General features: G+C 47.4%; 10 protein-coding genes across 14 annotated transcripts; 3 read left to right on the top strand and 7 right to left on the bottom strand.

Moving 5' to 3' along the window:
* The first annotated feature begins 1,239 nt into the window (after positions 1–1,239).
* On the top strand, positions 1,240–2,058 carry LOC101784727. The gene has a single exon (XM_004986244.1). It carries the CDS (start codon positions 1,240–1,242, stop codon positions 2,056–2,058), a length of 819 nt encoding a protein of 272 aa, XP_004986301.1.
* Positions 2,059–2,799: 741 nt separating this feature from the next.
* On the bottom strand, positions 2,800–7,598 carry LOC101770406 (protein UPSTREAM OF FLC). 3 transcript variants are annotated; one of them, XM_004982060.3, is made up of 7 exons: positions 6,622–7,596; positions 6,175–6,403; positions 6,019–6,088; positions 5,795–5,910; positions 4,738–5,677; positions 3,267–3,551; positions 2,800–3,112 (listed from the first exon to the last, which is right to left on the bottom strand). In XM_004982060.3, exons 2-7 carry the CDS (start codon positions 6,329–6,331, stop codon positions 3,037–3,039), a joined length of 1,644 nt encoding a protein of 547 aa, XP_004982117.1. In that variant the 5' UTR covers positions 6,332–6,403; positions 6,622–7,596; the 3' UTR covers positions 2,800–3,036. The 3 variants fall into 3 exon arrangements, 2 of the variants coding, with proteins under 2 accessions (XP_004982117.1, XP_004982118.1); XM_004982061.3 differs by having other exon boundaries at positions 6,175–6,394; XR_001163113.3 differs by having other exon boundaries at positions 2,971–3,112; positions 3,207–3,551; positions 6,622–7,598.
* Positions 7,599–10,513: 2,915 nt separating this feature from the next.
* Positions 10,514–16,458, bottom strand: LOC101784330 (hydroxyproline O-galactosyltransferase GALT5). The gene is made up of 7 exons (XM_004986243.3): positions 15,744–16,458; positions 12,915–13,147; positions 12,330–12,614; positions 12,115–12,243; positions 11,824–11,997; positions 11,297–11,404; positions 10,514–10,990 (listed from the first exon to the last, which is right to left on the bottom strand). Exons 1-7 carry the CDS (start codon positions 16,420–16,422, stop codon positions 10,781–10,783), a joined length of 1,818 nt encoding a protein of 605 aa, XP_004986300.1. The 5' UTR covers positions 16,423–16,458; the 3' UTR covers positions 10,514–10,780.
* Positions 16,459–18,915: 2,457 nt separating this feature from the next.
* On the bottom strand, positions 18,916–23,390 carry LOC101769998. The gene is made up of 2 exons (XM_004982059.4): positions 22,815–23,390; positions 18,916–19,256 (listed from the first exon to the last, which is right to left on the bottom strand). The coding sequence occupies exons 1-2, from the start codon at positions 23,316–23,318 to the stop codon at positions 19,251–19,253; spliced, it is 510 nt and encodes a 169-aa protein (XP_004982116.1). The 5' UTR covers positions 23,319–23,390; the 3' UTR covers positions 18,916–19,250.
* A 1,892-nt stretch (positions 23,391–25,282) lies between these two features.
* Positions 25,283–27,284, bottom strand: LOC101769595 (40S ribosomal protein S21). Its single transcript, XM_004982058.4, has 4 exons — positions 27,138–27,284; positions 26,557–26,638; positions 26,323–26,455; positions 25,283–25,598 (listed from the first exon to the last, which is right to left on the bottom strand). The coding sequence occupies exons 2-4, from the start codon at positions 26,604–26,606 to the stop codon at positions 25,536–25,538; spliced, it is 246 nt and encodes an 81-aa protein (XP_004982115.1). The 5' UTR covers positions 26,607–26,638; positions 27,138–27,284; the 3' UTR covers positions 25,283–25,535.
* Positions 27,285–30,202: 2,918 nt separating this feature from the next.
* Positions 30,203–37,071, bottom strand: LOC101768910. Of its 2 annotated transcripts, none has more exons than XM_004982057.3 (9): positions 36,467–37,071; positions 36,012–36,101; positions 35,453–35,854; positions 34,623–34,758; positions 34,355–34,517; positions 32,059–32,187; positions 31,215–31,409; positions 30,901–31,023; positions 30,203–30,795 (listed from the first exon to the last, which is right to left on the bottom strand). In XM_004982057.3, the coding sequence occupies exons 1-9, from the start codon at positions 36,714–36,716 to the stop codon at positions 30,694–30,696; spliced, it is 1,590 nt and encodes a 529-aa protein (XP_004982114.2). In that variant the 5' UTR covers positions 36,717–37,071; the 3' UTR covers positions 30,203–30,693. The 2 variants fall into 2 exon arrangements, with proteins under 2 accessions (XP_004982114.2, XP_004982113.1); XM_004982056.2 differs by having other exon boundaries at positions 36,012–36,098.
* An 8,972-nt stretch (positions 37,072–46,043) lies between these two features.
* Positions 46,044–50,380, top strand: LOC101768512. Its single transcript, XM_004982055.4, has 4 exons — positions 46,044–46,673; positions 48,038–48,139; positions 48,922–49,188; positions 49,878–50,380. Exons 1-4 carry the CDS (start codon positions 46,146–46,148, stop codon positions 50,076–50,078), a joined length of 1,098 nt encoding a protein of 365 aa, XP_004982112.1. The 5' UTR covers positions 46,044–46,145; the 3' UTR covers positions 50,079–50,380.
* A 73-nt stretch (positions 50,381–50,453) lies between these two features.
* Positions 50,454–53,886, bottom strand: LOC101768111. Of its 2 annotated transcripts, none has more exons than XM_004982054.4 (3): positions 53,231–53,883; positions 51,577–51,626; positions 50,454–50,737 (listed from the first exon to the last, which is right to left on the bottom strand). In XM_004982054.4, exons 1-2 carry the CDS (start codon positions 53,756–53,758, stop codon positions 51,606–51,608), a joined length of 549 nt encoding a protein of 182 aa, XP_004982111.1. In that variant the 5' UTR covers positions 53,759–53,883; the 3' UTR covers positions 50,454–50,737; positions 51,577–51,605. The 2 variants fall into 2 exon arrangements, with proteins under 2 accessions (XP_004982111.1, XP_022678967.1); XM_022823232.1 differs by lacking the exon at positions 50,454–50,737 and adding an exon at positions 50,744–51,387 and having other exon boundaries at positions 53,231–53,886.
* Positions 53,887–55,777: 1,891 nt separating this feature from the next.
* Positions 55,778–58,147, top strand: LOC101783925 (indole-3-acetate beta-glucosyltransferase). Its single transcript, XM_004986242.3, has 2 exons — positions 55,778–56,509; positions 57,104–58,147. The coding sequence occupies exons 1-2, from the start codon at positions 55,832–55,834 to the stop codon at positions 57,896–57,898; spliced, it is 1,473 nt and encodes a 490-aa protein (XP_004986299.1). The 5' UTR covers positions 55,778–55,831; the 3' UTR covers positions 57,899–58,147.
* Positions 58,148–65,280: 7,133 nt separating this feature from the next.
* Positions 65,281–66,386, bottom strand: LOC101767703 (germin-like protein 3-5). The gene has a single exon (XM_004982053.3). It carries the CDS (start codon positions 66,287–66,289, stop codon positions 65,603–65,605), a length of 687 nt encoding a protein of 228 aa, XP_004982110.1. The 5' UTR covers positions 66,290–66,386; the 3' UTR covers positions 65,281–65,602.
* Between the last annotated feature and the right edge of the window lie 944 nt (positions 66,387–67,330).

Below are 67,330 nucleotides of genomic sequence, written 5' to 3'. Positions count from 1 at the left end.
TGCAGGTCCGATGCCCTCCCATTGCTTGTCTCCGCGCATGCGCGGGCCGCCCGTGCCATTCCTCTCTAGGGCTTAGAGCTCCGTACATGTCACCTCCCTCTGTCGTCTTCCCTTGCCCTCTCCATCGTGTACTCATCACCAATCTCTACCGGTGCCACTACTCTCTCTAGCTGTGCTCGCCCCGTCGCGCCTCACCTCCCTCACTGGAGCTCGATTCGCCGACGTCGTGCTCGATTAATGGAAGAAGAGCTCGATTTGTCAGCGGTCGGGCTTGATTTGCCGGTGGGCGAGCTGAAATGGCCTGCTGCCATCGCTGACTGGAGCTAGAGCCTCCATGGAGCTCCACCAAACAGGTTTTTGGGGAGCAGAAGTGGTTAGGAGTGGAAGCAAGCCAATCGAGGAGCAGAGCGGAGCTAGTTTGGAGTGCTGCCAAACATGTTCTAAATTATCCTCTTATACCATTATAAAAAAATAATACAAATTAACCTTCTAAATTTGCATCTACACTATAATATTACATACATTTGCTATTATTAAAAAGAACCTAATTTAGTTCTCTAAATCTGCACCTAAAATACTTACTTATATCATTATAAAAAATTCAAATGTACTCCAATATATAATTATATTTTAAATTAGGCTATTTCTGCCAACGTTAACATAAAAAATACTAATTTAATCACTCAATGGTGGATTATATGTATGTATGTATGTATGTATGTATGTATGTATGTATGTATGTATGTATGTATGTATGTATGTATGTATGTATGTATGTATGTATGTATGTATGTATCTCGTTGTATTTGCATGATATCTCGCATGTGCGCGAGCTCCTCGTCGCGCATGATATTGATATATGTTACAGACTGTGCTATGAGCCCATGATCACTCAATGATGGGCCAGCTAGGCCGATAGTGGGATGTCTGGTGAGGCGATACTAGCACGGCCCATGGACTATTATGCAAATACGGTCCCCCCAACTGCGTGGGCTGGTTAGCGTGGCGCCGTCCGCAAGCGCGGTTCACGACGCGATATACTCCACCGCCCTACTCGACTTCAAACTCCTCGTCGGACTCGACTTGACCATGCTTGGTCGTCATCCATACAAGTTTGTGCCCGCCACAGCTTTGCTCCCTCCCAAACCAATCGTACCCGCCTCCCCCCCTCCGATCCCCACACGCTACTCCATCCGACTCGATCGATCCATCACTGATTCATTGTATCCACCCGCCCTCATGGCGGCGGCAGAAACGTCCCGCCGAGCCGCCGGCGACGGCCGCTCGCACATGAAGCTGCTGTGCAGCCACGGCGGGCGCCTCATACCTCGCGGCCCCGACGGCGCGATCCGGTACGTCGGCGGCGAGACGCGCGTCCTCGCCGTGCCGCGCGACGCGTCCTTCCGCGACCTGACCAGGAGGTTGGAGGAGATGGCCGGCGGCGCGGAGGTCCGCGCCGTCAGGCACCGCCTCGCGGACGAGGGCCTCGAGGACGTGACCGTGTCGGTCACCTGCGACGAGGAGCTCGCGCACATGCGCGACGAGTACGACCGCCTGCGTGCCACCCGGCCGGCGGCGAGGTTCCGGGTTTTCGTCACCACCGCGGCAGCGGCTTCCGGCGGCGGAGGCGTCGTCCAGCGCGGAAGATCGGCGGCGGCGGGGCTCCCACCCCTGGCCCCGAAGATGCGGCGCGTACAGAGCGAGCAGGCGCAGCTGCACCGGCGGCCCGCCTACCCTACTGCACCGGTGCGGCGCGTCCAGAGCTTGCCGGAGTTCGCGGGGCGCCTCCACGCGCAGCCTTCCCTTCACCACCACCACCAGCAGCAGCAGTGCTGCTGCTGCTCCTGCCGGCGCCCCACCTACCCGGCGCCGGTGCCGGCGCGTCCGATGCACGCGGCGCCCTACATGTCCAAGAAAGCATCTGCTGCTCCGTCGATGCCCGCCGCGAAGGCAACAGGGCGAGTGGTCTTCCTCACCGATGCCGGTAGCGAGAAGGCGAGGAGCAGAGACTCCCAGGCGGCCATGGAGAGGAGAAGAGCGATCTGGGAGTTCGAGTGAAGAAGCGCGGCACGAGTTGCCATCAAGCCTAGGTGTAGAATCTGTAAAGTTCTGTAAATTTTGCGGCATGATGTAACACCCTCTGTCTCTTCGTCCAAGATTTTGTTCGGGCGATTTCTGTTGTTTAATTTGGCAGCGACAGCAAAATTCGTTGGTTGTTTTCTCTCTTGATTTTCCCAGCAACAGATGTAAATAGCAAGCGATCCGAATAGTAAATTAAGATTGATTTTCCTGTGCCTGTTCTTGTGTTACAAATCGCATCAATTTCTTTCAAGAAATGGAGTAGCGTTATTTCTCGTTGATTAGTTTTAGTTTCAACTAGATTGAACTAATAGTTCGGTTTCGTCGCGCTTAATCAAACTGATGAGTGAATATTACAAGTGGAATACGACGATCAGCATGCAGAGTTTCAGGCATGTTTACTGCATACACAAGTTCTAAGCAATGCTATAAGCCTATAAACTGGAGAAGCTATCGTTAGCAATAGGAATTAGCTTGGCCGGTGTTGCTGACTTGTGGAGTAGATCAGGCAATTTTCAGACACTTGATCCAGTCGCTCTATAAGTTCATCTGCCTGAGCCAACAGCCAACCAGCGCATCCCAGCCGAAAACAAGCCATGGGCTCCCGCTTCTACGGCGAAGCTATGGCCCATGGACCTATGGGTTGCATACACGGCCCAGCATAAAACAGAGAGCCACTTTTGGGGAGCAAACGCTGGTCAGCCAGACTCATCGATATTCACCAGCAGAAATTATTTTGAAACCACAGGGGAGGAAAACATAACAGATAAATTTTAATAGGCACTTACAAAATGACAATGAGACATGATAAACCTCTAAGGAAGAAGGTAAAAAAAACAACCACAAAAAAAGGATCCCCTAGCTAAATGCATGTTTCAACTTTCAAGAAATGTAATCCCTTGATTGCTAATCTTCCAAGGATAAACTCTCTACAGCAGCAGCAGGATCCCTGCATTGTCAGCGTTCAGAGCCTTCGTCGCTCTCGTTGCAAGGGACGGTGTACTGGATCACAACGCGAGCTCCGGACGACAGCCTGCACAAATGGTTCAAAACACAACCCTCAATACCAACATCGTATCATTGCTTGAGTTTCATTGTTTCTTGGGAGGGAAGCATCGAGTGCATACCCAGCACTGACAAAGAGTTCACAGTAGTTTCAGGTAAGAGAGGCCACGAGCGACACTTAACTTTCCTCGATCTTGACAAGCTTCTCCTCCTTCCTGAACGAGTCTGCCTTCGCCGCTGACGTGATTGAGCCGTCGGCGAACCTCTTGCTCCCATCCCCGGACGCCAGGTCGCAGTCCTGCCTCGCTGAGGAGCTCCTCCGGCAGTCTGAGACTGGGGATTTCAGCGAGTCGCTCTTCGGATGTAGGAAGGATGACAGGATCGGCGTCCGGGGGAGGCACCTCGAGCGTGATGATGTGTCGGTTGTGTCCTCATCAGATCTTGTGCAATCTAGAGTCCCGCCACCCCTGCAGATGTAATTCACGTGTAAGAGCATGTTCCACCATAAATAAGCTAATAAAGTTCATATATCAAGTGCGCCATGTGATTCTGCCAGGTAAAATTCGGATTTTAACAGGCTGAAGAAACCTTGATCCAGTTGCAATGCAGATAGACTGGAACCTACTGTCTTTGTAGTAGCAGTACTTTTTTTTTGAAAAAATGGTCCCACCAATAGAATGACAGCTTGTAAGGACAGCAACAGACTGTTCATGAGGATGAACCAACAGGGTCACTTCTGTATTTCAGTAGAGCAACAGGAGAATCTTGCCTGGCAGCCAAGCAATGTGGTCCTCTAAGTCTGACAAGCTTCTCGTGTTGTGAGAATGAGAGAATCACCAGAATTTCAGAAGTGAATCGGTGACAAAGAAAGTAACAGAAAGAAAATTCACCCCCTCTGTATTTTCGGGCGACATCTTTTTTTATATACTGTCTGGTGACATCTTTATTGAGCCAGTTCGCCCTAACTAGTCATGGACCATGTCTAACGATGATCTTAACATTCTAATCAGATAACAAGCAAGTAAAAGAAGAAATGGATAAATCGGAGAGCTAGTAGTGTTTTGTCATGTTGTCCTAGACCTCATTTACATCTCTCGTGTTACCAATTTTGGACCGTGCAGACGTCAAATTCTCTCCCGCTAGGTAGATTCCCGTACTTTGCTATTTTGTTTGATAGATACATGCCAGCTACATGATGGCATTATATGACAACCGTACAGTGTTTCTGCTATCAACCCAGTTGCACAAACTGCAAAAGCAATGGTCCTCGTGTTCATAAATATTCTCCAGTAATGGCTCTTTTCCAACTCTTAACTCTGATCCGAGCGTAAACCAACCCAACCAAATTGCATAATGTAAGATCAATTATGGGTTGGGTTCCTATCAACAGTTGGTACAAAATTTTGGATTCAACACCCATATAATTGGCTCTATTATAATGATTAAAATATAAAATAATTTTGCAAAAGGAAACAGAATTAATAAAATCCAAATTCTGCCTTGACAGTCGAGGTGCTCTTGCTAAATATTGTCATAGAATTTGGTACTATTTGTACAGTTAGTCTAGATATATTTGTGTTTACCCAGAAACAATATCCAAATGTCAACTTATTTCAGTACATGATTAAGGTCATAGTGAAGTACTGAAGTTACCTTTCTGCATTATAGGAGGAAGACCGTTTAAGCGCTGAATACCTTTCAGCTGGAACATCTCTTTGCATCTTTGTCTCAATAAGGCTCCCACTGAAGTATTCCTTATCTTCCAACCTCATTCCCATTAACCTGGGATTTTCTGATAGGTAATCAAGCTCACCCATCATCATGGTGCGAGAAATTAGCGGCGATGGGAACTTCAGGCTTGGGAACCTGGGCTTGTATGCCTGAACAATTCCGACATTTTCATGATCTTTCACCGAAAGGGAGCCACAAGTGATGAGCTGCATCAATACATTAGTCGGCTTCAGCTTCGGGCAGGTGGGCACAACGATATCCTCCTCTTCAAGAATCCTGAAGCTGTTCGTCATGTTATCCGCTCGTATCAAGGACTCTAAACTCTCCGACTTGACACGGGTTGAAGGTATGCTCAATGGAGTAGCACATTGGGACAGGAGTTCCCTGGAGATCCCTTGGAGATCTGCTGACCGGCGAGGATGGCTTTGCCGGTACTCGGTAATTTCACGAACTACAGCATCATGATCTGTGCTCAGACTCTTCTTGCGCATCTCGGGTGCTCTCCGACCGGATCTTCTGCCAAGATCATCAGTTTGAGTTGCAGCATCCATGCAACCAGTGGGCTTGTAAACTCTGAACTCTGCTGGGCTTGCAGACCCACTCGCTGATAGTTGAGCCCTCTCATTCCTCCGGGGCTCCAACTCCGGCGACATGGTCCCAAAGGAGCGGTCCCTGCACGGCGAGGGGGTGTCGTCCTCATCTTGTGAAGGCACAGACGGTGAACGCCGGGGCTTGGCTTCTCTTACTATCACGCTAGGAGGGGAGGATGGGTAGGAATGCTCTCTTGGCAATGGCTGCCGTGCACCCTCTTTCAGCCTGCTCTGTTGCTTGTGGTTGCCGTTACTGACAGGGTATAATTGACCTGAGTAAGCAGGCAAAAGTACTAATCAGCAACCAACATTGTCAGGAACTCAGCACTGCATTTTCTAGTTCGACTCCAGATAAACAAATGCGAATTCGGGTAAAATTTTCTGCTTACCTGGAGAAGATTGGTCCACGAGCTCAGAGCCCTTGAGCACGTACTCGCCATCGGTGGCCGGGAGGACGAGGTCGTCCTCGGCAAGGTCGTGCCACACGAACCCATTCTTGTAGCTCCTGAAACCAACAGCTGACCGATCAACACGCAAACACCCAAAAAAATCGGCAAGAAAAACAGCTAAAAAAAATCCCTGCCAAGGAAAAAGAGTTGCAGTCTTGCATTACCTCTTGCAGGACCACGAGTACATCGCGGCCATGCCCTTGCCGCGCACCGTGTTGAGGTGGTTGATGACATCTGCAAAACCCCCAAAAGGCAATCGCCATTAAACGAGCACAGGTAGAGACTACCCGTGGGGAAAGAGAAGCTGCAACTCCACTGACCCCTGAGGTAGAGCCCCTCCGGCGAGGCGACCGGCACCTCGACGAAGTGCGGGTGCTCGAGGTGGCGGCTCCGCGTGAGGTAGTACACCACCGGCACCTTCCGCGCCGCCGGCCTCTGCCGCTCCGGGGTCCGCGGCCGCCGCCCTCGGCTCTCCATTGTTGGCTGCTCCTCAACTTCCTTCCGCTCGGGGAGGAGGCTCTGGTCTCTCGGTGCGCGCACCTGGGGAAACTGCAGTCGCCTCAGCAGCAGGAGAAGACGGCAGGAATCCGGAAAACCCGCGCCTCAAATCAAACGGCGCTAAAAACAAGATCAGGGGCCTCCAATGGAGTATCTACTAGGGAGTTCCCAATTTTCCCATCGAGTAAAAAAAACAAGAAGAAAGAAACGGAAACAGGGAGGAGGAGTACACGCTACAGTCAGCAGATGAGCAGAGTGCGGGGGCGTACCTCGAACTCCAAGTCCGAAGCCCGCCTCGAAACCCCTGTCTAAATTAGCGCACGGGCGAGGGAGGCGAGGGCGCGCCACCGAGATTGGGACTCTGTCAGCGATCAGAATCTGGACGAGAAGAGGACCCGGCCAAGGATCGCCAGGCAGGGAGGGGATGGATAGGCGGGCGGCTGGTCCGGCCAAGGATCGCTCACTGGCGCGGGCACATGAGGGGACGGGACGCCGGGGAACTGAGGCCGAACTTTGCTCTCATTTCATTTGGGCGCACGCTGCAGGGAGGGGAGGGAGGGCGATGTGACCACGGGAAGGGCCAAAGGGATGGCTACAAACAAAACCGGGGATTGGAGGTTTCCGACGTGCGATGGGTGACTGGAGTGGGCTGGGCGTCGTGGGTGCGAGGCAGGAAGCGGACAAGCAGGCGGCTCCAAGCCTCAAAAGGGTGTCAACAGCGAGGCGTGAGGTAGGAAGGAGCACGACTGCACGAGAAGGGCGATTGCAATTGCAGCTCCGGGCTCCGGCACGAGGAAGGAGGTGCGGGGAGAGAGCTCAAGGAGGAAATGAGGGCATTGAATCGAGGGCCGGGGGCGGGGCGTAATGGCGGGCACGGGGCCTGCAAAACGGGAGCTTTTCGGGCGAGCAGAGCACGGAAGGAATGACTTTTTTCGCTCGTGGGGCCGCGGGGCCGAGGGGAGTCGTCGTCGTCCTCCTCGACTGCAACTCCGCGAGGTCTGTCTGCGGCTGCGGCAGCTGCGCGTCAGGTTAATGGCGGGGAAAGGGAAAGGAGGAAGGGGCGCGAGTGCGGGAGGGAGCTCGAGGTCAAACCTCAAACGGCAGCGGGGGCGGTGGCGGGCGCAGGCTGAGAGCAGAGAGCGCAGGGCAGGGGAATAAAGCAGCGGGGTACTGGGAGTGGTGACGGCTGGCGGGGAGGAGGGAACAGTGGACGCCGCCCGGAGTGGCGTTACGGTTGTGGCCGGTTCGACTGTGCGCGAGGGATGGAGGAGAGGTCAGGGTCAGGGAGAGGAGGGGCCCCAAGGGTGGGCTGCTGGTGGCATTGATTGCGCTGCGCCCGCTCGCGTCGGGGGGTGATTAGCGTCATCGAGGACGGGGCATGGCCGCATGGGGGATTGGATCTGGATGCCGTGGCCACCGCCTTCCGTAGCCGGCTAGCCGTAGCGTTCCTCGTGGTGTCGTGCACCGTGGAGGCGAGCGAGCATCATGAGGCGCTGCCGTGCCACGTCCCTCCAAAGCGATACCTCCATCTTCCCATCATCGTCGTCCTCGTCCATGCAAAAGCAAAGCGCAAACAGACCGAACCTATCCTGACCATCGGTTGACCGGGGGTTGTCTCGATTTCTTGGAGGCTAGCTTTAGCTGCTGCTGCTGCTAGTGTGGTGCCGAGACAGAACGGACGACCCGCGAGGGAAACAGAAAAGGTTTGGCGCGGCAATCATTGCGCCGTAACAAACTGCTGGAGCGCCCTGCACGAAAAGGTTTCAGCTTTACGGCACGGTAAAGACACGCACAGAGGAGAGGGGAGGGGAGGAATGGTAGCATCCGTCCTCCCAAATGTCCTTGGGAGTCATTAAATACCCCACCCGTTATGTTAAGTAGGGTGGCTAATCTCTAGTACTAGTGCTCGTTGTAGGATTGTTTGCGCACCGCCGCGGCGGCCCGCTTTAATTCGCACTGCACGTTGCACAGCGTCCGGGATTGCTTTCTGTTTAATTCTCACTGTAGGCATGCCGTGTTAGTGGGCAATGTGCGTGCCATTTTGCCGGGGAAAATGGTAAGTAAAAATGGCAAAATGGGGCGCACGGCGAACCGGCCATTTGTTTTTTTTTTTAAAAAAAAAAGACTCCTACCACAATGCATCACGTACATACACTCTGTAGCAAGAATCACACGACAGAGTGGCAGAAAACGACCTAAGACTGCAGGGAGGTTTAATTTTCGCCAGCAGCATGTCTTTACTTTTCTCTGACCGGGAATCAACACTGAGAAGGATGCAATTAAAAAAAACACTGGAGCAGGATCAGTGGATCACACATCGTCAGAGGAAGTTTAGGGAGCCGTGTGGCCTGGGCGGCTCCTGAAATCCCCCTGCCTGATGAGAGGGGTATGGGTCCATGGGCCAGCCCAGCTACCCAATGCAATAAATCAAAGGCTATTTGCCCTTTGCCTCGTTTCGCCAAAAGTCAAAGCAATAGAGCCATAGGCAAACTGTTCCGTTTGGACAGGTGCTAGCATATGGTAGCAGCGCGCAATGCCAATAGTATGCCATGGCGCCATAATAAAAGGAAAAATAGTATGCCATTGCCATTCGTGCTAGGGTAAGCAATGAGCATAGTACAGTTCAGGATCCGAACCGATGAGCATTGCCATCGTTTACCTTCCCGTCGTTGCCTTCGATTTTTGGCTCTTGTTGGTCCTCAGGTTGTTAGATAGATTTGCACACATAGCACGATGGATAGTGAAACTTTTTAGTCAAGACTTGCAAATACTTAAGCTGGAAATTTTGGACTGAGAAATGGTTGAGATCATGCATTGCGTCTCCAAGAGCATGAGATAGCTGCTAGCTCAACCGGAAAGAGAGAAAAGAAAGTTGGTGTAGCAGGACAGCTCGGAGCTCGTGCGGTAAGAGGGGGGAGTATCCGGAGACGTGCGAGCTTAGATCTTCACGGCTTGATAGGACGTTAGTACACTATTTATTTGTTTAAAATATCACTGTAACACCAGTAGCACAACACTTTCTTGTTGGAGACGTTCTAACCGTGAAGATATGGAAACAAAAACCTTTTCTTTTTATTATTTATCGTGATCCGAGGTTGTGGTATTGCAGGCATAGCTATAAATATCGACACGGCAAGCAAACAAAGAAACATGCAAAATGAAACAAGCAGGGGAAGAAAGAATAGGAGAATGCCATGCTGCTAACGGCACTTCTCAGTTGTGGGCATCCGGCAAATGTAGTACTTGCATCGATCAGGTAAAGCAGGGGTAGAGGCAAACATCGTACCAACGTCCAATTAAAGATGGAAGCAGCAGTAAATGGTTCCAGTACAGGGGTGAGCAACACTCTCGGCCGCGTTGCAAAGCAGCGCCATTAATTAAAAGCTTTAAAGGCCATCAATGTCAGGATCTGAACCCCTCATCAATGTCAATGTATTTCCTGCCTAGAAATTTAGATGTTCCAAAATCTGAATAGTCGTTTTCTCCTTCATCTCCTGGAAAACTGTTGTACTGCGTTCTCTTTTAAGTATTTTTTTTTACCCTGACATTCTCTTTTAAGTACATGGCATAGAGATTCTGTAACAGAGATCTAGATCATCTCTATGCCACGTAAAAGAGCATGTGCAACAATTGAGATTATATTTTGTTCGTCAGAACATACCCGTGATCTGGCATGGGTAACATTGCAGATGCACCGTGTGCGCATCTCAATAAAGCATCCAGGAGAAACCAATCAGTCTCAGCAAAGCGCTCAGTTACTTGCGAACGAGAAGGTTAACCACGCGTATAACCCAAGTCACCCACCAACAGTACCTCAGTAGGAGGGCACGGCCACTACACAGTGGCGGCAGAGGAAGCCAGGAACACAGACGCAGACAGGACGTCGAGGAAGCCAGACAGGAGCACCGAGCGCATGTTAGTAGGGTCGTCGCCACGGTCGGGCCGGCCAAGCCACAGCAATAGCCGTGCTCTTCTTTTGTCACGGCACGTCAGCTGACAAAAAAATAAGGAGAGAGAAGCAATTCGGCTGTTTAACAGTAGTGATGGCCTGATCTCGCAGACATTCCGTTCTGGAGTTGAGTAACTGCATACATGAGCCTGATGCCGAAAAACAATTCGGCTGAGCATTCTTTTTGGACCAGCAGTACGCCAGTATCCAGGTGACAGTACACTGTGACACGTATAATTTATGTACCAAGAGAGATTGTTATAAATATAATATGCTTGGATTATGTTACAGATATGACGTGTAAACTATCCTTTCATCCGACGTATTCTGTGTTCACCACACTGCTTCCGATCAGTGGAAAAAACGCAGCTATGTACCCTCCAATGTACAAGCGTTACCTGTGGTTTGCACCCTGCTATCCCAGGGAAGTGTATGCCGAATTGCCGAGGTGAGCTTTCAGAGGCAGAGTTTTCTCTGTGTCACCTTGCGTTGCAGCACTGTGGCCTCCCTTGCCGCAGCTTCTCCCAGAGGCACACCAGCTGCGCTGGCGACTGGTAGTGCGCGGTCAGGTAATCGTCGACGCAGCCGGACTGGCAGAGCCTGGGGCTGTGGACGTACGCCACGGAGTTCCCGGAGCTATTGAACCGCCCCACCCACATCCCCATGCTCACATCCTCCATCTTGAACAGCTGGAGAAAACGCAATGGAAATGCAATCATTTGCTAAGCGCCCGTGCACAACAGCACTGCATGGTGAATTGGAGATGGGCTCCGGCTTTTGGCTTTTGGTAAACCTTTTCAGGGTCAGGCATGATTGGGTTCATGTTTTTACTGTTTCCGTCAAGAGTGGCATCATCCAAGGGAACCAAAGTTAAAGCAGGTGGTTATTGAGTGCTGTAGTGGGCCATAAGCAGTTTGCAGATGCTGCACAAAATCTTCTGCTGTTTGATACGAAATGATCATAAAATGGAGATAGTAAGTGGAGACAGAGCTTACATTTAGTCTTCCCTTCTCCATTTCAGATGCGACAAAGTTTGCAATGTCAGAAGAAACAATGTAGCCTGCACCATCGGCGTAGGGCGGGTACTCTTCTCTGGGCCACTCCTGGAATTTGATAGAGGAATATTACAAAAACAGTTCAACTGATACAGGGCTAACTCAACTATGCTTGCACTAGTGACAAGGCAATTATCCTACACAAAACAACAATGCATTCATGTTGACGACTATAGCTCTTGTGATGCCCATGAAGTGACATCCAGCTACATGCCAAGTAAAATGCGTTGCAAACCATTTGTTCAGTCAAATTCAGAAGAACTGTAGTACTGCTAGAATGATAGCTGTTTGTTGTATTTGATTTGCCATCCTAGCAGACTCTTTGATCTGTTTGTAAGAGGTGCATTTCGCTAGTTCTGGTATCTCAAGCCAAACAAGTGGAGTAATAATCGGTCTGTATATCATAAAGAAGCTTTGCTTATAACATTTTCAAGAAAGGTGAAAAATACAGTAGTTCGTCACTTCACCTCGTATGAGACAGCCCATTTTCCCTCCCGCAGTGGCCTGTGGTAGTAATTCATGTTCCCCAGATACAAGCTTTTGCTGTCTGAGACTTTCTTGACTTCAGCCATCACTGAATCAAGTCTAACAAAGGTATCATCATCACACTTCATGACATACTTCGCCGGAACAACACGAGCCTTCAAACAACAATGTAAAATGCAACTCAGAGAGTGCAATGTATAAAAACTGTCAGGAAATGTACTTCAAATACTCGTATGATAGGTTCGTTTCATATCCACCCTAGTGCTACATACCGCATAGTCACAAATGGCAATTGTCTTCAGAACAACCAGATCATAACTATCCACAAAAGGCACAATGACAATGTCCCCAAAGAAATCTGCCTCTTTCAGCAAATCTTCATTCACTTCTCTTCTGCCATTCTGCCCTACATCATGTTTAAGTTATTTATGTTCATATGAACAAGACAAAAGAGGGCAAGATAAAGGTTCCGAGGTGTTAAAATTACCAATGCAACGAAAAACCGAGCCACCACGCTGGAGGAATTTCGTACTGAAGACATCCAAGATCTCCTCGCAGCCATGCGTTCAGTGAAATGGTTCCCCGCTGAAAGAATGCCTATGAATAGCTCTACATTCTCTTCAGCAAGAGGAGGGGCTTTTAGTTCTGTTAGCAACTCCAGATTTCTTTGGACAATGCTAGGGTGAGCTGTTGGTAATGAACCAGCTACTATTGATTGAACGTCAATGTCACCAATCACAGACAAGATAGTGGCATCCTCAAGAACAAAGCCCTTGAAAGAAGAAAAGTATTGAACTAACACATCAGAACATCTTGCAACAAAGAAATCAAGTAAGAATTTTAAATGATAATCTACAGTAGCAGCACATGTGCACCTACGTGCGTAACTACCCCTTATCCTAGCCATAAGCCATTCATAGTACATTGGAATGTGTGCTGCACTATGTAAAATTTGAACAAAAGCATGATAATGCACACATCCTGATGCACAATTCAATGTAAAACTAGCAGCACTCATAAAAGAGACAGATTAATTCAAAATAGGAAGGTTTGGAAAGGAAGCACAACTTACAACACGGTAAGGAAAAGAAGTGACATGCTTCCCGTCAACATGAAAATGGTAGCCTTCTAAACCAGCACTTAGTGTTAGAACAAACAATTCATCCTCCATGAACGGATATGGCCAATCTATACAATTTCTGCCCTTCTGTCCAGCAATACGGTTCCGTAACCACAATCTCTTCAACTCCTCTGATGTGTCCCTAACTTTTCCAGACCACTCCTCACATTTTACCAATCCATCAACTGCGCCACAGGTTAGCAACATAAGAGATCTGACAATAATAACCTGCCAGACTTTTTCATGAAGTCAACATTTATCACTTCAATCAAATAATTTATATAGAAATAGAATATCATCATGTTATCAGACAGGTATCCTGTTGAAATCAGTTAAATATATCTTATATGGGGATATTGGGCATGGGCAGCATTGTGTAGAAACAAGATCCCCTCTATAATATCGAAATGTGTTCCGCTAATAGAAACATTTTGTACAATATATAAAGATTATGGAAGACAAGAGAAATGGTATCCCCCTTCCAAAAAAAAGGAAAGAAAAGAAAAGGGCATCCACTGCTAATCTAGCTGTGTAATTGCTGGTTGCACAATTGAGCACTCAGAGTACAAATGCTTGATGTGAGGTTCAGTTATAAGTTATAACAGGGTTTATCATCTGTTGTCGAGTGAGTACTAGCAACAACTTAATGGACACACTAGATCAGAAACACGAACACTAGAAAAGGAAATGGTAACATTATCACTGTCATGGGAATGGAAATGAACAACCCATGCATTGCCTCTAGGAAAAAGTCCAAATTACTCCCTTCAAGTATAGAGGAAATCCAGATTTCCCGTAAACTATGTTTTGGTTCAATTTACCCCTAAACTATGCTATTTGGTTCAACTTATACCATAATGCAATTTGTCATTTTCGTTTCTCCATACACAAGTTGAATTTTAATTTGAGACTTTGCAGGGTGGTAGTGGACATCATAATCTATATTAAAAAATATTTTATGAATTTTTCATCATTAGTTTGTATATAATTTTGCATCTCAAGGATAAATTTTATTATTAAATATCCTAACCTATCAAAATAATGATAAAGAATTCATGATATATTTTTTTAATCATGTCTTATGATGTCTGCTATCATCTTGCAAAATTTGAACTTAAGGCTCCACTTGTGCATGTAGAAAAAAAAAGACAAATTGTGTTAAGGGGTAAACTGAACTAAGAAATACTTTAGGGGGTTATCCAAACTCTGGTTATACTCGAGGGGAGTAATTTGGACTTCTTCCTTGCCTCTACCAAATGTGCCAACTGGCAACTGCCCTAGTAAAAATGTTGACAGAGAACTACAGTAAAATGTAAGCCATCCACATGGCTTGGCTATTCTAGACAAGGAGGCAAGTCCCTGTTCATCAAATCAAGCAAGTGAAGAAAACTTATTGTTGGCAAGAACCACAACAGTTGTGCCAAAATAACTAGATGTTCTTGGGCTCATTCAGTATGGCAATGCTCAATCAGTATGTGAAAGAAGATCAACTAACTTACTGTGTTCCACTCTTTGATGGTACTTGGACCGACTATGGGTCTGTTTGGTTGCCTGGCTAACTTCTAGCCAGGCTTCCCAGAGCCAACTAGCTCATGTTTAGTTGCCTGTATAACCCTCTTAGCCAAGCTCCACTAATGCAAGGAGGGGGTCTTAGCCAGGCTTGCTAGGAACGCCCAGATCCAGCGTTTCCACGAAGCCGGGCTCCGCGCAGGCACCCCCTCGAGTTGACTCACCTCCCAGTCTTCTCTTCACTCCGCTCATCGGTGGCCCCGTGCGGAGGTGCTCACCCGCGGCGGCCGGCGGCGGCCCCGAGCGGAGGACCTCACCCGCGGCGGCCGACGACGGCCCTGCGCGGCGGACCTTGCCCGCACGGCCGGCAGCAGCCCGCGTGGAGGAGCTCGCCTGCAGCGGCCGGTGGCGGTCCCACGCAGAGGACCTCGCCCGCGGTGGCCGGCAGCGGCCGTGCGGCGTGGGCGGGCCTCACCTGCCGGGAAAAGTCGGGCGGGGGGAGGAAGTAGAGGGAGGTAGAGGGCAGTGGTGAGGAGGAGGGTGTGGGCGGAGGTGAGGGAGGATGTGGTTGAAGGTGGTGGAGAAGAGAGGATGAAATAGGATGGTAAATTCACCTATGCCTTGTACAAGGTCATCATAACAACGTGTACAACCAACCAAATAAAATCTTATACTAGCCAGGCTTAGGCTGACCAAGCAATCAAACATGAGCAGATTGCACTGCATTAGACAGGCTTAGGCTAGTCTGGCTCCAGATTCTAGCCAGGCTAGAGTTAGCCAGGCAACCAAACAGACCCTTAACTAGTAGACCCTTAACTAGTAGTAAGAATTGAGAAACATGGCCAGTGGTAGCAATTTCCGTTTTGAATTTCCGTTTTGAATAGTTTCCCAGAATTGATTGATGCCGATCAAACTGAAAGAAAAATAAACGCACAGGACAAAAGCTACTACTATGATAATTAATGGAACATCCCAAAAAGGAGGAGCCTTTTACGCACCAACCGTACGATCAAGGCCACAATCATATTAACACCTACTGTGAAGGCGCGACATGGCTCTCTTAATGCAAGCTAACATGGTAATTTACTCGGTTGAGTACCATCACGTTTGTTTTGCTAGAAGCTAGTTCGTCACGCATTTGGGCCAACAGTAATCTGCCTTCTTCGACCAGTTCATATAATATTGTTACCGTGCAATAATGAAGCGGACATGAAAAAAGTACTGGTACTAGCAGCACAGCAAGGAAGCGAAGAGATGAGAGCACCGACGCACCGGTCTCCTCTTCCGGGCGCGACCGATGGCCCTCGCACCGAAGCGCGGGTCCCCATTGTCCGCGGAAGCGGGTGTTCTGCTCGATCACCGGCCGGCGGCTCCAGTCCCCACGGAGCCGCGGGTTGAAGTGGAGGATCCTCGGGGCCGCGTCCCCATCCCCTTCCCCGCGCAGCTCCACCGCGAACTGCGCCACGGTGGCGCCCGCCGCCCGCCGCGGCGCGCCCACAACCGTCACGTGGGAACCCAGCGCCAGCCCGCAGGGCAGCGGCAGCAGGGCGCCGCCGCCCACGCCGCGGAGCTGCGCGCCCGACCGCGTGACCGAGGCCGGGCACCGCGTCGCGCCGACGACACCCGCGGGCGGCGGCGCGGGGGCGGATGACGAGGACCAGGACGAGGGGGAGGGGGAGGAGAGGACGTCGCGGAGGAGGCGCCCGCCGGACCGGAACGCGCGCGCGGCGGCCCCGTGGAGCGGAGGCGCGGCGCCGGGAACGTCGAGGCTGGAGACGGCCAGCCGGTGCACGTGGCGCGACGTCGGGGACAGCTGCCGCGGCGCGTCGATGACGAGGCGATCGGGGGAGTGGAGGGAGAAGGTGGCGACGGAGAGGAGCGCGGCGAAGGGGAGCAGAAGCAGCAGCGGGCGGAGGCCGCCGCCGACGCCGACGCGGCGCGGCCGGCGCATGGGCGGCGCGTTTTGGATTTTTCCGGGAGGGGGGAGGTGGCGAGGCGACGAGGGGGCGGGGATGGAAAAAGCGGCGCGGCGTGCGTTCCGAGCGGCGTTTCGGAAATTCTGCGGGGTTTAAGAGGGAGGGGGCTGCTTTTTTGCGTGCACGTCCTTTCGGAGTTGCTTTTTTGCTCTTGTCTGGTGCGGTTTGATCATCGCTGGTGTGCACCCAAGAACGTTGGCATTCGCTTGGGGAGTTGGTACATACAGTACCCAAAAAGGTAGTAGTACCACGGTGATCACGGCTTGTTTAATCCAAATTCAATGTGCGTTATGGATCTTCTTGAGCAGCTGCATAAGATAAGTGTATAAGTTGCAACTTCGAAATCAAAATCTAAAATAGTTTACAGGCTCACCCTAATTGAAAACCCAAAAAAACGGCTTCAAATAGAAACGGTAATAATGTGTGTGCAGTTGAGGGTCTGTTTGGTTGGCGCTTAATCTTGCGATAACAGATCCATACACCAGAAAGGTAAGCTGTACGCTCTCCCGCGCAGTCTTTTTGGGGCGAGCCAATCTTTGCGCCGCCTGGAAGCCGGAATCCGCAGCTTTGAAGCAGATGGCAGATGGGGATCACGAGTCAGTCAGCGCGGGCGCAGATGGCGACGGCCGGGACGGACGCGTGGTACGGCACGGTGGCTGCGGTGGTGGTGGTGTGTAACGGTGCGCTACGAGCCTACGACGCCTACTCGGTGAAGAAAACGGGGGCAACGACGAAATGCCGCCGTCGGTTGTGCCACGGCGCCATCGCACGGGACGATCCGCGTCCGCCACCCGGGCCGGCCGGCCTGCTCGGCTGCTCGGTGCTTCGGCTCGGTTCATGCCAAGTCACCACTTCGAGGAGGGTTCGAGTTCTGCGTCGACTAGACGTTGTTGTTGACCGGGGGTCGAGCTGGCGGTGTACGTGGAGTCGCCTGACTGATCTGGTGACGCGGAGCTACAAGAAAGAAGTTAGCGCAGCACAAGCGCCTGGCCTGTTATACGAAGGCAAACATTGCAACAGGGTACATTGCAACAGTTCGACGGCTAGGCGGCGTCGGCGTGTACGGCTGGACGGGTTCGGCCGCGGGCACGGCGCGCTGCCGGTGTGGTGTCTGGATGGCGCCTGGGCAGGCGTGGCAAAAGCGCGCGCGCGGCGGCGCGGATCTCTTCAGGGCGGCGGCACGGCACGGCAGCGTTAAGCTCCACGGAGAACGCCGCGTCGCGGCTTGCTCCATGGCCGCGGACGGCAGCGCCGCGGCATATACGAGCCGGAGCATCACGGCGCTCTCGACCTGCTCTCGATCGCAATCCATATAAGCTTCTTGAGTTCTTGTCAGCGGAGTAGCAGCGCCTCCGTCTGGCTTCGCCATCAAAGCGGTTCATCTCGGTCTGCAGTTGAGGGTGAACTGATAGAACCAGCCACCGGAGTAACTCGATCACTAATACTCGGAAATGGAAGCTGCTTCACCGTTGCCCGGAGACTCCTCGGTGGTGGCGGCGTCCTGGGATGAGGACGGCAAGGGGAAGGTCAGGCTCCTGGGATGCGAGCGCAAGGTGTTCCAGGTGGACACTACGGTGATCGACGACCTAGCGGCGCCTGGTGAAGACGACGCCAAGAAGTTCAAGTTCAAGAGCTGGGACGGCGTGGTGTTCGAGGTGGACAGGGCGGTGGCGATGCAGTCGCTGACGTTCGGGAACCTGATCTGCGACGACCCCACCGGCGACAGCGTCGTTCCCCTGGTCCTCGAGCTTGGCTCCAAGGTCCTCGGCAGGGTCATGGAGTACTGCGAGAAGCACGCCCGCCGCGGAGGAGCTCGAGGAGTGGGATGCGGGTTTCATCAAGGTCGACCTGACCATGCCACGCCATTGCTGACATGATGGCGGGCAAGACGCCTGGGACCCGCGAGATTGTCACCGTCAAGGAGAATAGACTTACCCTTGAGGAGGAAGAGGAGATCCGCAGGGAGGCTATAATCTAGAAAATATAGATTATGGATGGATAGTTCATAGTCGTGCTGTTTTGACACTAGTTAAACGGTGGTTGTGCCTATAATCTCAAAAGTAGCTGGGTAGAGAGATCGTAGGATTATAAGAATTTGTGCTTTTTTGGATGTGATACAGCTTTTTTAGCTGGTTTTCATAATCTTTATATCCCGCCTAAACATGCCCGGAATTATGCTTAGAGTTGGTATGGGCAGAAACCTGACAAACGAACGTTGCTGTTAGTTGTTCATACAGGTTGGATATGTAATGGAGGTATTGCTGCATGTCTTCAGAATTGCGTTTCTCTTTGGACTTAAACGGCACGATTTTGTTTTCCTAACGAAGGAGAGAGAGTATAAAACATCTGGTGAGTGGTGACCAACACCAGTTAGCAAATTAACATAACAAAATCAATCACCCACCAGACCGAACTTTTCATGGCGCCCGCACAGGATGAAATAGCAGCAGCATACGACGTCCAAGAAAGATGATAAGCTCAGCAGAACCACGCATCAATTAAACAGTGGCATCGTTCTAGTGCCGCTTCACTTCTGGGGCAGCTCATGGTTCCACAAATACATGAAATCCGGGACTATGAGCACAAAGAGATTTGAGGATTTTATCTACGACCTACACAGGTTCAGGAACAGCAGATGGATATACATTTCTACAGAGGATCCACTACCATTGAGATGGGAGCAACAACCAGGTATGGTTACAGGCAGAACAGACGACAGCTGAACTTCCTGCACTCTAGGCCTCCCGTGACAGCAAACTCGAAGGTCCTGGAGGTCGCTGGAAGCGGATGCTCAACTCGAGGTTTAGGCCTGGAAGGAGAAAAATAGGCATTGTAAAATTTATTAGCACTGAGGTCGTAATTACTTGGAAAGTAACTACGATAAATAATCACGCGGAGACAAACTATTGTATCCAACTTGACTTTCATGCAGATGCCTACTTGGTTGACATCATGAGTGTTCAGCGTAAGACAAGCCGCAAAGCAGAGACCAGTCCAACAAAAATATGATATGACGCAACAGTTTCTTTCTCGAATCATTGCAACATTATACTCAATGGCCAATAATATGCCTAAATCCAGTTCCCCAAACCCGTTGACTGCCAAATATTTGTACCACGATCCCACGAAACGAAAACAAAACCAAATATCCATGATGAATGCAGCAACAGTCATTCAGATTTTGGAGCAGGGTCCATGGTGAACTGGAAGAGTCAATCCATGTTCTACAGCCCAGTTAGAGGATAGAAAAGTTACGAGTCTTGAGTATAGTTTGGTTGCATTCGTGCCAAAGCAGGAGGCTTAGGGTTGGATTAATTAAGAGGATGGCATTGTGCTTTGTGTGAATTGAGCAATAAAACAACCCCTCTAGCTTCTCTCGATGAACCACTATACCAGCACCTGCCACGTGAGCCCCTGCTGTGAATCGCGTCTAAAACATCCCAACAAGAATCAGAACTGCCAACGACATCAGAGGCAAAGCATATACGTATTTGTATTTCACAAGTAAATACACCCCAAGATATGATGCTATGTATTAGAAACCAGTTACTCCAGCTGTTCTTATTCATTTGATGTTCTGGACTTGTGCTATTAGAGTAGTCTCTTTGTAACTTGTTCATGCAGACCTAAAAAAGCATATAGTTTTCAGTATTTCGTAGATAATTACGTTCCAAGATTCCATGCTCTGTGCTAAAGGTATCACATGCAGTCATTATCCATGGTGAGCTGATTTCTAATGTAAGGGCCCAAACCAGGGTAGTAAAATACTACTAGATCCACCTTGTAAGAACAGAATCAAAAGCTCAAGGGATTACTAAAATGCACTAGATACTAGTCAGTGCCTTTATTGCAACAAATAGAATCCAAATAGAATGATAAACTACTCTAAATCATAGTCCCTTAAAAGAAAACTAAACTTGTTATCTTTTATTGCTTGAGTAATTAATTGGCTAATCCAAACAGTCACACCTATTGCAGGGGGAGAAAAGTCATGTTCCTATTTGGTCCAACAAAATGCACCATGTGGCATAATTGATTTTCTTATACTTCAAATAAGACATACAACATAAGAAACAAACTGACAGTGAACATAATATGAACTATTAAACAGTCTTCAAATTGCTATAAGCACCGGTTTCACTAAAGCACAGGATAGTGCAGGCGTGATTTTCTCTCAAAATTTGTCCTAATTCAGTTCAAAACAATTAATATTCCAAACTAAAAACTCCCAGCCCATATTTGCAGACAACAGTGGAAAATTAATTCAGTGCAGAACATTATCCCACAAATTAGTTCCTAACTTAGGATTCATATAGTCCTATCACATATGGAGCTAGAATTCCCAGGTCTCAGCACCAAGTGGTCCATGACGCTGTCACTAGATCATCATAAGTGAGTTGGTATGTCAAAGAAAAAATGGCGTTTTGTGACATGCTAGAAGGGCAAGTTCTAGTAGATGCTAGGTCCCCTAGCTAACCAGACTTACCTTACCATCAAAATTTAGCCATAACATTCCAGCTTTAGGCTAGAAGATTGTGATTTAAGATGGCCATGTCACAGCTCGTGGCCATTTGGCAGTACAGTTAACAAGAAAATAGGTGAGGGAATCCTGTCCACTCTATTATGAAGCACCCATGACTAACATACTGATGCGGTCCACCATATAAGTTGTGAAGCTAAGTTGTCGTATTTCTTATATTTGTACTTAACAGTAAATTTGGAAAGGCAAAAAATATGGTTGTAGTTCCATGAATCTACTAAAATCAATACTTGAGCCGTTTCAGGTTAATGCTAACAATATGAGGCCATGAGGAGCAAATGCCGAAGTGCACTGCTGGCACATAGGTGAAAGCATCAAATGAAAGAAATAAATGCCAACACATTAAATAAGTGTTTAATCCCTGGACTGTAGTAGCTTCTGAGTAGCAATTTTATTACTGTACAGTTACAGTCAAATGTAGACAGATAATTATTCAAATTATTTTTCAACAAATATCACTACAGTAGTCATTCAAAACAGAGTTCTTCAACAAGTCTGAACTTGTAAAACCCTTGAAACCAATACCCCTGCAACTACTAACTTCATAAATTTGCTCTTTTCATATCTTGGCCCCCCAGAAAAGGTCATGCTAACTATTTAAGAAAGAGACGGAGTAATACAAATGGCAGTGCTTAGCTGTGGGCAGTATACCCCACAATATATTCACAATAGCACTCATTTTCCTTATCCTAAGTATTAGAGGTACTCATGCATCATCCTCGTAACTATTACAAGTGATCCCAATATTCACATCTCTGGTGGAGTTGCCTAATGGCGCATTCAATTGATTGCTGGAACGGAGTGTTAGATGGCTTGATCAGACAAACTCAGTCAGTGGAAAGGGGATTAGAAAATGCAAGCAGGATCGATGTGTATATTTGATCAAGCGATGTAACTCATGCAAAACAAGTTGTGAAGTTGTTTAGTTCGCCAGATAGGTGACATGAGCAGAGGATGTCTAAGATGAAAAAGAAAACCAACTCTGGGGTATACCCAAACAACATCTAGTCTGTCTTCAACATTCCATAACCATGATAATAAGTTCTATCCGGGCTACACTCTCATCCAGGTGGCAACTGAGCCTAACTGAGTTGGATAAGGGCCTGGACGCACACCAGACCACCAGTCCGGATACTTGTTGAGGCGAATTTGGGTGCCTATTTCTTCTTAATATAAAGTCACCTAGTTCCACCTAGGATTTTGTTTACACTCAAGCAGCCAGCTCCCTTGAAACCAGGACGCATCTCATGTGACAACTCAACCACACAACCAAGTCAAAACCAAAAATAGCCACCTCGTAGAAAAAATTATGCATTACTGAGCCAGTTGGGGACTTGTGAGCATGCAACGCTAAAATCAACCCATCAGAACAAGCCAACAACTGTTGGTTAAGCTGAAACTAAGACGATACCAAGGTCAAATTGGCTTCTTAAATCAGATCGTGCATCCCAAATACACAGCACCTCACAAATCAATCTCTCTATCTAATGAGCCAAAAAACTACTGCATCAGCCAGTTGGGGACTCGTTAGCATGCAACGCTAAAATCAATCCATCAGAAGAAGTCAACAGCTGTTGGTTAAGCTGAAACTAAGCCTATACCAAGGTCAAATTGGCTCGTTAAGTCAGATCGTGCATCCCAAGTACACAGCACCTCACGAATCAATCTCTCTATCTAAATGAGCCAAAAAAAACTACTTAGCATGCAGAGATCAAAATTCAGCTAGATTTGAAGCAAACAAAAGTGAAGCACTATGTCAAGAGATCTAGTTCCCATCCATCACCGAACTAATTCCGCTCTGGGCAACAGAACAATAAGAAAGCATACCTGCGCAACGGGGAGCAGGCCGAGCTCCCCGATCACCCCCGCGGCGCCGCGCAGCTGCGCGCCGACACCAGATCCGCAGGTGGGCACCTCGTCGAACATGGACGCCGACAGCGACTCGGAGACGAAGCCGGCCTGGAACTCGATGGTGCCCTTGTCGGGGTGCGCGACCATCCCCGTGACGTAGACCCAGAGGAAGAGCTTCTTGGCCTGGACGCCGGAGAGGTCGGAGATGGCGCCCTTGGAGAGCTTCCCCGTGATGGTCCTCTCGTAGTAGACGAGGTGGGAGCCGAAGTGGACGTAGCAGGTGCTGGCGAGGTGGATCTCGAAGGCGCCCGTGGCCTTGTCGAAGGTGTACGAGGCGACGGAGTCCGGGATGAGCCCCTTGGGGAGTCCGTACTTGGGGAGCAGGTCGTTCGCCGCGCCCTTGAGCGACGCGCCGCCCGCCGCGGTGGCGGCGGCGGAGACGGCGAGGAGGAGGAGGAGGCGGCGGGGCAGCGGAGACATGGCCGTTGGGGGTTTGGGATTTTTTGGGGGGCTGTGGGTGCTCGCGTTTTGGGGATGCGGAAGACCGAGTAGCCTTTAAACTGGTTCTTGACTTGGATTGGAAATTTTTTTTTCCTTTTTCTTTATACTTGAGGGACAAGCAATTTGGACTGGTACACTGGTTCTTAATCAAAGAGAGTGGTTGGGATTAGATACGACGGTCACCCAGAATATGTTCACACACCACATCATGAAGACTAAATTTGCATTGAGAATTAACTTGGAACATGAGAAAATTTTGCCGCATTAATGATGGTTGAGCCCAATTCAGTTTGCATGGAGAATTTATTAACACGCGAATCTGCCTGGTTTCTCTACGTTGGATTTTAACACTGACTGGTGGAGCTTTCCCCTGTGAAAGACTCCACCGAAACTGAAGGTCGCCTTCTAGAAGTAGCAACTAGCAAACCATCACGCCACGTCGCTATCGTTTCAGCTGGAGGGACCCCCTCCTAATCTGTTCTTCGCCGGCCGATGTACCCGGCCGCTTCGATTGATTTCGGCCATCAATCAGCTCGAGATTCCTCTCGAGAAAAATCCCAAGATATATACGAGTATCGAAGGCGACACGCGATCAGGTAGCCGGAGTAGTTGGCCTTGATCGCTGATCCTGTCCATTGCAGCCTCACTGGCTGTGAGACTGGCAGGTACAATTGGAGTACGCACACATCGTTCGGGATGCAGAAACTTGGCACACGATCAGGTATTCAGGTTACACTTCTACTCCCGACACAAATTCGTCTAAGGGGAATAGAGTTGCGCTGATGCGTTATGAGTATCTGTATTAGGACTCTACTGCAGTTTCAGTGTCGGTGGAAGCACAGCCGTGCGAGCCTGTCAGCCGGTACGCCAAGTCACCAGACGTTTGCCCTTTTCCATGCCTGCCTTGCCTGCCCTCGTTGCTTGCTTCCAAAGCATCGCAGCTGACCTCGAATTATTAGTCCTGATCATGCCTGCAAACAAGTAAAAGGGTGCCGACCGATAAAGCCTCTAACTAATCTCTGAAACAGCGTTGACGGAGCAGGCGCCGACAAAAAGCTTCTAACTAATCTTCCAGTAGCATAGCATTGATCTCACCAAACTCTTTAGGGACGTTGGGTACTGTGTTATGGCTTGAGCTACAGGTGAGGAACAAATCTTTTGCGTTCGATCTGCACGTAGCTCTCAAGTCAATGCCAAGACGTGGTACGGCCATCCTCCAGGAATGTTTATCCTCTTGGTCTGCGGATGCTATTCTCATTGCTGACGCAGCTAACAGCATGATATAAAAATCCGAAGCAGCAAGAAGACAAAAGCTCTCGATTGACATTAAAACAGAAGCAGACGTTAACGCAGCATCGGACTACCGTAACCACCGTTTCCTAATGGATTTGTTGTAGACAAATTATGAGCGGGATAGATAAATTCGGGAGAAGAAAAAGACGAACCCATATAATTGCTAATCTGGTTTGGCACAACGAACAGAACCGAATCTAAAAGCATTGGTACACGTAATCGTAAGTGATCTCATAAGTCTAGAATTTTCTATGATATGGAAGAGAGAGAGCGAGAAGAGAGAGAAATGCCGTTGTTATGCAACTCGTAATATTTCCTTTTTCATATGCATAAATTAAAAAAAATTATATAGCTCTAGCACTTATAAGGCATGGGTTGACTGTTAAGTAATCTTAAAAACGTGTCATTCGTGTCAATGCATGAGACGATGAGACTATTGTAAACCCTCTTGGTAACGCTACTCTAACTGCTGATGCAGTTAAGCACCAATACCAAAATGCAGTCCCTCTAGCATCCATCAGATAACTAAACATTCAATTTTGGTGATTGGCAAACCGCATGGTACGAACATAATTCATCCAGCAAGCGTTTGGTGATTTTCTAAAGTAAATAGCAAAGCAACAGATGCACAGCAGATAAAGCCATATGACTCCCAGACAAAGCATGATCAACAACAGCAAAGCACAGGTGCAATATCAGAGAACTGGCAATTTTTCTAAAATCCTTGATTATCTTAACAAGCTAAAAACTGACCCACCAGACCATACTTCTTCAGTACCAACTGAACGTACAGCATCGTATCCGATTTCACAACACAGAAATCAAAACTTCACCAAAGCAGGGTCTGACCTATCATAAGAGTCAATTCTGATTTCTGGGGAAACTAAAAGCAAGCAAGATCCACTACTGCTTGATCTCGGCCTTCCTCTTCTGCCACAGCCTGTCCAATGAGCTGTCAGCATCACCCTGCCAGAACCAGAACGTGAAATCAGAACCAGCAATTTGCTAGCAACTAAGATGACATGCTTTCTACTATTCACAGAGAACAGAACACAAGTCACTAAACAAAAAAGCTTGGTACATTAGAACAAACAGCTTTAACTCCAGCAATTGCCATGCTTAAGTGCTAGATAAAGTGACAAAAGGGTAAATTGGTGAGCTAATTGTGTTCAGCAAAATAAGAGCACTTGACAACAGACAAAGTAAATGCAGCCAAAGAACCATCTAACTGCAAATACAAATTTCACATTTCATATACTTGGCAACTTCATTGCATATTTGAAACTTAAAATGCATAGAAAACTTACATATTCTTAGCATGGGAATGCTTTACTCAATAATATGGGGGCACAATAAATCAAACAGGCAACTCATGATCAAGCATAGAAGGTGAAACAGATGTTGAACATTTATATATAATGACGCATGGTATAATGCCATGCAAATCTGCAGTGAGAAAATCTGGTAGGCAGGTACCCAGCAATTATTGGCATGCAAATCCACTGTAAGGAAATCTTGTAGGTGGGTACTTATAACAATACAAAACTAGAAACCTGTGCACACTCACAATTAAAAGCTTACAACAATACAAAACTAGTAGCCTGTGCACACTTACAACCGAAAGCTGCATATGAAAAATATCCTTTATTCGTGTTAGACAACCCATTCAGACTGCAACAAGGATAATTACCTGAGCACGGACAAATCCAGAGAGAGCAAACGTGGTGAAGTGGCCATCATACAGACCGTTCTCATCCAAGTGCCCGATGTTGATCTGCACAGAGGCATGGTCCTTGGCAATGATGATCCTGTTCGTGGCAGAGCTACAGGAAACAAATGAAAACACAGCTCAGCAATCACACGACACACAGGCATAACCACCAATCAATACAGAAGCAAACAAGAAAATTGGAGCAAAACTTACCACTTCCTGGGGACATAGAGGTCCACCATCTTACCCTCCTCGTTCTCCATGGTGACGGCTGGGAAAGCTACCGCAGCAGCGACTGCGAGCGCAGAAGCAAACAATCAGGCGCATACACAGTTCAGTTGCAACTTCCACACATAAAGAAGGGATCAATTCAGCATCAAACGAGAAAACAATAACTTTATAATCCAGTTTATATAGAGCTCACATGGTCAACAAACACCTCAAATGATATAAGTTGCTCTGGACCAAATATTTCAGCTTATTTTTACTTTTTTTTCTTTCACAAATATAAGCTGGATTATATGATCCGGGGGTAACCGGTAAACAAACAGGGCCCAAGAAGGATAAACTACCGTCAAATGGCACAATTCAATGAATCATAAGACACCGCGTTCTAGCACCTTACACGCGAAGCTACCTGGATCCTGAATGACATGCTTCGACCTACCGAATTGGATAGTGAACTACCAAGTGCAGATCCTAGTGCGAGGCCTCGCCTAGCGATAAGCCGTGCTCGCGCATACGAACTGGAGCAAAAGAGGTGGTGGAATACACACATCGGCAATGCAACTCACCTTCAAGATCTCTTCGTAGACCAGCGGCGGCAGCGGCGGCGCCGAGAGTCGGGGGAGACCGAAAGACAGCAGCGGCGGCGGCGTGAAGGAATAGGAGGTATATATACCAGAGGACGAGCCGAGCAGGATCGTAACCCTAGTGTTCGGTTCTGAGCCCACCACCAGCCACCGTTTGGGCCGCGGCCATGCCCCTCTGATGGATGGGTCCTAAAGGCCCAATTTTTTAATGTTATATGTTTGAACCTATTTAGCAGAACTCCAGCACTAAAAATTTTGTCCAGCTGTCGATATTTTCGTTGAGCCGTGCTGTTCTTAATTTTGCATTAAATCATAAATAGTTAAACCACTTTATTTTATCCTACAAATTCTAAGACTAATCTGCAGGTTTCATAGAGGTTTCATGCACATTAATTAGGGTGCCATGTCAGCATTTTTTATGATGTGGCAGTGAGTTAATGAGGAGAGAGGTAAGAGGGGTTTCATCTAGATGAAACCATGTATGCACAGCTACCAACACAGTTTGTGTCTTGTATGTAGTGCATATGAAACCACACCATGAAATTTTGCATTGTAGAGATAGTTTCAAACACAATTTCATTTTCATGTTGCTTATGTGGCTATCTTGGAAACATCAAAATGAAATTCTTCATTGGGATTAGCCTAAATTCTGGAGCTTAAAGCTGGAGCCTGCAAACCGGCCATTAGAGTAAACAAAACTGCCATTATTGCTATTGTCTATTGTGTTTTCAGCACAACCCCACTGAACTGAACAGCAGGTACGTTCCGCACTCACAACTTCTCACTGGGTTGACTTCTTAATTTTTATGGGAGAATTCCCTGTCCCTTCTGTGCCATCCAAATTTAAGCCCACCCTTCAGTGCCACTGGAAATATAACTTTATGCCATTGCCGTTATTTTTCCCCAAAACCACCGTAACGCCGTTAAAACGCATCCGGCCAACGCCGTTTTTCCTTTTTACCCCTCTCCCGACCTTATCCTCAATCACCACCAACGCCGACGGGGCCCTCCGTCCGCGCCCTGCTGCGGCGGCGTGGGAGTGCGTGCGATGCGCCTGTCAGCCGCTTGGGGACGATGAGGGCGCCCGTGGCCGATGCGCGGTGGAAGACGAGGCCACCCGATGCAGCCATGGGCATGGACCCCTGTGCGGCGCGACAGTGGTTTCAGCCGAGGTCAGCAGCGTCGAAAGCGATTGTCGAGCAGGGGCCGCCTGATTCGGACTCCGAGCCGGAGAGCGTGAGGAACCACGGGACCCAGGCCGGAGGAGCACGGGGGCTTTGCGCTTCCTGCCGTTGGCCGGCAACGGATCCACCATATATAGCGAGCTCCATCTAGCGATGCGAGCTGCGAGATCTTTGCGAAACGAAACAACAAAACGAGACAGTTGCTCTAGGTTCAAGATGTAAAAATTTGGAATCAATTTGCTGTGGCAGAGGAACCCAATTGGTTCTTGAGTGGAGGCATACACAACCAGATGCCAGTGTATTAAAACCCCGTTTGGATACACAATGCTAAACTTTAGCACCTTCGAAGGGAGTGCTAAAGTTTATCACTTGGGGTTATTTGGATACAGTGCTAAAGTTTAGCACATTGGTGAGAAATGACTGGCTATTACCCTCATTTATGATTGGCTTGGGGAAAAGTGGAGAGGAGAGAGGGGGCAACAGAAAATAGGCTTGGGATCACTTTTAGCACCCATTAGCACATTTTAGCACCTCTTAGGTGTGCTAAAGAAAATAGGGGTGCTAAACTTTAGCACATCTCTTTTAGCACCCCTGTTTAGGAGCCCAAGTGCTAAAATGTGCTAAAAAGTGAGGTGCACCCTCTCCAAACGGAGCCTAAGTACTCGTACCTTGGTTGGACGAGGAGGAGAGGTGCGGCTGTTCTTGGCTTCTTGCATTGGAGAAACCGGCGTGCGGCAGGCCCACAGCTTGGCTTTATGTACGAGCGCCGGCGAAGGCGGCGGGCAGGTGGAGACTCAGTGAGGATGAGGAGGATTGTGCTCTTGGTCTGCCTTGAGATGCTGTGAAAGCGAGCGGCATGTTCGCTTCGGCTTATTTAGCCGGCTTATCAACCACCAAACAGTGTTTTCCTCTCACAACAAATCAGCCGTTTCAGCTTTTCAGCCGACTTATAAGCTGAAGCGAACAAGTCCGAGGTCTTTGAGGCATGGTCGCTGATCTCCCGCTCGAGGTTCTCGATCTTGTCGCTGCAGCATTGCATTGATGCCCACCTCCTGCAGGATCTCCTCCGGTATCTTTGGCTCCGTCACAATCTCTTATTCAATTTTCTGTATGAGCGTCTGCAATGGCATAAGGTGAAAAAAATGTTTCATCTCTTCTATTCAGGGGTAATATTATCTTTTCCACCACCAGTCAGGGCATGTTTGGATATCCTGTGTTAAAATTTAACAAGTGTTAAATAGAGTGCTAAAGTTTAACACATTGAGGTGTTTGGATGATGTGTTAAATTTTAACACTTGGTGGGAAATTACTCCATTGCCCCCTTATTTATGGCCGGTAGAGAGAGAGGGAGGAGAGAGAAGTGGTAACCTGGGAAAAAGTGGAGAGGGGAACCACTTTTAACACCTTTAGTAAGTTTTAACACTCCCTCCATGTGTTAAACTTTAACACCTTACTTTTAACACAATGTGTTAAACTTTAACACCTTACTTTTAACACAAGTGTTTGGATAGGAAAATGTTAAAAATAATTAAAAGTAGGGTGTTAAATTTTAACACCCTTCTCAGATAGGGCCTTAACAGCCATGTCACCGTGTTGTGACAGTAATGGCGTAGAAGGGATGAAGTTACACGGTGACCGTAACGGCGTAGAAGGGAAGAAGTTAAATTTTTAGTGGCAGTGAAGGAATGGACTAAATTTTGATGGCAGGGATGGGCTACATTTCCAATGACATACAACTCAATTCCTAGAAGCTTTCAAAGTCTACCCAATCCCTAGAAGCTTTCAAAGTTACTAGCTACGCATCATCTGAGCTTTACACGAGAATTTGCACCAAGAGCATACCCTATTTCTTCTCTTTTGATCTTTTCAAGATAATTTACGAGCCGGCCACTGTTTGCGTAGATGGTATTCACGGAAAAGAAAAGAACCTCTACAAGTTCCAGTGTGCCTAAACCTACTCAATCATACGCAAAATTAGTGATATATTTACTAAATCTAGAACGTTGAGTGGCAACAAGGGAGGCAACCGGAGCTCTTGAGCAATGATTTACAGATTTACATGTACCGCAGTCTCCCCCGTTTTTTACAGTTTCAGAAAGAAACCTCTATATATAGCACCACGGATTCTGATGGGGCCAGCCTGCGGTCACTGAGTCACTCCCTTGCTCTCCTGTTAATGTTACTTATATGCAATGTCACACGATCACAGCTCCATTGACTCAGATGAGGGCGTTTCAACAGCAGTGGTGCTAGTCAGACGCGGCTCCCAGTCTGAAATCTCCAGGAGCCTGGTCCAGGCATGGTTACATCTCAGCAGCCAGCCATCTGTTAGCTGATTCTTGTAAGCGTCGATTTCAGGCACCATGTGTCAAAAGCTGCTGATATTTGGTGTAATCAATCCCATTCAACCTAACACAGCACAAGATCTGCTCGGGCAGCTCTTCAGCTTTATTTCCCTGCAGTCAGAAATGAGCACATTTAATGACCTGACCAATCTTTTTTTTCTGGGAAAATACAATATTGCATAGCAAAGAACATGGTGTCATTTACAATTGGCATACCTGAATAGTCAGCCCAACGTCTAAAACGCATGCTTTTAGCCTGTCCAAAAATGTTTCAAAACCTTTCCTTGAGATGTAGCTAAATCTGTGCATGTCAATGTCAATCTCAAAGTAGTTATCACCCTGCAGAGAAGCAGAGCATGAGTCCATATTCCTTCTTGAGAGTGAGTTCAAAGTATATGGTCCAAACAAGATACTTCTACGAGACTATGATGTTGTATTCTTTCTTTCTTTTTTTGAAACAACATTGCATTTCTTTCTAAAGAACATTGATGAATACCAAAAAACAATTTCAAGAAATAAACAAAACTAACCAAGTAAAATTCATGCTGTGGCCTAGAAAGCACAGGCTTCTCATTGTATGCATGCATTAGCTTCCTCTCCGCTGCACTCAAAGGAAGATCCTCCAGATTAGCCACCCGGCCAAGTATCTTTAGCCGCTCTCGGAATGGTATACTTGTTTCCATTGGAAAAGCCTTTATCTTCTCTACATGATCATCAACCAACCTCTGTTTGGGGAGGTGGGAAGGTATTATTTACTTATTAATAAGTAGAACAGGAATAGCTTTCACAGTTGACAGATAATCGAGCCCAAAAAAATACTGATTAAGAACAAATTTTACACTTATCAATGATATAAAGAGAGACTACATTTCCTGAACAGAATTCGGTAACTGAAACCAAATTTTAACATGCAAAAATGCTTCATCTTTTCTTATTTGCATGTGATGTGCTACATAAGTGATATGCATCTTTTCTACCTTAATCAACTAATAAGCGTAAGGATTTGAATGGTAGGACGCTTTAGTTAAAAGAATGGCAAAAGCCCAAAAAGGACCCTTAGCTGAAGTCCACCCTAAAGAATGCGATGCGATATCTTCTAACCAATAATTCTGAGCTCAAATGCTGGGAAAAACATGATACATTTCTGCATGGCTGATTAGTTACTAAATCAATCATTGAGGCTGGCAATAAGTATTATCCACTTTGCATCACCTGCATGAATTTGATACTAAGTCTATAATTACCATACTTTTTCTGATCTTACTCATTTTCATTGACTAAACATGGACGCCAGTATTATTACATATAAAATTAAAAAAAATAGTAAGCACATATATTAGCGAAAATGGTATTTAAGACCAGTCCAGCTCTTACTCTGATACTTTCTATGAATAAAGGTGGAAGCTCTTTTGAGTAACCATCAGAAAGCCTAAAATACAGAACAAAGCTCATCCCTTCCCCATCAGTTTCATTCTGAAACAATGAAGCTGGATATAGTGGGACCTGAGAAAAGCATATGAATGTCAACACACTAATTGGATAATGACGAGCATACAGCTTTCAGTGAAAATATTGATAGTGCATAAGTCTAACTGAAATTCATATTTTCTTTTTGAAAAGGTTGATATGATGGCACGGCGGTGCAACATACTTCAGGCAAAATAAACATGCTACAAGGAGCTCACCAATTGCTTCAGACTAATCCTTTGTACTAGTGTCACTAACGTGAAATTATTTGGTGGTAAACATAGGTGTTAGCTGGTACCCATCTAAAGTAATACTTCGTCCGCTCGGAAATATAAGTCCATTAGGACATAAACAGTTTGACATGCTCTCCAATATGACAATTTGATTCCCAAATTTATAAAAAATTATTATCTTACAAGGAAAGAGTTATATATTATGAAAGTCCCCACGCGCCAAGTTCTTCAGATGGCTCATGGTCCAGGACAAACTGTAGTGCAAAAGGAACCTGCTACGAAAGAACATCATCGACTCAGCCACTTGTGATCTTTGTCAACATGCAGAGGAGGATGCTGACCACCTCTTCTCCAAGTGCCCATTCGCCCGTCAGTGCTGGACCAAGCTCGGATAGCCGGAATCTTCGGTGCCATCACCGGCATCCATTAGGAACACTGAACCTCCAGGTGAGGTCCCCGCTACTCTCCTCTCCACGTTCCTCCTCCTATGTTGCTGGCGCCTGTGGAAACACAGGCATGATGTTGTGTTCAAAGCACAACAGCCCAATCTTGGCTATAGATGTCCAAACGGGCAGCCTGACCTGACCTGGCACGGGCCCGGCTAGGCCCTGCCAACTTCGTGCCGTGCTAGGCCCAGCACTACGCCACCACCGTGCCAGGCCGTGCCCGCCCACAGGCTCCACCAGCGGGCCAGGCATGGGCCCATGGGCCCATTTCGTGCCAGGCCAGCACGGCTGGCACGGCCAGCCCGATGAGACCCGTGCCAGCCCAAGCACGGTGGAGAAGTCGACGCCGCCCGCCAAGATCTGTGGAGGAGATGAGAGGGGGAGCAGCGCCAATGGTGGAGGAGAGGAGAAGGGAGTGCATGCGGCCGCGCTGGCCTCCACCGCCTGCCCGATCGCTGCCCCAGGGTGCCGCCGCCGCTGCTGCCTACCAGCTCGGTGAACTGAGCTCGCGCGTCACCGCTCCTAGAGGAGTCGCCGAAGGGATGAGGGAGGACGGAGGGAGGTGGAACCATGGAGGTCAGAGGGAGGATGGGGAGCGGCTCCAGCCTGGAGGAGGGATGAGAAGATGAGGATAGAAGAAGTGGAGAATTGTACGGTGGTCAGGTGGAGAAGTTAACGGGCCTTATCGGGCCCACCACCTAAAACCGTGCCAAGCCGGGCCACCCGTCATGCTGGGTGGCGGCCCACACCCGGCACTAGCTACCGGGCTGGACCAGCACAGGCACGAAGTCCGTCGTGCTGGGCCGGGCTTAGACCGGGCCAAAAAAGGGCTCCTAGGCGGGCTTCCGGGCCGCGGGCCATCTGGACATTTGTAATCTTGGCAGTCTGCTCCACGGCTGCAAGGAAGACTGACTGCTATGGTGAGGACGACTGCCTCGTACGCATCGAATGGTGGTCAATGTATGCTGTAATTTGTTCACTATGGCATAAGCTCTTCCCTCCCCTCTAATCATGTATTAAATCTGGCCTAGGGCCCAAAACTCTGTAATCGGTGAACACACCGTCCATTACCGGCTTGCCGGCATCAGTGGAAAAGAATCAGGTGGGGACTCTCATCCCCTCCGTCGTTCACTCAAAAAAATATATTATGAAAGTATTTTCCATAATGAATCTAACAATACAATCTTGTGTTGTTAATCTTATATAAAATCTTATCCATTGATGGTAAATGGTAACAATGTTTGACTTAAGACCAAACATAGATGGACTTATATCCGATCAGAGGAAGTATGTTCAGTGCCAGTAGACATGCAGTTCATTTCACCACCTTAAGACTAATTAGACATGTGTCTCCAAATGTAACAATTGGACATATTGAACATCATGAGAAAGAAAAAGGACCAGCATATACAATAAACAGAAAATTGTTTCACATAGGATGCTTCGATACATTCAGGGTTTGAGAATAAGAGCACTGCCCACAAAAGTTTCACCTAAAGTGTATTCGGTATACTTATGACTTACCTGTACATTTACCACCAAAAGAGGTGGGAGTCTGCTGGAGAGTTGAATATCAGGAAGTTGGACAAATCGAGATATATGATTGAGTTTCTGTGGCGATAAGTACACATCAACTCCAAATGGATAATATGCAGCATAATTCGGAGCAAGCTCTTTCTTCTTATCCCTGGAAAAGTGCACTTGAAACTAAGATCGCTCCCATTTAGGCATTCAGGAGTTACAAACAAAACCGCAATGTATATGAACATGATACTGAAAGAAAGGCATTTACCTAAAATAGTTTGCTCCACGGACTCGGAAAGTACCAGGATCAATATGAGACCAGCTGTTGAGTAGTTTCGTATCCAACAAGCATAACTGTACTTGTTTACCTGCTAGAGGCCTTTCAAGGAAATCCTTCGTAGATACTGAAACAAAAAAAAAGTCACTTTAATAGATTTCCTAGCAAAGTTAACATGTTTGGCATTTTTTATCTTTTAGGGAAAGAAAATACTCCCAGCACTTGTGGTGTATCAACACGTTAACCTCAACGGATGCTATGTTACTTGAAATTTCTTAAAAATTATGGCATGCATGCGACAAAAAAGCTTAGGGAAGCTGGCAAGACCTTCTAAACTTATGTCCCGCATATTCACAGCGAATAACTTTGTTTCAATAAGCATCTCCCTTACATTTCTGTTATGTTCCTGCTGTTCTGCAGACCGATGATAAGTACAACTAGGGAATCTTAACTTTTTGATGTGTTCCAATGCAAGAGTCTTATCAATACAATGCTAACATTAAATGAAAGATGATTGATTTGATAAGGGCGAACCGTGCAAGCAATGAAGATATTGTCACTACTTGAAAGCATCAATTCTCTGTGCTACCTTTTGCCTTTTCTCTTCTTTGTTGCTTAATGAACTGTCCTATTGATGCTCATAATTTGACTACCAATATGTCATGAAAGGAACCAAGCAAGTTGCCGGCAAAGTTTTAACTCATCAAACACAATAACATGGAAAAGTGTGCCATGTTGGCAAAAACTGGTACAAACTGCAGTTTTGCTTTTGGGAAAGGCATCTTAATTATTAATCAAATGGCTTATTAAGAGATGCTTACGTAGTGTGGAAGATGGATGAGCTTCACCAGATTTCTTCTTGAACGAGAGCTTCAAAGAAGGCATCTTCATTGAATGAGTAGGGCTCGAGGAAAGAGCTCTTTTCTTTTCGTTTACTCCAACAGCAGAGGCAATACAAGGGAGACAATTATTAGGCAGAAGCCCGCAATCATCCAGTATCCTTCCTCCACCGTGCGTGCTATCCTCGCCAGAAACACTCAGCACATCGTCATGGCTCAAGGAGGTCCTCACACCATTCTCCGAGCTTCCCTTTGACAGTTCACTGGACTTTGGCTTTCTATGGTGATGCTCGCCTGATTGTGCAGCTTCCTTGAAGCTCCCACTGTTGCCATCTCTAGTGCTCAATGCCGCTTCATTCTCAAAGCCATTCAATGAACAAGCATCTGCAAGATCAAAATGAAGTTCAATCCGTTCAATCAAAAAGCGTGTGCAAATGAAAAGCAGCTCAGCATGTTCAACTAAACCATTGAAAATTGAATCATGCTGTGAGGGGGACCTAGCTACCAAGCTAGGATCGCATTATGACATCAGTCTTAGTACCATCTTGCACGCTGTGGAAGTCGTCCTCGGCGTCCGACTCGCTCATCGCCAAGGAGTCGTACCATGCCTCCTCAATGCTCCCGGACACTGCTGCACGAGAGGCCCCGGGAATCACGTCAGGTCAAATTGGACTAGCGAGTACGAATTGACGCGACGAACTTCGATGCCTACTGAATTGTACCCCGGATACTAGCTGCAACCCCACTCTACAGAACAGGGTAGCACAAGCTTCCGCGAGCTATACGAATAAAGAAAGCGAGTAGCTGCTGCTGGACGCGCACGATCCCCGGATGCAGTAATTTAATTTAACCCCACCCTGGAGCGCGCAATCTCGCGCCCATGGTCCCCCGGAGATCAGAATCTCCAACCCCGAAACGAGCAGCGTGGCGGGGGAAGGCGCACGGGGGAGAGGAAGAGGAGAAAGCAACCCGTCCGTCGACCCCCCACCCACCCACCTTGGAACGCGGGGTTGCTGTACGTCCGGTGATCGGCGGCGAGCGCGGACGGCGAGGCGGGCACCTCGGCCTCCTGGATGGTCTCCATCGACGCGGCGCGCGACGGCGCCTTCCTCCGCCCCTTGGACGCGCGGCGGCTGCGCCTGCGCCGCGCCCCGCTCCCGCCGCCCGACCGGCCGCCGGCGTCCCCCGACCGCGGCGTGTGGGGCTTCCCCACGCATGCGCTGGGCCGCGACACGCACGCCCCCATCCCCCCGCCCTCCTCGTCCGTGCGGGGCGGGGGCGAGGCGAGGCGAGATCGGCCGCCGCGGGGGCGCGCGGAGAGGCGGCGGTTGGTTGCTTGGGAGGAGGGAGGGATCTCCAAGAGGGGACTCGCCGCGCGGCGGGTCGGGGCGCGCACCGCAACGCGAACCTTGTGGTGGTGGCCTTGGTGGATGCAGGTGGTGGGCGAGGAGGCGAGAAGGAGGCGGAGGTGGTGGTGTGTGGTGGCGTGGGCTGGCCTGCGGTGCGGTGCGGTGCGGTGCGGCGCCTCCGCTCCGTCTCGTTACGTTTCGTTTCGGCTTTCGCAGTTCGGGGGGGGCCTCCCTTTCTTTCCCACACGAGTGGGGTGGGCGGCGGCGGCGGTGGGGGTAGTACTAGTAGCAGCAGTAGGAGGCGTCGTCGTCCGTCGTCGCGACGCGCATGGACGCGGTCCGTGGTAGGCGGCTGGTCGTTTCGTCCGGGGTGGGCCTTTTTTTTCTGGTTGGGTGGGGTGGGGCCCGCGCTTTCGCCGCTGCTGGTGGGGGTTGGGGGCGCGTTGGGGAAACCTGTGACGTGATGCTGCTTGTGGGTCGCAGGGGGTACGTGCGCCACTGTCGACCGGTACAGGTGAGGTTTAGATTTTGAGGTGGCATTGGCAGGCGGCGCAAGTGAATGGGCGCTGTCACGCTGCCAGGGCACGTAAAGGCCTGCTTGGCTCGACCGAGGTGGTTTGTTCTACTCGATGGAAGGGGAGAAAAGGATTATTTTGATCTAGTCGAGAGATGTTGAATTATTATAATTCATATCGTAATTATCTCTCGTAGTATAAATACATCGAATGATTTAAACAAGCCACCTCTCCGTTCTCAAAATGAGCGCATTTAGAAAAGCCGTGGACTTAAAAGATGTGCGTGTGATGAAATCGAAGGTTACGTAGTCCCCTTCGAATGGGGTCACGTAATTTTTCGTGTTGGCAACTGACTTGACAGAAAGTCCCGTATCACGTGCGACCTCAGGCATGGATCATCGAATCGCACGTGCACCATGATCGACGCGCCACGTGGCCCCACCATCCCATCATGCATGAACGCCCCAGTTGTTTAGAACTTGACGGCGCTTCTCAACCTCTAATATTCCAAATCAACCTAGGTGAAATGCAAATAAAACACTCGAACCAGTTGGGATTCAGAGATTCTCCTGCAGGTGCAAAAGTAAGTGGCCAACTATTTTGCTTCGAAAAGGAAGTGGCCAAACTTTAAATTTGATGAAACCGACGTGACAACAATTGAATGCCACGAATGGTACTGGTAGACGCACCATACCGCATCACATCACGGCGATTAAAGATTAGAACGTTCTTCCCTCGGTCCGAAGGCTTGTTCGCCTCGCCGGCCGGCCTTCTCCATGCTCCTCCGCCGGGTAGTGGTGGTCTCTTCCGTTGGCGTGGCGTACGTGGACGCGGTCCACGGCGCCGCCGCCGGCGGCCCGGTTGGTGAGCGCGGCGGACGCAGGGTGGCACACCGCCACGGACGTCACCATTTCGTGCGGGGAATATTAAACAAACAATACTTTTCCTCTCGCCTCGATATTCTAGTACCCCGGGCTGGCATTTTCTTTGTTTCAACGAACATTTGCTTTTTTTCTGTTTTGTTGTCGAGAAATTTCTTCGTCTCAACTAACGGCTTAGTTTTTGTTTTTTTTAAATAAAAGGGCCTAGCGATCAAAACTCTGCAGCAGCCTATCTTGGACTGCTTTGTCCAGAAAAGTATTTCTGACCCAGTATGAACTATCCTGAGTTGGTACGGGTACGAATAATTGTAAGGAAACGATGCTAGCAGGCTAAGAGGGAGAGGGGTGAATTAGTCAATCTAAAATCTTATTCCATGACTTTCACTATCAATTCACAATACATAAACTAGATCATGCTATTAAGATGTGCAACTATGGTTGATCTAGTGTGAAATCCGTCCAAAACAAGTTTTGCAACTAGAGCCAATCCTAGCAAGGTATTACACTAAGAAAGTAAAAGCACACAAGTTACAAGTATGAAATACGAAAACGTAAGAGGTAAGGAAGAGGGGGAGAAAACTCTTGACACGATGATTTATCCTGTGGTATCGGTAGGCAAATGGCACCCCTGGTCCATGTTGGAACTCCACCAAAGATATACTCCTGATCACCAAGTCTCTTCCGATCAAGGTCTTGGACTCGCCACAAAAGCTTATGCCAAGCCAGATGATAAGTTTGCCACTAGGCAAGGCTCACAATTCCCTCTCTTCCGGTCACTTTGACATCGTATCCACTACGGATCTTCTCCATGAAGTAGGGGGTTATCGGGGATAGATCCCCAGTACCCGTAAGGAAGGAAGAAAACGGACTCCTCCGTAATCCTACTAGGACTCATACCATATAATCCTACTAGAACTCCTACCTTGTAATCGAGTAGTAATCCCGCCCTCTGGAGTATATAAAGGAGGGCAGGGGTACCTAGATCGACAGCTCAAGCGAACAGAGTCGAAGACCTCAGAGAACCACAGCAGAGAATCAAATCCTCAACACCAAACAACACCCAAGTGCAGGGCGCAATATACAACACTCCAAACAGGACATAGAGTATTACACTACTCCGGCAGCCCGAACCTATATAAATCCGTGTCTTGTGTCCTCACTTTTACCTTCGAGTTCCAATTCCGGCGATCCCCACCAACCAATCTACTACTCCGGTATACCCCTCGGTAGGTTGCCGGGTATAAAACACCAGCACCATCGGAACATCCGATGGTACTGATTTTTTTTTTTGTGTTGAATACCACCACTTGCACACGGAAGATACCGTCATTTTCTCTATCATTTGAATGCTTGAATACCATAAAATAATCCTACATACCATGGCTTGGTCACTTGAATGACATAGTTTAGATACTTGAATACGATGATTTTGGACCTTACCATGGTTTGATTTGCATACTTGGGACTAAAAAACTACAAGGTACATGCTAGAAAAAGCATTAGTCACAATAATTATGTTGTCACTCAATCACTAAAATCACAAATTATGGCATAATGGGACCATGTTCGCTACAATAATCAGTAAATTGAGTATATAACATGCATGCATCTTTGGAACTTGGAAGCTATTGTGATAGATAGGCGACACTGGAAAATGCTTGCACCTTGTTTCCTCTCAATTACGACGACGCTGTTATTAAAAGTACCTCTCTATTTCTGAAACAAAAGAACAACGCATGGGTGTCGCAATTTCTTTTTCAAAAATCAGATCGTACTGATACGTACTCCCTCCGTTCCAAATTATAAGTCATTCCAAGAATCTTGGAGAGTCAAAGCATCTCAAGTTTGATCAAAATTATAGAGAAAATTATAAAGATTTATAACATCAAATAGGTATACTATGAAAATAAAATTGATGAAGAATCTAATGATACTTAGTTGACATCATAAATATTATAATATTATTATATAAATTTAGTCAAACTTGAGATGCTTTAACTCTCCAAGATTCTTGGAATGACTTATAATTTAGGATGGAGGGAGTACCTTTGAAACAAAAACATTAAAAAATATATAAGTTGCGACGAAAATCTGCTGCCATGAGAAAACCAGTAAATTTGCCTTTTGTTAGCTACGACTACGAGCGCGTGAAGAAATCAAACCGATGGGATGTACGGACCACAAGTCGACGTATAGGTGTGTGGCTGGGATTTCAACGTACGTACGTGCCCACGTGGATCACCGCACCCGTCCGAACGACTAATCCGTTATCGCTTCTAGAAGAGGTCAGCTGGTCGGTGGAGATGCAGTGCTCCTGCAGTATTGGATTGCTCGAGTCGTCCTTTGACTGTTGACTTCGTTCGATCGCCAAGTGAGATGTTCCCCCTGTGATTACCCGTGATACGGTGATAGCATGGGGTTAATAATAATCAACATGCATGTGCCTCAAAAAAGATGAGGGCCATGTTTAGTTACCTCCAAACTCTCAATTTTGGCACTATACAAAAAGAAGATTCCCCATCACATCAAACTTGCGGTACATGAATGGAGTAATAAATGTAGACGAAATCAAAAACTAATTGCACAGTTTTGTTGTACTTTGCGAGACGAATCTTTTGAGCCTAATTAGTCAATATTTGGACAATAATTCACAAATACAAACGAAACACTACAGTTGCACATTTATGACAAAATACCAATTTTACCGTTCCTAAATTGGAAACTAAATGAGGCCCAGATCAGAGCTCCGACGAGCGCCTCCTCAAACCAAAAGGAACCTCGTCGGCGGCCGTTCAAAGTTGACTGATAGGATGATTGGTAAATTCAACTGGTTTACGTGATAAAATACTCTACCATGCTAGAAAGTCCCATTTCGCTAGCGACCCCATCGTGCATGGACCCCTCGGACTGCACGTGCACCTTCAGGCTTGTGCTTCCCCACCATGCCGGCCGGCCCCAGTGGCTTGCAGTACGCAGTACAGTGCTTCGTACCCTCGGGCCTCTGTGGACTCGCAGACGCAGAGCTGGGGCTCTTGGCTGCCTGCCTGCCTGCCTCCGTGGGCAGTATTTCCTTGGATAAATTCTCCCTAATTTCGCATACACGAATAATGCGACGTTTTTTTTAGATTAAGACAAATAATGCGACGTAGATGCCCTGCTGCTGCTGGACGGTGACCCGCATGGCAATGGCTGTATCCACGTTGTTGCGGAACGAACGCCTGAAATGAGACCGGATGCGGCGGCTAGGACAGAGCCATCACACTTTCCCGCTGATTTTTTTTCACTCCAATTCGTAAGCGAATCCTCAAACTGTTGACGCTCCTCCTTCCAGACGAAGCAACGCAATTGAAAAGCTGGCTCGCTAACGACGACGCAGTGATGCTGTCCTTTTCTCCGTAGAGTGATTTTCCTCCTCTTCTTCGGGTCTGCGTGTTCAACGAGGGAAATCACGGGGCTCTGCCGCATTCTCTGACGTTCGTTCAGCGGATGCTCGAAGAAAATGGCAAAGGAAGATATTCGCGCGACTCGCAGGCGGCGCACGGATCGATCGGAACGGAGAAAATACAGTCGAGACGGGGAGAGATGCCTAGCCACCAACAAACGATGCTGAAGAAGCTAAGGGAGGAATTCCGGGCGACCGGAGGGCGCGAAGGCATCTTAGAAAAAGAAGACCGACGCGCCAAAAAGGAAAATCACTTTTGCTGGCTACGTGAGAGATAGCTACGGCGCGTCCCGTGGGTACCTATCGGCCGCACACTCATCCCTTCGGATTCCCTGGATGTGCGGCTGGGACTGATGGATTGGCATGTCGATGTCGATTTGAACTGCTCGTACTGTTCCTTCTAGAACCCTTAACTGCGTGGTAATAGCAGCAGTGCTGTTGCGCATTGGGTTTGATCGAGTCGAGTCATCCTTTGACTGTCGAGTTCGTCAACCCACGAGATGATGTCAACGTCCACGTGGGCTCACCGACAAGACGTACCTCGCCTCGTACTTGCAAGCTTCCTCAAACACAGCTCCAAAGCCGTCTAGCTGCTGGCCTTTACCATTACAAGGTGTCCCCGGCGGCACCTCCTGGCAATCTGCCATGTGACGCGCGCGAACGGCGAACCAACCAACCACGCGATCAGATCAATAATCGCGGCTTCAAAACTGCCGCTGCAATGGATCGGGATCCGGATCCGTCACACAAAGGTGGGTGGAGATGGCAAGCTAGGAGTGGTGAAACGAAATGGGATCGGAATCCTCTCAATCCTGTGCGTGTTTTTTCTCCGCGTGATCGTCCGGGCTTTGTGGCGTGCACGCTGTAACTTGTTGGCGCACGCACGACCGATAACCATTGAATTTGATCAATGTACTTACTACTATCTACTACTCCCTCCGTTCCAAATTATAGGTCGTTTTGACTTTATTAGATTCATAGACTTTGTTATACACTTAGATATACCCTATTTCTAGATACATAATAATATCTATGTATCTAGAAAAGTCAAAACGACCTATAATTTGGAACGGAGGGAGTAGTAGTGGTATGGTTAAAAAAAAAGAAGAAGAAGAAGAAAAACATTGGTTATTTGAAAGAGACGCCGCGCGGCATGAATTGGGACCGGGCGAGCTTTGGTTCGCTCGTGTCTGTTTCGCCGCATTCATTCTCGCGCCTTCACTATGCGGCTATGCCAGCCATGAATGGACCTGAAACGGATGGCAGCCATGAAAGTGCAGAAACTATTGCCCTGAATAAAAAAAAACAAATATCAGCCATGAAACTAAGTTCAGAGAATTTTTGCCGAAATTTCGATACGGCAAATGCCGCTGGAACTGTTGGTGCTCTTTCTTCTAGACGAAGGATTTGACGGTGTTTATTGCTTGCACATCAACGCTAGCTGGAATTTTCCAGAGTAGTGACGGTCTGTGGCTAATTTTGGTAAGTTTTTTCTTTCATGAGTTTCATCCGAGTAGTAGTTTGGTAGCAAGCAGGTGATTTAGAAATGGAATTTGAGAGCAACGTGAGAACAAGCTGATCCCATCATCTCACCACACACCGATTAAATTGTTCCCTCAGCTTCAGGGCTGTTTCCACATCGGTGCCTTTCCGGTGTGCTGCGCCGGGCTCTGTTGTTCCAATCATCTCCGAGAGAGTCCAATCCAAGAATGTGATGACCTTCCTGATATACCGCGTGTCCAAGGAATCGATACCGGTCTCTGTGTGGCTAGTATGGACGCTAATGGCAAGCTTGGACGCAATGCAGAGAGAATTCCGAGGCCCGGCGATAGCGACGGCGCACCTGGACCCTTGTTTTTGTTTTGGCAGCGGTCTTGCCTGCAGTAGAACCACCAGCTGCAGTCCTGTTGGACCTTGCGATTTCCAAGGGTGATTGGGCGACTGAAATATCATCAGGATACGTCATGTAATAGTTTGCCAATTCGTGTGGCTCTAAATTATTCAGGGGAAAGGAAAACACGTCGACGCCGAGAAAAGAACCGCAGTATACATCCTAAATTATGCAGGAGATGCAGCACTTATGCTGCAGGACAGAGATCTTTTCTCCGTTGAGGAGCGATGACTCTAGGATCCCGTTCAGAGGCAGGACTAAAGTTTAATACTAACTAGGAGTATTTAATATAGGTTAATTACAAAATCAATTGCATAAACGAAGCTTAATTCACTAAATGAATCTATTAAGCCTAATTAGTCCATGATTTGACCATGTGATACTATGTTAAATATGTGTTAATCATGAATTAATTAGGTTTAATAGATTCTTGTAGCGAATTAGCCACGACTTATACAATTAGTTTAATAATTAGTTCACGTTTAATCCTATCCAAATATTTGATGTGACCCGAACTAAAAATTAAAAATTAGTCTATGTATCCAAATACCACCTAAATTATTTAGCAGACGAGATGGTATTTCCTTGGTGACGATCGGACCTGAAACGGTTGTCAGCCTCAGCCATGAAACTGAAACTGCACCTGAAAACCTCTTGCTCGACATACTCCACGATTGGCCGCGGCAGCCGCCTTCTTTTTCCCCGGCAGTAAAAGTAAAAGTGAGCTTTTGTTGGCGAGTCCCTGTCAGCAAAACCGCAAAAAGGCTGCGCGCTCCCGTGCGGAACAGTTCTCTTTATCTTATCTCTGGACCGGTCGGGAGGCGTCATCATTTCCGCTTTGGCCACTGTTTCGTCGTTGCTTCGTAGCAGCGGCTTCCCCTTGCGGTGCGGTGCGGTGTTTGGCGCCTGCCGTGCGGCTGCGGCCGCGCCCTTGATGGCCGGATCCCGATCCGGCCGGCCGGCCGCCAGCTCGATCCGTAGCTCGTGTTCCGGGTGGGCCGGGGGGGTGCCAGGCCAGCGCCCGCGCGCCGGCCACGCTTCCTTCGGGACCGGACGGAGCGGGCGGCTCACCTCACCGGCACTTGGCGCCGCATGGGCGTCCATCCTCCATTCCTCCACGTGTGGTCCAGGGCTCCAGCCTCCAGGCTGCGCGACTGCCAAGGGCCACGGAGCTTGGAACACAGAGATGAGTCCCTCTGGCCTCCGGGTTTGGCTCGTTCCGGCGCGGGACAGCCGCGAGTACCGAAGCGTCTGTTGGCCGGCGCGGGGAAAATTTGTTGCATCGTTCGTCTCGTTTGGCTTTCTGGACTCGTGCACGGGGGGCATCGGCGCATGCAAGAACACGACGAGGGCCGGTACTCTTGTGGTGTGGAGCCTTCCGCTCGCCGCCTGTCGCTGTGTCTGCCCGGAATAGTGTCTGACAAGGACCGATCGGGCAAGCTGTCGGTCTCCCCCGGGTCGTAAATTCGCCACGGATTTGTGTTTGTCCTCGAGCACTTGGCTGGCAGCGGCGATGGGTGCAGGTGTTTGATTCACAACTGCGACTGTGCGGGTTTAGTGCGATCGGAAAAAATCATCAAATGTGTCCCGGCAAAATGAAGCAATTTCTTTTCAGGGTGGCAACATAAAAAAACAATTTTGATAAGGTATACTATGTTTACACTGGATTTGAGTTCCGGCAGTCGCGTAACTCGATATAAACTTGTGCACATGGATAGGATACCGTGCCATATGTGAATCGCCCGTTGTGGAAAAATAGAGAAATTCTTTTAGAACCGGAAAACAAATACAACGATTTTTGAGAGGAGATAAAGTATTTTTTTCAGTGGGAGGAAATAAAGCAGTTTGAGTGGAAACGTGACGTCTTCTGCTTTAAGCCCATGGGTACTAGACGCCCGTGGGCTCGCAAACATGGTAGGCACAACAAATCCATCCAGCGCAAAACACACACTCGCTTAACAGGGATTTTTTTTATTTTTTTATTTTTACTTTTACGATTTTGCAAAAATAAATATTCGATCTAAAATTTTTCAGAAATAGACCCCTGCCACCGGATCAAATGGGGCAGGATCAAATGGCAGAAGGGTTATAACTAATTCATATGAACTCGGATGAAGATAAACTTTATATGAAAATTGTAGACCTCGACAACTAGTTTATCTTCATATGAAGTTTATCTCCATCCGAGTTCATATAAATTAGTTATGATTTTTTGAAATTGTAGATCTCCATATAAAGTTTATCTCCATCCGAGTTCTTATGATTTTTTAGCTGACGGTAGCGTTTAATCCGGTGGTAGGGGTCTGTTTCTGCAAATTTTTGAATCGGCTATTTATTTCTCAAAATTGTTAAAGAAAAATAAAAAAATAAAAAAATTCCTTAACAGGGCTCACAAGCCAGGCAGTGAGTGAAACGCCGGCCCGAACGACAGGAACCCCCAAAACGCGAAAAGCCCAAACGGCCCAGTCGTAACTCGTAACCGCAACCCGACCCACCTTGAAGTCCTGAACCTGCGGCCGGCGCCGCAGCCGGAGCCGAACCCACCAAACCCTACTCGCCGCGGCGGCCGGCGGGGGGCAGGAGCCAGGACCCGGAGGATGGTGCCCTTCTCGATGTACCGCGGCAACCTCCACATCGGCGGGCGCGACAGCATCGCCGCCGCCCCGCGCCGGTGGGAGCCGCCCCGCCCGACCCTTACCGTGAAGCGGTTCCGCCGCCTCCTGCGCAACCGCTCCCTCGCCATCGCGCGCCTCGCCGCGGAGCAGCAGCGTCGCGGATCCCCGTCCTCCGCGGGCGCGGACGGCGGTCGTGGCGCGGCGGAGCACGATGGGGAGGCACGGGGTGAAGAGGAAGCGGATCGGCTGGAGGAACTAGTGGGACAGCAGCCGCAGCAGCAACATCAGGATGGGGAGGGGGAACAGCAGCAGCAGGCGGAAGAGGGGGCTGGGGAGGAAGAGCAGCAGCAGCAGCAGCAGGCACTGGCGGAAGAGGTGGAGCAGGAGGAGGGGGCTGTGGAGGATGCTGACATGAACGATGCCGGGGAGATAGTCGTTGTAGGTGATGGCAATGGTGATGCTGAAGAAGGGCAAGGTGAAAGTGAGGGCGTTGACGCTAACCAGGAGGAGGTGAGGGTTGTCCGAATTCTCGATTCTCATAATCCCTGTGCTGCAATTGTCTTGATTGTGCTAACTGCTAGCAACAATCATAATTTAGGCAACCCGTTACATTCCAAGATTGCAGAGTACCTTGCTGGCAAAGAGAGTGTGAGGTCCCAGAGGAGGCAGTTTGGGAATATGAGTTCAGAGCATATATATTCTTAATAATCTTCACACCGACCAACACTGGACAGCCAACTTTCATCTTGCAGTGAAGATGAAACTTCTGAGATTACTCAACATTAATCATCTCGCATAAAACAAAAGTTAGAAACTTAGAATACATGGTGTTCTGGATTGCCACTTAACACAAATGTTCTCATAGAAGAATGTGTTTTGCTTGATTACTTTGTTCTGGTACGTTGTAAAGGCTTATGCAGCATGTACACGTGTATTGGTATCGGGCGGATATGGCATTTTCTGAAAAAAACCTATACACAGATACATTTTAGTATTTTTTAATAAATAAATAATAAGGCATATAAAATTTCTTAAAGCATTTGCCTAGCAGGAAATTTCCTTGCATTCTTGTAATCGTGTTCTTGCCATCCAATCTTGCCCCCAAAAAAATCAATCAAGGGTTAATTTGACTACTGGACATGGGAGAAGGGGCAGGAAGGGATTAAAGGGGAGAGGAAACAGGGAAGAACTGCCACCAGGTAGTGGAGATCGTTGCACGCATGTGGGTGTTGATAAACGTGCACCGTGCAGCTTGTGGGCAGCATGCACCGCTGGCAGCTGCTGCCTGCTCGAGCTTATCGTCGGCAGCTGCTTGAGCTCGCATTTGGGATGGTGAAGAAGTCAAGCAACTCGGAGACAGGGGGATAGGATTGTAAACAGGAAAAGAGAATAAGGGAGAGGACTCACCAGTTGCTGCTGACTTGCCTCTGATTTGCCGCTGGCAGATGGAGGAGGTCATCAGTTCAAGCAGGAGGGATGGGCCGGTGGCATACATTGCGACCGGTGGCGGGTGTGCGGGTTAGGTCACAGACTCACAGGGAGCCGGGGGTGGGGTGGGGGGGGGGGGGGTGATAAGGGGGGTTGTTGTGGACTGGGCCGTATCCAGATGAAGTATCTGACGAGCCTTGGTATTGGCCCAAGTATCTGATTTTTCTTTTATTTTTTTAATCGGATGCTCCTCCGATATGTATCCTTGGCGTATCTGTATTGGGGGAACATATGTAAAGGTATGACTATAACCGAGTAGCCTTACACATTGCTTGCATATGAACGGGTGTCTACACATGCGACCTCCGTTGCTTTGTGTTTGTTATGTTGCGACCACTGTGACTTACTCTGTTACTGAGACCAGCATGGTTTTACATCTATTGCAGGTGAGTTATCCTGATCAAATCGATGAAAAGAAGAGAGAGTTGAATGAAAAGCTGGACATCCTAAATAAGAAAAAGCATGATCTTGTGCAGATGCTGAAGCAGGTATTATTTGCGTTATCCATGTTTTTTCTTGTCAATGTCTGTGGTTATAGTATTGCATGTTCGCCGGTTGAATATGTATCCAGTGACCTTCAGATTGTACACAAGTTTATGATTTCTGATAACCAATTTTGTAAGATGTAGATCTGGATTATATTTCCCCATTGAACAATTTTCCAATCCAGGAAAACAGTTAAGTGGATATACCCACCTGAATATGGTGTCGATGAATAATAACAATCCAAGCTCATATTTCAGTTGACACAGGTTGAAGTATTAAGCTCAGTTCGTGTTGCTCGAGACATTGTTGTTGCTGTGTTGTTCCGAAGCTTTGCTTTTAATGATGGGAAAACTGGAAACTAATGGGAGTTGCATGCCTACTCATTGAAAAATACGAAACTCATTCTCGTTCATCATTATTTATCGAATATGTTTTTAATAGTTTAACACTTTTGTCAATTCCTAAACATTCTGTTGCACATGCCATATTGGCAGTGCGTCCAGATGCTTCACATTGGACAGTTGCAATTAACTTCACAAAAGGTCGTTGAATTGGATTAGTCTGTGGATAAGAAGGTTCTCGGGATCTTTAGATGTCATTTGCTATAGTCTTGATATCTATCTCCTATCTCTAGATAAATGCTATACTTGTCGCTTAGTCCATTAGTTTGAATGAATGAAATAATATATGGATACACAATAGTGCCATAGTGGTGGTTAGCTGCTCTTTTCTGACTGAACTTGGTGGTCAGTATGGAATGTCATTGTTTTATCTGTTTGAACAGGTTTTAAATGCTGAAGAGGAAATCCGAAGGCGTAGCATGCAGGCCTCGTTGCGCGTTGCTATGCCTCAGCCATCAGAAAACGCAACGGATGGAAGTTCTATTTCCAGGCTGGGCCCCAGAATGACTGTTGATGTCAATTTCGGTGATGTTGCTGGCGATTCAGATGCTGGTTCCAACCAGGGCACTCCTGGGCGACCCTTGCATCACTTCCACAGCATCTCTCCTTCAACAGCCTCATTTGTTAGGTCGCCTTTTGGTTCTCTACAGGTAAGCTGTTCGAATGGTCATTAAATAGTCTTGTTGCAAATCCATATCTACTTTTGTCCATGTCACGTGCTTTTGGCACTAAGTGCGTAGAATGTAGATTGTAGCAAACTGCAAGAGTGAGACTTCAAAATCAGAAGATAACTTAACAGTAAATAAAGATCATTCTGTAAATGCTGCTCGACATGCTTATCTACCATTTCCGACTTCTAAGTTCAGAATATAATGAATTAATGATTGCTTTGATGCCACCCGCTATTACTTTTTGGAATAAGCCTATCTTGGCACCTCAACTCTTCTATTTGTCTAAGTTTGAGTCTCAACTCCAACGCCATCTAAATCTAGCACCTCAACCATTAATACCATTTGATTTTGAGCCCTGAAGCCATTTTCAGTGGTTCAGGTGACATGGCAGCAGGTTTTTCCAAGTTTTTTTTTTGCTATATAGGCCAGAGAAGAGAGAGTGATACTCCATCCCAGGCCACTTCATAGCATAGCTGCATAGGTGTAAAAAAAAAACCAACTTGGAGGAAAAACCACCGCCATTTCACTTGAAAACCACCAAGAACTGGTTTGGGGATCAAAATTGAATGGTACTGGTAGAGGTACTATATTTGGACAGTATTGGAGTACGACAAAATTAGACAAACAAAATTTTCTCTTCAGCTAAAGAACCACATCTGATGTTACAGGGCCACACTCCAAGGAGTCCGGCAACATTCTCTATGGCAAGTCCATCACGCTTTGCAGCAAGCGGGCACCAAGGACAACATCCTGGCCTGCACTCAGCATCATTGCCAGGTGGGAACTATGTAGCCTCATCGCCTTCCCCCGCTGCATCAGGTGGTTCTTCATCAGTGTTCAGGGACCCTCGTCCCCCCAGCTCTACTTAGCTTCCATGCTTTGTGCATAGTTGTACAACTTGTACCGCCCTTGTATGGGTCGTTATTTATTGACAGCTCGTCAGAATCTCTTAGCGACCCTTGGAATAAGGTAATGTTGCGCTGTGGACTGTTATTAACATGTAATATCTCGTAGTTATGTAAACATTAGGATGTCATCAGGTCGCCAATCTTCCGGACAGTGCTAGGTAACTGTAATACTCCTACAATATTTAAGTGTTAGTACCATCTCTTAGGTATTCCCTGGTGTATCATGAACTGCTGATTGTCTAATTGGGTTGCGTTGCATGTAACCAAGGCTTGTGCTGAAATTGCGACCTTTTCTTTTTGCAATCTTTATTTAATAGCTGAAACTCGATAGCCAAATGAAGGTAACCAAACATTGTTTTCGCGGTACTGCTTAAAGATTCCTAACAAATGACGAAACAGGCACCTTCATATTTGCCTCCTGTTTTCAAGTGTGGAACACCAACAAAGTTGATGAAAGCAGCCGATACAGAGTCCACAAGATCACGTGGCAATCAAACGTCAACAAATGTACAAATGAGACAGCAGCTTGGCTAGCTGCATTGCTTGTAGAGATCTTAACAAACGGCAGCGCACTTGTCCACGGCTCAAACAATCCTCTCAAGGTGTCGAAGGCTGAGAAACTACAGGAAGTTGTGAGGATAAAGTTAGTGGAAAATTACTGAAAATCAACAGAATCATTTAGAGGCATATATAATTAGAAAATTCATGACATTAGTTGATAAGATAACACTTGTTAGATGCTTTTGACGAGAGTTGCTGATCCACGTATGCATCAAGAAGTGGGCAGGAAGGAACAATCGGTGGCTCATCTGATCACAACTCATTCTTTTTATGGCTTCAACTTTGTTTGGAAGGCCACATGCTAGATCCCATCTCACTACTATAGTACTGGTATGTGCACTCGGCATCAGCATTTAAGTGAACAGATACTGGGCACCAGCAACAAGGCAAGCTTGGGACCAATTCCGAACCAAATTTGGGATAAATATATTAATATGGCAGTTCCTGTTAAAATTGCTATTCCAATACCATCTCCATAATCTCACTGCTATGGCAGTATCTTTTTTTTTTAAAAGGTTACCGCTATGGCAGAGTATCAGAACACTATCTTGAACACTAGCTACTAATGAACCACAATAAATGAATCGAGTTTCGTGGGGAATCAACCAATAAATGCATACTGCAGGATGGAGCGTAGTGGGATGGGCACCCACACACCGAAAAGGAGGGAATCAGTGAAACAAACTCTAGAAAGTGGTAGAGCAGTTTTCTGCGATCAGAAACAAGGAAACAGACATATGCCCCAGTAATAAGTTTTCAGCCAACTGAAACTTTTTTGTAAGCAAAATATCCCTTATCAGGTAGAATGCCATAAATTATTAGACAGATGATGATTTAGCAATATGAAATTGAAAGATCAAGGGAGATGCAAATCTTTATAACCAAAATGCTATATTACCTCATGCAATGCTGGGCCTTCCCCATCCCCTAAAATTGGGCAAAGAAGTCCTGCAAGGACCAAAACAGTAATTTAGATCAAGAAAACTAACATAGTGATCAAATGCCATATAGAAACCGTGCTGTAAAAAAGGTCATCAATTGCAAGCTGACATTCAACCAAGCACATCAATTGCCTATATACTGAAAAGATCATATCATAATAGTTTGTTTACAGGTCACATGCATCATTTCAAAAGGAAATCAAATGCCATCGTTGCAAGTCAGATTCCCAAAATAATATTGTTAGACGTAGCAATTTACCCATAAGTTGAATCAGTAATCCAAATCATAAAATGGGATTTTTTCTCTATTTCTTCAATTTCATATTGACCACTCTAAGCAATAAGAGCCCGTCCTTCAGCCAGTGACACTATTGAGTCACCAAGAATATATTGTTACAGAATACCTGAATCAGTAAATCAATTTCATTTCCATTCATCTTTTACTGTGCCCTTTTCATGTCTAATTCACAACATTCTGTATTTCTAGTATACCACCAGAGAGAACTAAAAATAAAATTCACTGATATAACTTACAATTAAATGGTGTAAACAAGCACACCCATGAACTAACAGTAAACTGAACAGTAGAGCAATACTCTTGGACTTGTGCACAAAGATAACTCAAGAAAACCACAGCAACCACAGGGCTAATAACAGTAGAGCAATACGCTTGGACTTGTTCACAAAGACAACTCAAGAAACCTCAGCAATCGCAGGGCTAATAAGTTTCATAAGCTTACAAATCCATCAGTGGTACCAACCAGGCAATCACACAATGTCACAATATAAGGAAATCACATATAGGTAGAATATCTCCTTTGGGTAATTGTGTGACACTACTTGACTTGTCTCACAACCTCACTCCTCAATCTCATTGGGAGAAACAAGTTTCTGGACTATACCGGTCCTGTGGTAGCAAATCATGATCTCAAAACAAAATTGTGCATTGGGCGGCCCTATAGATTGGCCCTTCCCCCTCCCCCTCATCAAGCAAGCATAAGTAAGGATTTGAGGGGTTCGTCCCCTCCTAAATTGCCCTCCGTGGCAGAAGGTTAGTAAACCTGACAGATGAATGGCCTATGGTCATGGCACTTTGTGAGATCTTTAGCACGCTGGTTATCTAATGGAGTACCTTCCCATCCCAAAGTCAGCACATGATGCATTAATACTGAACAAAAAATATGCTTAGGACCACTCTGAAGAACTTCCACAGGATGCAGTCAGGCATATTATTTTACAATCACGTGCCGTTCCTTTAATACCCAATGTCAGATTATCCGCAATAAGCAATCCTCGGTTTTTTTCCTTCACAACCACGCTACCTCCCTAGTCTATAGAAAGTCAAAACTCAAAACCAACTACCATCGACATCAAGCAAGCCTCTAGAAAGAACAAGAGTGGCGTACGGGCACCTTTCTGCTCGGATTCACGACCCAACAAGAAAACATAGCCAGGAAATTGAACTGGCACGTCGCTCGTTAGGAACTTAATTTGTAATTAGGGACCAAGTTCACCACAGAAAACCCGATAAGCTCAAACAAGGAACTGACTGAATGCCAATGGCTGCACGTGACAACAAAGTACCCGGCGAGGAGGGGAAACTGTTCCTACCTGGAACCATTTGGCGGCGACGGCGAGCGCGGAGGAGAGGCGGCAGCGGTTGGAGGCCTCGCAGGAGTGGATGGACTGGAAGTCGGCGGCGGGTAGCCTGCGCGTGATCCACCCGATGTCGAGGTAGACGTAGCTCGGCGGCGGGGGCAGGTCGACCTTGATGCGGATGACGTTGAACCAGAAGAGGAAGCGGCGGACCTGGACGCCCTCGAGGCCGGAGAGGGAGCCGTAGCGGAGCACCCCCGTGACGCGGGGCTGGAAGTAGGTGAGGTACCCGAAGTGGACGTAGCAGGGCCCCGCGAGGTCGACGGCGAGGCTTCCGTTGTCAGCGAGCGAGAAGGCGGTGACGGTCGACGGGAAGACGCCCGGGGGCAGGCCGTACAGCGGGAGGAGCTCGGCGAGGGTCGCGTTCTTGTGCGGCGGCGGCGGAGTGGGAGTTGGAGTGGGAGGGGATGGGGGAGGGGTCGCCGCCGCCGCGGCGCCGGCGGCGAGGAGCAGCGGCAGGAGGAGGAGAGCGAGGCGCCGCATTGGGAGGAGACGGAGAGAGCGCACGTTTTCTTCCCCCCTCTGCGTGTCTTGGTGGGATCACCGTGACGGGGAAGAAGGTGCCGGCTGGGCTGGGTCTGGGTGTGGTGGGTTTGGCCGTTTGGGTTCCGATGCTTCGATCTATATGGAATGGAACCAACCACGAGGTTTGGGTTCAGGTCTTTGCCATTTTGTTTTTGTTTTGATCTAGTAATAAAATGTTTTTCTTTCTTTATTTTTTAGATTCTTTTTTTTGCTATTATAGTTTTAGGGTCAAATACTCTAAAAAAGAGTTGTAGGGTCAAAGACTCAAGAGCGATGGGAGTTGAGAAATTGCTTCAAGTAACACAAGATCAGATCAGACGGAATCCCAGTGATGGATATGCTGTTGCGTTGCGACTCTTCTATACACGTGGCACGCAGATCAGCTACTAAAGGTTTGCGTTGTACTTCTTCCATTTCAAATTGTAGGTCACTGCAACTTGGAGAGTCAGATCATTTCATATTTGACCAAAATTATAGAAAAAATTACAAAAATTTATAGCACATAATAGATATAATATGAAAATATATTTAGTGGAGAATCTAATAGTAGTTATTTGGTATTATAAATGTTAGTGCTTTATTGTATATATTTGATCGAGATGTTTTAATTTTCAAAAAAATTAAAATGATTTATAATTTGGAACGGAGGGAGCACATTTATGCTCTAAGCTGTTTGGTCGTGCAACCAGCTGCGAAACCAGCACCCACCTCCGACCGGTCATCTTCTTGCATGCTTCGATAGTGCAAACTAGAATTTTCCAAATTTGCTATTGCCGTTTCTTTCACAGGGTTTGAACTTTGGAATGTTATTGCCACGAGTTGGGCTGTACTGTAGCAAACTACTTTTGAGGAGGGAAGGCCTGATTTCGTAATGGGCCTATATAATGATGAACGTGTGTGTAGGGGAACGCCTGATCGGACGGATCTGAGAGGCCCGAAACAAGCATCCTACGGCTCTTGGGCTATAAGCCTACCACGAAGCCCAAAAGAGAGTAAAAACAGAAGAAACGGCGGAACTGCCATTCGTTCGTTCGTTCGTTTATCCGGACTTCAGGAGGGATAGATGACAGCACAGCACTGATGGCTATGGTTCAGATTTTGTGCTTTCCAATGTTTTCCTGCGAGAGGTTTGCTGAAACTGGTGCGTAAACGCTCAACCTTTGTTGCAAGGTATATGGATTAAGGCAAGGACGCATGGTTACTTTTTGGAAGTAATGCACCCAACTCTGTACATCACTCTGCTAAGGCTATGTTTAGTTCCCTATAAACTTCCAACTTTGACACTATGCAAAAAGAAGATTCCTTGTCACATCAAACTTGCGGTACATGCATGGAGTACTAAATATAGACGAAATCAAAAACTAATTGCACAGTTTTGTTGTACTTTGTGAGACGAATCTTTTGAGCCTAATAATTAGTCAATGTTTGGATAATAATTCACAAATACAAACGAAATGCTACAGTTGCGCATTTATGGCAAAATGCTAATTTTGCCACTCTCAAATTGGGAACTAAACAAGGCTAAATTCAAAATATCCATAGCATATACACATATGAATCCAGATCAGCATGGCGTTTCACACGTTTTCAGATTCCTTCCAAGCCAAAGCATAGCCAAATCTCTAATCAGCAGAGTGGCCGTCGATCGATGCAGGCCAGGTTCAAATGGGGCCCAGCTCATGCACTCCTCGTAGTCTCAGTCGTAGGCGAGAGCTTTCCTCATGTTTCATCCACGTAGCGTGGCTACTATGGACAACAGTTACTGACCGTAATGGTGTACTCCAGCACACACACTGACAAAAGGTGTCGCTAGCTTGTACAACTGGGAAAACGCATCCGGCAAGTTTGCCCGGCCGTCACATGTTTTTTTTTTTTTTACGAAAGGGCACGAGAGTGTGCCTATCGGCCGTCACATGTTATGCGGGGTGATCGTCGCCGGGCCTCCGCCCCCTGGTAACATTCGCTCTATCTTGGAATCCCCGTCTCCCCTACCCATTGTTGCGAGGGAGAGAAGCAGCAGCAGCAGCCGCCATGGCGCATGTCCTCGTCGTGCCGTTCCCGGCCCAGGGCCACATGAACCCCATGGTGCAGTTCGCCAAGTGCCTGGCGTCCAAGGGCGTGGCCACCACGCTCGTCACCACCCGCTTCATCGCGCGGACATCCGCCGTGGACGCGCGCCCGGCGGCGGTCGAGGCCGTCTCCGACGGGCACGACGAGGGCGGGTTCGCGTCGGCAGCCAGCGTCGGCGAGTACCTGGAGAAGCAGACGGCCGCCATGTCCGAGTCGCTGGCGGCGCTCATCGAGGAGCGCGCGTCGTCGTCGCCGTCGGCGGCGGCGCAGCAGCGCTTCACGTGCGTCGTGTACGACTCGTACGAGCAGTGGGTGCCGCCCGTGGCGCGGCGGATGGGCCTCCCCGCCGTGCCCTTCTCCACGCAGTCGTGCGCGGTCAGCGCCGTGTACTACCACTTCAACCAGGGGAGGCTCGCCGTGCCGCCGCCGCAGGCCGCGGACGGCGGCGACGGTGGTGGTGGCGTACCCCGGAGCAAGGCCCTCGAGGGGCTGCCGGAGATGGAGAGGTCGGAGTTCCCGTCGTCCGTGTTTGGCGATGGGCCGTACCCAATGATCGCCGAGAGCGCGCTCAAACAGTTCGCTCAAGAGGGGAAAGATGACTGGGTGCTGTTCAATTCATTCGAAGAGCTGGAGAGCGAGGTGAGTGCGGATTTGGAAGCATTTTGGTTTACAGGTTTCTTAGAATTTATTAGTCATACACAAAACACATTTCATATAGATATATGAAGTGCGTTTTTTATGACTAATAAATTCAAAATCATGTAAACTAAAAATGCTTCCTTATCCATTCACTTTGTCTATTTAATTTTTTAATAAACACATCAGATTTTTTTTATTACAATTCGGGCAAGTTGGTATCTCTAAAATCAATTTCATATTAAATGTTCCGAACCTATAAAAATAATCATAAAACTCTTAATACATTTTTTAACACAGGGCATTAATTACGTCCTCTCATAAAATTTGAACTTAAAAGAATTTGTACATAGTGAAATAAAAAAAGAAAAATAGTTCAGGAAACAAATCGAGCATAACTTTTATTAAACTGAATTGATGATGATAGTAAAGTAGATTTTTTCTTAATTTTTTAGTAAGACTGATTTCCTACCTGGTACCGCCAGATGAATTTCATTTCAGAGCATATATATGTGCGGCACGATGAGAGATTCGGAGCAAGTTTAATTTTTTCTTTGAACCGGACTAATCATCTCGACCGCTTCTTCCTGTGCCTAGGTCTTGGCTGGACTGACAAACTACATGAAGGCCCGAGCCATCGGTCCGTGCGTGCCGCTGCCGGCCGCTGGCACCGGCGCCACCGGCCGGATCACCTACGGCGCCAACCTGCTGAACCCGGAGGACGCCTGCATCAAGTGGCTGGACACCAAGGCCCCCGGCTCCGTGGCCTACGTCTCCTTCGGCAGCTTCGCGTCCCTCGGCGCCGCCCAGGCGGAGGAGCTCGCCCGCGGCCTCCTCGCCGCCGGCAAGCCGTTCCTCTGGGTGGTGCGGGCCACCGAGGAGCACGACCTCCCGCGGCACCTCCTCGACGACCCCGCGGCGTCGGGCGCCGCGATGGTCGTGCGCTGGTGCCCGCAGCTGGACGTGCTGGCGCACCCTGCCGTGGGCTGCTTCGTGACCCACTGCGGCTGGAACTCGACGCTGGAGGCGCTCGGCTTCGGCGTGCCGATGGTGGCGCTGGGGCTGTGGTCCGACCAGCCCACCAACGCGCGGTACGTCGAGGCCGCCTGGGGCGCCGGCGCGCGCGCGCGCCGCGACGACGCCGCGGGGGTGTTCCCGCGCGGGGAGGTGGAGCGGTGCGTGCGCGCCGTCATGGACGAGGGCGAGGGCGCAGCCGCGATGAGGGAGACGGCCGGGAAGTGGAGGGACAGGGCTCGAGCGGCGGTGGCGCCCGGCGGCAGCTCCGACCGGAGCCTGGACGAGTTCGTGGAGTTCGTGCGCGCCGGCGCCGCTGCGGAGAAGTGGAAGGCGCTGGTTCTGGAGGGAAGCGAGCCTGAAGGGTCTGAGATGTGATGACGCGATGCGATCAGACAACGCTTGGCTTGCTTTGTTTTGTGATGACCGGATCGGCCGGGCACAATTACATGGTGGCTGGGGTTAGGACGCTCACCCATCTGTTAGAGTGTGTTTGGTTGCATGCATTACATGATGCATGCATGGATGATCCTGGATGGGGTGGTTCAACCAATTTACTTGTAACATATGGTTCACTCTGATTAGTAGAATAATGTATTAAGTGGGATGGTCTCATCCTGAATGAGTTGATCCAATTCACCCAACCAAACAAAAGAATCATTATTATTTTAAATCATTTCATATATGAATTAAATGATACAACCAATCAAACACAATAACAATAACGAAAGCTGCCCCATGGACTCTGGCACCTCATTTGTCCATTTTGACCGGTCCATCCTACTGCGGTCTTTTGCTCTGTTGCTAGCGTTTCCAGAGCGTTCTTGAGCCTCCCAACAGACGCCACGCTCAGCATCATATGCCTACCTCTGCACCAACTGGTCTCCGCCCTCCGTCTGTCCCGCCGACTCTGCCTGCTAGGCATCATCTGCGACAGGCAAGGCGACGTTGGAGGGAGCAACGGCACGACGGCACCACGCTCCAGTTGCCTCCGCTTGCCCTCCGTCGCAGCCCGGCCCTCGCCTCCTGGAGCTCCATTGCACCAGTGGCGAAGCCCCCGGTTGACAGCTCGTGATTTGCGTGCCAAGGATAAAGCCACAACGGACGAGTGACAGGGAGATGAGCGATGAGCTCTCCGCCGACCGCGTGCGGGGTGCCAGCCGTGGCTTTCGTGGAGCATCTCGATGTCAACAGCCCAACGCGGATATGCGACCGCTCAAGGATATGCTGGCGTTCCTGCATCCGGGCGCGGGCAGAGGCTACGGTAGCGTCAGCCTCGTACGACATGGTTCAAACATGTTGCGAGAGCTCCTGCACGTCCACAATCAGTTCATCAGCCATCACATGCTCAAGTTCATCACCGTGGGCGCGTGGCTCTGTCTATCGACACTACCAACGAGATTGCGGTTACCTAATATCATTTTACTTGCATAAAATTGGTCTCCTTCATAAAGTAATCTTGGAATTTGGCAGGTCCTGCTGTGTTCTTGCATGAACCGTCTCATTAGGTTCCTATGGTGGTTAGAAAATGTAAACTATCAGCTTATTCATTCTGGAAATATATTTGGATCCCTGCAACCATTTACCTCCCATCAGTTTTAGCATTCTAACTACTGTAGTCATCTGCATCGATCAAGCTCTTCTGATAGGGGTACTATTATCGTGTTCTTAGATCGTAAATCCAACAAATCAAAGGCTATTATAATAACACTGGACATATCCAAAGGGGCACAACAACGCTGCACCTAATACTATACACCATGGTAGAACTAATAAATATACTTTTATGCATAAGAATATCACCTGTAGACATTAGTAAACATAATAAACGGCTTGCTGAAATTGATAAGACCGCACATGCATTAGATTCACCTTGTGCTACGAAGAATGAAATAAATTAAAAGAATGTGCTTTTCTGTCAACCAATTCTAATGTTGCCGGACATTTTGATCATGATGCACCTTGCCATACCATCCTTTGTCTTGCACATTGCTTTGTCACTAACCTTTTGTAGGAGATGGATGATGGGATGGAGTTGAGGACGACTCTAATTCAAGAAGGGAAGGATGATGAGGACATCACCATGATTGATACACGCAAACCACGCGCTTCACCAAGTTACAAGTCATCACCAACTTGAACTTCGCGTTCGGTTCTGACTCAGCCGACCACCCTGCACGGAAACGACAAACAGTTGTAGTATTTATTTAGAGAAGATAATTTGAATTTAATCCAAACATATTTATAAAATGAATATCAAGTAATTGAATCGGTATCTGATTACGTGAGACACGTGTAATATGAAACCACAGGAGCGGGAAAAGCCATGGAGCAATCAATATGCTATCGGCCTGCTGGGTCAGCAGGACTAGCCGGGGGAACTTCTGTCACGTAAGCGGAAGCAATAACTTGTATAACGACCTAGCTTAAGAAAACGGCTCATGCCCACTTTGCATGTTGAGTGGTCACACCAACACTGCAACCTGCTTACGCTTTCGTCCCCGTTTCGTGTAAAAGGGTTAACTTAAGGTTGCAATGCTTCCTAACACTAGCTATTTAAGTTGGTCTATCTCTCACTTGGGTAGCAGTTTGAGACTATCCCATATATCCTACTTTTGGTGGAGTAACCACATAGCTATTTTGGCCCATGGGTCTCACAACACTCCCACCCTAAGGACTCGACGTACTCGTCGAGCTATCGAACCAACCTACCCATACAGGACAATTGTCCAGGACCTACTCTCCCAGCCACGTCCGTACATCCAATGCCGGTGCATGTGCCATATCGTGTCCACACAGAACCCACGCGTCATGCACACCATGCCCGCGCACTTGACCCGCCTGAGCCTGTGACACGGCGAGAGCCTGCTCTGGTACCAAATGTAACGACCCAGTCCAGAAAAACGGCTTATGCCCACTCTGCACGCTGAGTGGACCTCACCTACATTGGAACCTGCTTATGCTTTTATCCTCGCTTCACGTAAAAAGGTTAACTCAAGGTTGCAATGCTTTCTAACCCTGACTATTTAAGTTGGCTAGCAGTTTGGACTCCCATACATGCTACCTTTGGTGGAGTGACCACATGGCCATTTTGACCCATGGGCCTCATAACTCGGTTTTGGAGAGGGCAGAGATAGAAGCAATTATTGTTGGTGTGTGGAACGAATGAATAACTATAGCATTGCACAATAGTGTAAGGAATAAGTACTACTCCCTCCGTTCCAAATTATAAGTCATTTCAACTTTTTTGGAGAGTCAAAGTATCTCAAGTTTGACCAAATTTATACAATAAAGTGCTAACATTCATGATATCAAATAGGTACCATTAGTTTCTTCATTAAATATATTTTCATAGTATATCTATTCGGTGCCATAAATTTTTGTAATTTTCTCTATAATTTTGGTCAAATATTTTTATATTTGACTCTCCAAGAAAGTTGGAATCACTTATAATTTGGAACGGAGGGAGTACGTAGGAGCAGGCCAGACGATCTGTGGCTTCTGTTTTTCTCCCCACCAATAGCAAGTTGTTCCTTCCACTACCATTTGAGTAAATAGTTGGCAGGCCTTCACCCTATAGTAGGCTGTGATCTGTGGCTTTCTCCTGGAATAGGCTGATAATTGCTTATACCTGCGGACCATATATGTAGTTAATCCTTCCAAGCAGACTTGCTGCTGTCCCTCTTGCTCTCTCGCTGAAGTACCCTAGGACTAGGGTAATCTTGCCCATACGGATTAGTGTAATCTAGCCATCTACGAAGTAGGGATTTTTTGTATGGTGTGTTTGCTCGAAGGAAAAAAAGAGTATAGTTGTGATATGGAGTTCTTGATTGAGATAGGTATGTTAGCAGTAATCCTTGTGTTTTTGCCTATCTACTAGCATTAGTATAGGCAACCACTTCCTTAGATAGTAAGTTTCCTTAGGCTGCAAGCTTGAGTCAAGTCAATGGGTTAAGTCTTTGTTATAGTGGGTAAGTAAGTCTAGTCCGATCAGCGATCAGCTTCGTGCACGGCACAGGTACCTATGCCCCGACGGTCGACACGGGCACTGCAGCACTAGAACCATCTAGAATTGACAAATCTCCTAACGGTGTACTCAATCCTGATTTCTGGTTGCAAATTACAAGTGTGGATTCACTGATTCAATGATTGATTGGTGTGTCCATAGTTCATTGAGATGTGATTCAGTTGTTAGGGTTACTTAGCCTAGCTTGAAAATTGACCTTCTGGTTATTATTTATTAATCCCTCTGTTAAATTGTACTCTACTCCATCACAATCCAGCTTTCAATTACAAATTGTGATTGTAGATTCACTTGTATACAGAATTGTTGGGGAATTTTGTAGTTGGATCCAAATTGTGTGTTGGATTATACCATATTGTATATTAGAATTTTTGACTAGGACTACCCTAGTTCAACACTAAATGTACAACGCAAACGACGACGATGTACGTTCAATTGACCAGAGAGGTGCAAAGTGCAAATTAGGTTCAAGTCCAAAAGATTATATGCCTCATATGCGAGTGGAATGCATTCTATCACACCTCTAGGAACATTCTTTGCTTTTTCTTTAACACCTTTTCCCATGCGAAACATTTTTTCCCTTCTCCTAGAGTAAATAGGTGCGTGCGCGCTGTCATGGATGAGGGTGAGCGCGCGTCGGCAAAGAGGGAGATAGCGGGGAAGTGGAGGGAAAGGGCTCGCGCTGTGGTCAGCGGAAGCTCCGACCGGAGCCTGGACGAGTTCGTGCATGCTGGCGCTGCGGAAAGGTGGAACCGTGGAAGCCGCTGGTTATAGAGGGGAGCGAGGTTTAAGGGTATGAGATGTGATCACTTGATGAGATAGACGGAGCATGCGAAAACTGAAGCATTCAATGCTTGGTGCTTGCTTTGGTTTATGACTGGACCGGCTCGCCAATGGTCCTTGGGACTTGTGGATAGGTTATCTATGGTTATGGATTATTTTATACTCTTTTAGTTTTATTTTGAGCATACAAAACGTGGGTTGAGTCTCATCTTCCTAGCCTCCCTTCTAATTATTGCACAACTGTGAACCAGGCCTCAAATAAAAAAACTAATTATTGCACAACTGTGAACCAGGCCTCAAAGGAGGATGAGGAACGCATGAGTGGGTCTACGACAAGATGGGGTAAAGGATAGGAAGAGGCGTATAGAAATATCTCTAGAGACGAAAACAAGACGGGGAAATCCCATCCCAACCGGCACCCTATATTTATCAGGAACATGAACGTTCCTGTATTTTACTCACGAATTCCCGATTTTATTCCCGGTTTTTCCCGTATAGCAACACTGGCCAGCTTTCCAAAAGATCGGTCTGCTTTCCCGGTTAACGAAATGACCAAGCGTGTCAGTCAGCCTGTGCATGCTCGTGGCTTAGAAATCCACCGAAGATGCAAGTTTGGCCATTTCGTTGTATTTTCTCTTTTCCTTTGCAATCTTTGTTTTTGTTTCCACGTATTTTGTGATAACTAAATTATACAAATAATTGTTTTTCTCGAGTTCAGTCCATCAATCATCCCGATTGATAATACCGGTTCCCGATCGTTATTAACACGTTCCTGACCAAATTATTTTGTTTCCGACATCTTCGATTTCATTTTCCCGACCGGCATTCACGCTCTCGTTTCCGTTCCTGGACAAAAAAATACAGTAGCGAAAGTGGTTTCCCTATCGTTACCGACCATTTTCATCCCTAAATGTCCCCATAGCCGTTCCTTAAAAAAAATGTCCCCATAGCGAGCTAGATCAGGCGGTTCCTGTGGCACAAAGCAGGTCGTTGTCAACATGACCGGCAGGGCGGACCCATGCCAGGTAGGACCGGGCAAGGGATCACAACTCACAAGCCCCACTCAGATTTTGATTTATATGAACTTGAGCCATGTTTGGTGATGGTGAAGTTATGAAGACCAAAAAGCTCATTCATTCTCAGTCTTATTTAGAGTAGAGATTTCTAGATTTTTCTCCATGTTATGATAATACGATTAAGCATACATTATAGGTCCGGAAGTGACATATGGTTGTTTAAAGATATTTGACAAATAAAAAATAGACTATCTATTTATCCGTTGATAAACCACTGGATTAAAATCCAACAGTTTGGATTCCCTCGATGATGGAAAAATTGAATAAAATCAGAACATTTTGTTTGTCTATCTGGAACATTTTATTTCATAGCTAGAATATAAATTGTTTTAGACCGGAACTTTTGCAAATCCGTGACATCCAGATTTTTAAGAATGATTTATTTCTCTACTTATTAGAACATTTATTTCAGTGTCGGAACATTTTTTCCATCATGCTGGAAAATTAAAAAAAATTGACAGATTTTTGCCAAAAAAACCTGTCAGGTAAATAGCGTTTGCTCCCACCATTTCCTAAAGCAGCCAGCAGGTAAATGCACTTGGTTGTACGTACTTGTATCTATGAATGAAATCCAAGCTCCTACCTTTTCTTTTAAAAAGGAAAACGTTCAATCCATTGCATTGGTTTCTCGGACACGATCAAACTTTGAAAGCACGCATACATAGTTTCATTTGTTACATTACACATGAAAAATGAGAAAAATACAATTTAATTCCCCGACTAGCTCCATTTATAGTTTCATAGTGAAGTTATGAAGACCAAAAAGCTCATTCATTCTGAATCTTATTGAGAGTAGAGATTTCAAGGTTTTTCTCCACATCATGATGAATACGATTAAACATATATTCTAGGTCCGGAATTGATATATGGTTAGGTTTGTTTAAAGATATTTGACAAATGAAAAATGGGCTATCTATTTATCTGTTGATAAATCACTGGATTAAAATCCAGCAGTTTGGATTCCCTCGATAATAAAAAATGCAATAAAATCATAACATTTTATTTGTCTATCTGGAACATTTTGTTTGGCAGCTGGAATATATATTTTTAGACTTACATTGCAAACATTTTATTCCCTACCTAGAAACATTTTATTTCACTGCCGGGACATTTTTTCCATTATGGTGGAATATTAAAAATAGTTGAGGGAGTAAAACAGACTTTTTCCTTCTTAAAAAGATATGCAGCCAGCAGGTAAATGCACTTGTATCTATCAATGAAATCTAATCTCTTATATTTCATTGATAAAGAGGGGTAAATACAGTCGGCTAGCCGGTATAAAGGGAAAACGAAAAAGAACAAAACTTTGAGCTTATTCTCACGTTAGAAGACTCGTAAGGCTCTTTGCACCGTCTGCAATCCACTAGTTCGCCTCATCTTTGATTTTTTGCGAGGACCGATGGTACAGACGATTCTTGGTGTCAGAAAATTCATGAGTTCCTTTCCTTCCATATCTCCCATATGATTAGAAGAGAAATATTGCGTGTCGTCTTCCGTGAAATTCCTTGTGTTGTTGTGATACTGGACCACCATTCCAGACTTGTCGTATTTTGATGCCATTCGTTTGGAGCAAGTTTCCCTTGTGAGGTCCAGGAGGTCACATCCACAAGCGTCTTGTGAATCGCCATTCCGCTAGGAGGTGGTGCGCCGTCTCCATCGTAAACCTACAGAGTAGGTAAGTCGGGCTGCGGTCCTATCCTCATCTTGCCAGCATGTCTGACGAGCAAACCCTGTTCTGCACAATTAGCCATACAAAGAATTTGCATTTTGGTGGAGCCCACATATTGCAGATGGTGGCTATTTGGGGTGCTTTTGTGCACCCGATGAATTGTGTTTCTTTTAAAAACGAAAACATTTAATCCATCGCATTGGTTTCTTGGATACAATCGTACTTTAGAAAAGCACACATATACAATTTCATTTGTTACATTACACATGAAAAATGAGCAAATACAATTTAATTCCCCGACTAGGTAGTGAACCTCGAGGCCATCCTGACTTATTCCATAATATTACACTTAGCTTCTTAACCAAAGCTTAAATATAGGTTTAAAAAAACAAAGCTTAAATATACGTGTTCTGACTCCTTTCATCGACATTATTTATAGCTACAATACCAAATTGTTGTTGATCCGATCGACACCAATTCCCTACGGATAAATCCACGCGCGAAGCCATCATAAGAGCAGCAGGAGGCTGTCAGTACCCACCGGTGAACTTGGACTTGAGGAGCTCGACGACCTCGGCGTCCACCCGGAGCGCCTTGACGAGCACCGGCGTCGGGATCGGCGGCGAGGACCCGAACAGCGTCAGCGGCACGAAGATGATGCCTGGGTTCTGGCTGTTGAACGACACCACCATGGTGGCCTCCTCCTTCCCGACGTTGAACTGGAAGTGCACGAGGCCGCGCGGGATGACGAAGGTCTCCCCGGCGCGGACCACCTTGGAGTAGTACCGGTTGCCGGAGTCGAGGCTGCCGACGATGCCGACGAGGAGCTCGCCGCGGGTCACGATCCCGACCTCGGTGGCGCGCGGGTGGACGTGCGGCGGGTTGGTGCCGCCGGGGGCGAAGTCGACGCGGTTCATGGACACGCCGAGCGTGTTCAGGCCGGGCCACTCGTTCACGTCGAGCTCCGTCACGTTGGAGCCGTTCGGGTTGGCCAGCGTGTCCCCGCCGCTGGCGATCCTGGTCGAGAAGAGGAACTCGTCGCCGGCCGACGAGGAAGGCTGGCACGGGTAGCCGTTCACCGTGGGCTTGCCGTTGAGGTCGGCGACGCAGAAGTCCTGGAGAGGGTCCGGGTCGGCGGCCATGAGGTGAGGTGCCAGCAGCAGAAGCAGCGTGGCGGACAATAATGCTGCTAGGGCTTTGTAGTTGAAGTGCTCCATCGCTAATGGACTTGAGCTGGCTCTAGTGAATAACCAGCTAGCTAGTGTGTTGTGGTTGTGGAGACTGGAGAGCTGAGGTAGCAGCGATGGATGGATTGGTGAACCATTGTGCCCTTTATATAGGGACGCATGCATGGATTCTACCGTTGTAGGACAGGTTAGCCATGTAATGAAATGCATTGATGTCAAAGTTCAGTGATTTTAGCCCTTTTATATTAACATGATGGAACGTGGAGATAGTTTTGTTTTTAACTATATAACAATTTAGAACAAGCTAATTAGTTCATAATATATTTGAATATTGATTTTTTCAGCCACAAAATCTTTATCAGTCAATGCCATACCGGCTGCTAAGGACCGGGCAATATTTGTTTCTGCATGCAGACATCGAGAGAGCTATAGAAAACTCGCTGGAGTACTGCACTTGGCTACGCACCTTTGTGGCTTTGTGCTCTTGTTCCAAGTCAATTCCCTCCGGCTACAGCTTCGAGTTGATCCATAAATCACTATCCATGCTATGCTAATATAACGGCCAGAAAACATTTTGCTCAAACTGCACCTCGAAAGTAACAGAGGGCTAGCAGAACAAGTTTCAGAATTGGCAGTCCACTTCTCCCACCGTCAGTTAAGTTGGCTTCAACATCTGTAGCCGGCGGCTACGGTTTTGTTGGTGGGTCAAGGAGGCAAGCAGGCACAGTGGATTATTGTCGTAGAGATAATTCTAATTTAATTTATCTGTTTAGCTACGTAGCTTGTAGCCTTGTATCGGCGTCTCTCCCGTCGGTCAGATGAAAATGAACAAAATTCAAACACGTAGCCAAGAAGAATCTGGTCTAATTTCTTTCAAATCTATTGGCAAGAGAGACAATTTTATAAAAATAAAATATTTTTTTTTACCTTGCTGAGCAGAGAGAAGCATTTCTCTATGAGGTAACAAGTTTGGGCTTTGGAGTAACTAGTTATTAGAAAATGGACAGAGTACGGCAATTTCAGTTTGCAGCTTCCAAGTGAACGCAGGATGATTAGTTCAGGAGCCCTGGG

Source organism: Setaria italica, chromosome IX, assembly GCF_000263155.2.
Source record: "Setaria italica strain Yugu1 chromosome IX, Setaria_italica_v2.0, whole genome shotgun sequence".
Classification (NCBI taxonomy): Eukaryota; Viridiplantae; Streptophyta; class Magnoliopsida; order Poales; family Poaceae; genus Setaria; species Setaria italica.
The sequence above is the reverse complement of the archived record's forward strand: the minus strand, read 5'-3'. Positions and strand labels throughout refer to the sequence as shown.

Bases quoted from the DNA above. Each gene is read 5' to 3' on its own strand.
- LOC101770406 (XM_004982060.3), bottom strand. From the start codon at position 6,331: ATGGAGAGCCGAGGGCGGCGGCCGCGGACCCCGGAGCGGCAGAGGCCG. The intron at 5,678-5,794 runs GTAAGCAGAAAA...CTGCTTACTCAG, and splicing joins CGTGGACCAATCTTCTCCAG to GTCAATTATACCCTGTCAGT. The intron at 3,113-3,266 runs TTAAGTGTCGCT...CCATTTGTGCAG, and splicing joins CTTGTCAAGATCGAGGAAAG to GCTGTCGTCCGGAGCTCGCG.
- LOC101768910 (XM_004982057.3), bottom strand. From the start codon at position 36,716: ATGGGGGCGTGCGTGTCGCGGCCCAGCGCATGCGTGGGGAAGCCCCAC. The intron at 36,102-36,466 runs GTGGGTGGGTGG...CCTCTCGTGCAG, and splicing joins CAGCAACCCCGCGTTCCAAG to CAGTGTCCGGGAGCATTGAG. The intron at 30,796-30,900 runs GTATGCCAATTG...TTCTGACTGCAG, and splicing joins ACGTTGGGCTGACTATTCAG to GGAAATAAAGCTGAAGAGCT.
- LOC101783925 (XM_004986242.3), top strand. From the start codon at position 55,832: ATGGCGCATGTCCTCGTCGTGCCGTTCCCGGCCCAGGGCCACATGAAC. The intron at 56,510-57,103 runs GTGAGTGCGGAT...TCCTGTGCCTAG, and splicing joins TCGAAGAGCTGGAGAGCGAG to GTCTTGGCTGGACTGACAAA.
- LOC101784727 (XM_004986244.1), top strand. From the start codon at position 1,240: ATGGCGGCGGCAGAAACGTCCCGCCGAGCCGCCGGCGACGGCCGCTCG.
- LOC101767703 (XM_004982053.3), bottom strand. From the start codon at position 66,289: ATGGAGCACTTCAACTACAAAGCCCTAGCAGCATTATTGTCCGCCACG.
- LOC101784330 (XM_004986243.3), bottom strand. From the start codon at position 16,422: ATGCGCCGGCCGCGCCGCGTCGGCGTCGGCGGCGGCCTCCGCCCGCTG. The intron at 12,615-12,914 runs GTAAGTTGTGCT...TCTTCTTTCAAG, and splicing joins CTTCTTTTCCTTACCGTGTT to GGCTTTGTTCTTGAGGATGC. The intron at 12,244-12,329 runs GTAATTTTAACA...GATGTAGGGCAG, and splicing joins CTCGGTTTTTCGTTGCATTG to AATGGCAGAAGAGAAGTGAA.
- LOC101768111 (XM_022823232.1), bottom strand. From the start codon at position 53,758: ATGCGGCGCCTCGCTCTCCTCCTCCTGCCGCTGCTCCTCGCCGCCGGC. The intron at 51,627-53,230 runs GTAGGAACAGTT...TGGTCCTTGCAG, and splicing joins TCGCCGCCAAATGGTTCCAG to GACTTCTTTGCCCAATTTTA.
- LOC101769998 (XM_004982059.4), bottom strand. From the start codon at position 23,318: ATGTCTCCGCTGCCCCGCCGCCTCCTCCTCCTCCTCGCCGTCTCCGCC.
- LOC101769595 (XM_004982058.4), bottom strand. From the start codon at position 26,606: ATGGAGAACGAGGAGGGTAAGATGGTGGACCTCTATGTCCCCAGGAAG. The intron at 26,456-26,556 runs GTAAGTTTTGCT...TGTTTCCTGTAG, and splicing joins CTCTATGTCCCCAGGAAGTG to CTCTGCCACGAACAGGATCA. The intron at 25,599-26,322 runs GTAATTATCCTT...TGGTTCTGGCAG, and splicing joins CTGGATTTGTCCGTGCTCAG to GGTGATGCTGACAGCTCATT.
- LOC101768512 (XM_004982055.4), top strand. From the start codon at position 46,146: ATGGTGCCCTTCTCGATGTACCGCGGCAACCTCCACATCGGCGGGCGC. The intron at 46,674-48,037 runs GTGAGGGTTGTC...CATCTATTGCAG, and splicing joins TTGACGCTAACCAGGAGGAG to GTGAGTTATCCTGATCAAAT. The intron at 49,189-49,877 runs GTAAGCTGTTCG...CTGATGTTACAG, and splicing joins CGCCTTTTGGTTCTCTACAG to GGCCACACTCCAAGGAGTCC.